We start from the raw sequence: 72,089 nt of genomic DNA on the forward strand, positions 1-72,089 counted from the left end.
GTGAAAACTCTACTTTTCTAAAAGAAAATCTTTCCAAAGGTACCAGAAAATGTGTATTTTGGAGAAATATGTGGGTGCACATGGGTCTAGTATACTGTACATGCTCAGACAGCAATGTAGCATGTCACTGGGAACACCAAACATTAGCTGTTGCTGTTGTGTGTTGTATGTTTATATAGTGAGCGAATTCCACATCCAAACAGATTTGACCAAAATCTGTATTTTGATTCTCATATCAGAAAACATCAAAATCAAATGTAGACAAATATATTTCTTACGTAATGATTTACTGCTATCTATTTAGCTTTGGAAAGATGAGCTTGAATTATTTCAACGGTCTTGTTGCAGATTGAGCCACTTTTCTTGGCTAAAGTTAAAAATCATTGGACGGCAAGAACAATACAAATATCCATTAGTTCAAAAGTATGACTAAATTATTTCGTGAGGGGGGAGCCCCGTTTTGACACTTACAGTATCCAATGCAGACATGTTGTGTGAGCGTACAGTCTAACTATTCAAATATTCCATCAGTAAACAGATGGACTTTCTGATCAATGCTCGTGATTTTGGAGCTCAAAGTAAAGCAGGCTACGTCCTAGAAGGCAGTCGACAGCAGTCAGCTGTAGACGTGACAGATCGGGATTTCAGGATGACTAAAGTTTCAGGTGACCTCATCCTGCTGAAAGCTTTTTTTCACGTTGACAGCAATTGACAAAAAGAGAAATGAGAACACAGAATGAGCTACAGGCCGATCGGCTGAGCACCACCAGGCCTGCGGCCGGCGGAGGACGGGCTGTTCCCGTTTCGGGCTCTCACTTCTGGGGCCGCCAAAGAACCGCCGGAAACGCCGAGCGGCCCATAATAATAATCGGATGAAAAGGCAGATCTCCAATGATTCTCCGTGGAAGGAAACGAGTTAAAAACATGGAAACCTAAATACGTCCTCGCTTCATCCGCACCGCTCGGCACCAAATCCAGCGTCACAGTCTGCAGCCGAGGCCTCACAACATCCACGCATACGCTGCTCTTTGTCACGCAGACACAGCTCGGCCTTACCTTACGCTCAGACTACTGCCCTCCCCTCCCCCCTCGCAGACACATCTCCGGGCAGAAGGACGTTCCGGTAACGCTCCAACGACTACGAGCCCGAAAGAAGTGCGGAGCCAAGCCGGACACAGGGGGCCGAGTCTGCGAGGCGGCAGCAGCAAACCGAGCCGTTCAGCACCCCGGACAGAGACTGCCGACTCTCCAGCACCACGGACAGAAACCCCGCTGCAGTGCCTCCTGCAGGAGCCCAGGAGAGCTGCAACCGGCCCACCGGGGCTGGGCTCCCCCCTCGGCCGGCCGCGAAGTGCCGGAGGCAGCCAGTATTTAAAGAGCCAGAGCCAGCAGCGACGACACGCTCCTCTCAGTCCCCGCGCAGCTGAGGCTGCAGCACTCCTCTGACAGAACTGCATTCTGCTGGACATTGTTAGCTGCAGAACTCAGCTCACAGACATCAGAGACAAAGATTTTGTTCTCCCTTAGTCTTGAAACAGACCTCATTGCTTCATTCATTGCTGATGAACTAGGTGCAAAGATCTATCAAGACCTGGGAAAATAAAATAAGACAAACAAGCAAACTCCAGTTTCCACAGTCCCAACGAGCTTGAAATTCAGTGTTTGACCACCTTTAATCTTTACACAGGCTGAACTCTCTTTTAGGAACACTTTCCTGTAACTTCTGTAAGTGTCTTCACAAATAGTTCTCAAGGGTTCTTGAACAACATTCAAAGCTCATCTCTGGGCCATATCGTTACATAATGGCAACATGTTAAATAAAAATATCAAATTTGATTCATCTCTACATAAGTCCTGTTGCCTCTGGTTTGCCATTTCTATCAGTTTCCTTCTTATTAATGGCTTCTTGATACGGTACAGTATACTTTATTGTCCCCTAAGACAAATTTTACAGAAATGTGTAAAGTGCTGTCACAGAAACTGCTTTTTAAAAGAGCCAATAAACATTAAAAGAAAGACTAAAGAAATACCAAATAGAAGTGGATCGATAATGACAAACCAAGCAGCTTAAAAGCAACCAATACTCCACAGAAAACCCCTGTGCTACACAAAGCTCTGATGTAAAAGCTTAATTGGTGTAGGGACAAATGAAACGTTAATGCTATTCAGCCACATTTTAGGACTCTACTTTCTGGCAGAAGCCAAGAGCTCATACTTAGGATGTGGAATAGAGCCCTGTGTGCCTGACTGAGTACAGACTGCTCATAAATGACTGAAGGGAGAGGTCTTCGGCCCTCGGCACTCTAAAATTCAATTTTGCCTGCACAGAGAAACTTTCATGATACTCGATGGTATCCCATGCCATGAAAGCCACTTTTCCTCTGAGACAACTTCTAATGAGTCTTCAGTGAACAACAGATTGGATGCATCTCTCAGGTCCTGTGTCAGGTCTTTGCTGGATCTTTTCCAGTTTTTGACTTTCAGATACTGTTCATCTGCTGTAGAGTTTTTAAAAACTCTAGCTTTCTCAGATGTTTTAGAGACTCCCTGCACACCGTTCTGAGATATGCCAAGTGTTCAACAAAAAGAAAATGGTCAAGCTAAGCCTGTTGATACAATTATTAATTAGTGCCTGTCAAATTGTGTTATCTTTGGCATTTTTCATAGATTTAACTCAAGAAATGGGGACAAATTCCTTGTTTTCATTACAGGCTGCCCAAAACAAAGTGTCTAAAGATATCACTGAAGATTGGTTCTTTGCTATGTTTTCTGTTATGTGTAGACAACACTTATTTATTCCTTTCCTGAATTTCCCATAATTTTCTGCCATTGTTTACGTCAATGTGTGTATACGAGTGTGTATGTTGGGTAGGAGTGGGTGTAGGTGTGTCTTTTGATGCTGAAATGATTGATAGGTCAGAATTAATGATTGAACAAACAAATAAAAAAAGCATAGGTGTGAAAATGTTGATTTTTTGATTTTTGAATGTCTGGCTCCTGGAAAGCAAAATGGAAAGAAATGAGAGGTGACTCAAAACCTTTGCACAGTATTGTAATTGTGCATATCACAGACAGATGAGCTTGTAACAGCTGCTGTTCACAGTGAAGCAGATTGAAAGTATGGCGGTTTTATACTTGAATGTGGAATGGCAGGGTTACTTTATAGTATGATCTCATACATCATATGAGATTAAAAACCCAAAATATTTGGAACTATTTCAGCTGAAATGAAATAGGTTTAAATAATGTTGCAAACAGGGCAGCAGTTCAAAAAAAATGAAGAAAGAACAAATGTGTTGGCTTTGTGCTCCATTTTCACACATTTGTATTTCACTTGAACATTTACACAGACGTATGACTGTAGCTCTTATTTCTCTAGTTGTTTGCGTGGTCTGGAGAGACTGCTGCCGAGGCTTCCTAGCTTGGTTAAATGCCTGCTGCCTCCTCTGGTCACGTGTCTTCGACTGGAAGAGCCGCTGAGAGGAACGGAGGATACGCATTGAAGAAGCTGCCGTAAAACCAGCAGGGGGCAGTGAAGGAACGGTTTGGAAGACGGGAATGAGTAGGAAAGTGTGGAAGACGAAGAAGAGTAGAGGAGCTGTTTCCGTGCGCCAGCTGGTTGGACCTGGATCTGGGGTCTTTGGCTGTGCTTCAACAGTTCAGGTGAGCCCGCTCTCTGACCTTCCGAACCGGATTGCTGGAATTGATTTAGCAGAGCTAGCGCCACCTGCAGGCCACCTCAAATTGTTGTTACGTGTGGGAAAGGTTGGTGCAGCAGAGCTAACGGAGGTAAGTGAACATGAAAGCTAGTTGTTGCTGGATGACGTGTGCGGCTAGCTCCTGTAGGCCAGTTTCTTAGTGCAGTCTCCGTGGACCTTCGGATGATCCAGTAATGAAACGGTCGCTTTGGAGTAACTTTCGGCGAGGCTGCAGTGCGTGCGGCCGATTGTCATCACTGTCACATAAAGCACAGTAGTCAGTAACCTTCGTGGATGATAAAGTCAGAACCATCGTGTCATTCTTAGCCATCAAGCTCACTCACTTCTTTTTTCTCACTCCAAGATGGTCTTAGATACTTTTCCATGTGCAGATGGGCTCACGGCTCATTTTGATCGATTTCTTTGGAAAGATCTAAGAAGCTTAATGTGTGGAGATATTTCTTTTTGCAGAGAGAAAGAAGCGCCCAATGAAACCAGGACTGATTACTTTAATTCATAAACCTGGAGAAGTTCCTAAACCTGGCCTTTTAAATAATTAAAGGCCAATTACACTGTTAAACGCAGATTATCAAATTCTTGCCGTATCGATTGCTGCCAGATTAAAAAGAGCTCTTTCATCAATAAATCTGTGAATCAATCAGGTTTGTTGAGAGGACGACATACACAATACACAATAGCATACGACTCGTTTAGGATCTGATTGTCTGGAGTGATTTACTGAATGAAAGAAGATTTCTTTTTTTTTTTTTTTTTAGATGTTATGTACTTTCATTGCAAACAGCGAAGTAGACGCGATTAATGTAACGGGAAGTCAGTTGGCTGATGATACTATTTTAAAAAAGAAAACAAATCAAATTTCAGCATCATTAAGAACTATAAACACTGTTTTAAAGCTTTAGGGTTACAGTTGAATATAGATAAATGCAGGAGTGAATGTGAGTGCGAATGGTTGTCTGTCTCTGTGTTTTAGCCCTGCGATAGACTGGCGACCTGTCCAGGGTGTACCCCGTCTATCGCCCTATGACAGCTGGAATAGGCTCCAGCGCCCCCCGGGACCCTGAAAAGGAGAAGCGGAAGCGAATGGGTGGATGGATGAAATCTTAACTCTGCAGCCATTGTATAACGTAAAGGTTAAAAATGTAAGTGAAATATTTGGGGATATTTCTAAAGATAAAGCAGTGTCCAAGGAGAAGAATATTATGAATAATATAGAAAAATGCCAACAGTTGCAAAGAGACATCACTGTTTTTGGTCGAATCCTACAAACTAAAATAGAAAGTCTGTCTAGGCTTATCAAGCCAATATTTTCTTTGCCCATGTCACCTGATGTTGTTAAAGCTTGGTTAGGGAAGATTTGCTGCAGTCAAACATTCTCCTTGTTTGAGGTGGCTCCACATTAAAAATATCGAATTTAGTGACAGAAAAATCCATCCATCCATTCGCTACCGCTTATCCTTTTCAGGTTCGCGGGGGGTGCTGGAGCCAATCCCAGCTGTCATAGGGCGAGAGGCAGGGTACACCCTGGACAGGTCGCCAGTCTGTCGCAGGGCTAACACACAAGGACAGACAACCATTCATACTCACATTCACACCTAGTGGCAATTTGGATTATCCAATTAACCTGTCCCCACAAACTGCATGTCTTTGGACGGTGGGAGGGGGCCGGAGTGACAGAAACATCTCCAACAAATTTATTAGACTAATCTTACAGAAAGAATGTTTTCCTAATCAGATTAAAAGTCATCATGTTAAAAAAAAACCCAACCAAACAAAAAACCTACTTTTTCCTCCATCCATCCATTTTGTTAATGCGCATGTGCAGTTTTTGTGTAAAGCCTACAGAAACATTACAGCCAAGCACTGAAAACAGCACTCGGACTCTTTGACCTTTGTGAACATATTGTGATATTGCTGTGTTGTGTCTGTCTGTGTGTGCAGGATGGACATTCCCAGCAGGTTGGAGGTGTGGCAGGAGCTGGTTGAGAGTTGCGGTCTCATTACTGTCCAGCAAGGCCTCCAGCAGGTGTGGAGGCTGTTGCTACTCTGCCTGCTCTGCAGACTCTGTTTCACACTGGGTGAGCTTCACTCGCTGCACAGGAGCACACGTCCCAGCTGCTGATTACAGTTATCGCTGGACGCAAATGGGTAGTCAGAGCTGCAGAACATCTTCTGCTCAGCCACCTGTGATTTGGCTGAAAATGTTATGGTTTAAAGTTTGGACATGTATGTTTCACATGTTCTCTGTAAAATGTCATCATCATATGACAAGTAGTTTTCTAAATATTCCAGCCTTTTTGACACACTGGGAGGAACAAAAACACAAGTGCCAATGTAAACATCTTCATCCATACAAGTAAATACAGTAAACCAGTTAAGGGTAATGACAGGGGAATAGTCACTTATTTCACACGAGTGTGTGTGTGTGTGTGTGTGTGTGTGTGTGTGTGTGTGTGTGTGTGTGTCTGTGTGTGTGCATATAAAAGTTTGACACGCCTTCCTTTTTAATGTTTTTTTTCTTTATTTTCATGACTATTTACATTTTAGATTCTCACTGATGGCATCAAAACTATGAATGAACACATGTGTAAATAACTTAAAACATGTTTTATATTTTAGATTCCTCGATATTTGCCACCCTTTGCTTTGATTACTGCTTTGCACACTCTTGGCATTTTCTCCATGAGCTTCATGAGGTCGTCTCCTGAAATGGTTTAACAACAGTCTTGAAGGATTTCCCAGAGATGCTGAGCACTTGTTGGTCCTTTTGCCTTCACTCTGCGGCCCATCTTATCCCAAATCATCTCCACTGGGTTTAGGTCAGGCCATCTGGTGCACTCCATCACTCTCCTTATTTTATCTGGGCTCTAATCTGAGCTGCTGTTAACTTGTGGTTTCTGAGACTGGTGACTCAGATGAATTTATCCTCAGTGGCAGAGGGGACTCTGGGTCTTCCTTTCATGGGACAGTCCTCATGTGAGCCAGTTTTGGTGGTTTTTGCAACTGCACTTGGGGACACAATCAACATTTTTGCAATTTTCTGGACTGACTGACCTTCTGTTCTTAAAGTAACGATGGGCTGTTGTTTCTCTTTACTTAGCTGATTGGTTCTTGCCATAATATGAATTCTAACAGTTGTCAAATAGGGCTGTCAGCTGTGTACCAACCTGACTGCTGCACAACACAACTGATGGTCCCAACCTTATTAAGAAGGCAACAAATGAACCCTGACAGGCACACCTGTGAAGTGAAACCATTTCAGGTGACGACATCATGAAGCTCACTGAGAGAAGGCAGAGGGTTTGCAGCACTGTCAACAAAGCAAAGGGCGGCTACTTTGAGGAATCTGTGATATAAAACATATTTAGAATTATTTATCAGGGGTTTTTTTTGCTACATAATTCCATATATCTTGCTTCATATATATGATGTCTTCAGTTTGTATCTACAATGTCGAAAGTAATAAAAATAAAGAAAAAACATTGAGTGAGATGATACATATATATATTCAGCATTAGTCAGAAATAAGCTTATTGCTGTTTTGATTTGTTTAGAGCCTCAGACTAGCTATTAAAAATTATTTTAAAATATTAAAAATTAAAACCTTGTGTGACCATGTTTAACTTTATTATGCACTGCAGTGTCTGCAACAACAACAGGCTACTTGTGATTACGTTTCTAAGTGCGTCCTGCTTTGCTTCCTCAGGTGTGGTGTCTACTGTGAAACATGTAGTGTCAGCGCTGGCTGGGATGTTTGGCCTCTTCCTGTTCTTTGAGCAGCACATGCAGTGGATTCTGCTGCTCACTGCTCTCTGTTACTTTATTCTGCTGCTCTGCCGACACTCGAGCAGCCACGGCCTCTTCGTCTCAGGTGTCGTCCTTATCTATATCCTAACAGGGTGAGAAACGCAGACAAAAACACTTTTGTACCAGGAAAATTGCTCCTCAGTGTTTTCTAAACATTTGCACAGAGAAAAGGCTGGCAGTAGACAGTAGGGCACTCCTCTGGAGGCTAACGCTCTGTAACTTGTTGGCTGCTCCTTATTTTGAAAGCTTTTTTATAACAAAGAGTTTTGCTTACCTTCCAAACCAGTGTCACATACAATACCAGTCAAAAGTTTTAGAACACACTAATTTCTTCCAATTTTTTTTTTATTAAATATTACGCTGTTTAATGTCTCATTGCACTCTGTAATGAAAGCATAATACAAAAACGCAATTACAGCTGGAAACTGTTCTGTCCAGTTCATCCCAAATCAGCCCGGTGGGGTTTAAGTCTGGAGACTGTGCTGGACTCCATGTTTTCAAGCTCACCACCTTGTTCTTTGTTCCTGAGGTAGTTCTGGCACAGCTTGGATCTATGTTTTGGGTCTTTATGTTGCTGTAGGATGAATCCCTGACCAACTAGGTGCATACCAGAGGGTCCTGCATGGTGCTGCACAATGCTGTGGTTTTGGTTCAGGGAGCCTCTCACTCTGTACAGTCACTGGCCCTGGATCCAGTAAAACAGCCCCAGACCATCACACTTCTTCCTCCATGTTTGACCGTTGATGCCACACACAAAGATCCTGTGTGATGAACCGAGGATTTCAAATGTTGATCCATCAGTCCATAATACCTTCTTCCAGTCTTCAGTAGTCCAATGGTGGTGTTTCACGGCCCAGCCAAGCCTCTTTGTCTTATTCTGACGTCTGGCTTTCTTGCTGCAACTCGTCCTGTCAAACCTGCAGCTCAAAGTCTTCTCTTCACAGTTGAAACTGAGACTTTCTTACTACGACCACTATTAAGCTGCTTGAAGCTGTTGTCCTGTCAGCCGCCTATCACACAGCTGGTAACTTGGCCTCTGATTCAGTTGTGTCTTTGGGTCTACAGACTTTGTTTCTGAGCCTTTGGATGATGAAGCAAACTGGACTCACTGACACCTTGACTTTCTTTGCAGTTTCTCTGTAGGACAGACCGACAGTGTTATGATGGTCTGTCTCTCTTCCATTGTTAATCACCTTTTTCCTCTCCATTCTTGCACCATCACACTACCTTCTGCAATACAATACTGTTCAACTGATGCTCATGAGGGTATGGTACCACAGTGTGTTCCAACACTGCTTTTATGCAGACAGAGGGGATTGGAAGTAAATCAACAGAGTTCTCATAATTAGTATGAAAGCAGTAAGGGTTAGAACTTCCATACAAATTGATAAATAAGATAGTAATTAAGTTAAGTCAGTTGATGCCAATCAAGTGCTCTTAACAAGTGTCACAGTCTTCCCAGGAGTGGACGGTCCTAGCAAAATTCAGTTAGGCTCAGGCCCAAAGTGCTCAGGAAGTGCAGACGACTCTGCTGCTCTGCAGGCTGCATGTTCAGGACTGCAGGATTTCACAGGGTTTTTTTTTTCATCACACTTGGTGTGCAAACACCTTAACTGTTAAAGTTCTCGACAGTACAATTAGAGAAATACTGAACAAGTGTGGCTTGTTGGGAAGGTTTGCCAGGAAAAAATCCTCTTCTCTCTAAAAAGAACATTGCAGCATGGATTAGGATTGTACAATTGCATCTGAACAAATCACAAGACTTCAACAACATCTTTTGGGCCGATGAGACCAAAGTGCAGACGTCTGGCCACAACGCACAGTGTCACATTTGGAGAAAACCAAACATAATACATGAGCACTCAAGTATTCTAGAGTCATATGTTAGGCTGTCTGTCTGACAGCTCAAGTTGGACAATGATCTCAAAGTGATGCAGACCTTAACCTGACTGAACCTTCAACTTTGTAATGGGGCCCAAAGCTCTGTAACAAAATAAATAGCATCAGTGAGATGTCACTAATGAAGAAGATTATGTAATAATAAAAGAACTATGTGGTACAGCATGAAATGAAACATTTTTTAGAAGGCAAGAAGATTGTAGCTGTTATCTCACAGTGCTGGCTGAGCCTGCAATTACATTTACATGGAGCCTAATACAGCCGTTTCAATCCAAATAAACAGGCCCAAGCTGTACAGAATTTCAGTCAGTTGAAGATGTTTTTTTTTCTCAACTTTTCCATGTAATAGTCTGAAAATAATCCAGGTGATTGTTTTCTTGCTGTGTTCTTCCTGTGTGTCCTCTGACTTCACATACCAATAAGGGGACATATGTTATCAAGATGAACTGCTTTTAATCCATACTCTTAAACACTGATAGACTATGTACAAAATAATGGCTACCCCCTGTTATGTTATAAGATGGCTTTATCAGAGACCCAGGCAGAGTTAGATTTAGTTAGATTTTTTTTAAAAGCCTGACTCTAATGCAAAAAGTCAAAAAACAATTTTGTTGTCATCTATGGTCCTCCTAGCCTGTACTCAGATTTCTTATAATTATTGTGGGCATTTTTTAGCATCCATGTAGATGCTGAAAATGAAAGTCAATGCAACATGTTACTTTTTTTTTATTAGAGTTGATTGGCCTCTCTCAAAGTGTACATGATCCCACTGATTGTTTTAATCACACTCTGAATCTCATCCTGACCAGGGATGTACAGTATCCCAATACTGATACTAGGTTGTGTCATCATGCTAACACAACCTAGCCAAGAAGCCCAATACTGAGCCTGTCCTGGCCTAAGAAATAAAAATGTCTGATAATCTGATGCATTAAAAATTGCAAAAATGCTTCACAAAACTTAATGGAGCTGCGCTATGTGCTGCCAAAGCAGCATTTCATCAGCAAAATGCCTGTCCCAGATACGTACAAGCAAGTACAGTGGCTTGCAAAAGTATTCGGCCCCCTTAAACTTTTCCACTTTTTGTCACAAACATGAATCAATTTTATTGGAATTCCACGTGAAAGAACAATACAAAGTGGTGCACACGTGAGAAGTGGAACGAAAATCATACATGATTCCAAACATTTTTTACAAATAAATAAGTGCAAAGTGGGGTGTGCGTAATTATTCAGCCCCCTGAGTCAATACTTTGTAGAACCACCTTTTGCTGCAATTCCAGCTGCCAGTCTTTTAGGGTATGTCTCTAGACTCCAAGAGGTTTTCTTCCAAGATTGCCCTGTATTTGGCTCCATTCATCTTCCCATCAACTCTGACCAGCTTCCCTGTCCCTGCTGAAGAGAAGCACCCCCAGAGCATGATGCTGCCACCACCATATTTGACAGTGGGGATGGTGTGTTCAGAGTGATGTGCAGTGTTAGTTTTCTGCCACACATAGCGTTTTGCATTTTGGCCAAAAAGTTCCATTTTGGTCTCATCTGACCAGAGCACCTTCTTCCACATGTTTGCTGTGTCCCCCACATGGCTTGTGGCAAACTGCAAACGGGACTTCTTATGGGTTTCTGTTAACAATGGCTTTCTTCTTGCCACTCTTCCATATAGGCCAACTTTGTGCAGTGCACGACTAATAGCTGTCCTATGGACAGATTCCCCCACCTGAGCTGTAGATCTCTGCAGCTCGTCCAGAGTCACCATGGGCCTCTTGGCTGCATTTCTGATCAGCGCTCTCCTTGTTCGGCCTGTGAGTTTAGGTGGACGGCCTTATCTTGGTAGGTTTACAGTTGTGCCATACTCCTTCCATTTCTGAATGATCGCTTGAACAGTGCTCCGTGGGATGTTCAAGGCTTGGGAAATCTTTTTGTAGCCTAAGACTGCTTTAAATTTCTCAATAACTTTATCCCTGACCTGTCTGGTGTCTAAATCCAATCAAGAATTTGTGGCAAGATCTGAAAACTGCTGTTCACAAACACTGTCCATCTAATCTGACTGAGCTGGAGCTGTTTTGCAAAGAAGAATGGGCAAGGATTTCAGTCTCTAGATGTGCAAAGCTGGTAGAGACATACCCTAAAAGACTGGCAGCTGGAATTGCAGCAAAAGGTGGTTTTACAAAGTATTGACTCAGGGGGCTGAATAATTACGCACACTCCACTTTGCAGTTATTTATTTGTAAAAAATGTTTGAAATCATGTATGATTTTCGTTCCACTTCTCATGTGTCCACCACTTTGTGTTGGTCTTTCACGTGGAATTCCAATAAAATTGATTCATGTTTGTGACAAAAAGTGGAAAAGTTTAAGGGGGCCGAATACTTTTGCAAGCCACTGTATGCAAGTTCAGGTCCTTGAGGCAACTGTTGTTGTGATTTGACGCTGTATGAACAGAATAGCCCTTTATTGACATTTTAAATAGAATTGAATTACATTGAATTGAACTGAATTACGGTGGCACGGTGGTTAGCACTGTTGCCTCACAGCAAGAAGGTCCTGAGTTCAATTCCAACATCAGGCCGGGGTCTTTCTGTGTGGAGTTTGCATGTTCTCCCCGTGTTTGCGTGGGTTCCCTCCGGGTACTCCGGCTTCCTCCCACCGTCCAAAGACATGCAGCTTGTGGGGATAGGTTAATTGATTAATCCAAATTGTCACTAGGTGTGAATGTGAGTGTGAATGGTTGTCTGTCCCTGTGTGTTAGCCCTGCGACAGACTGGCGACCTGTCCAGGGTGTACCCCGCCTTTCGCCCTATGACAGCTGGGATAGGCTCCAGCGCCCCCCGCGACCCTGAAAAGGATAAGCGGAAGCGAATGGATGGATGGATGAACTGAATTACTCTCTGAATGGTTGGAGAGCATTCCCACTTTAAATGTAAGAACTGATATGTGGAGCTCAGTGTGTTCTTAAAAGTAATACAGTATGTTACTTGTTGGAGAAAGTAATTTGCTACACTACTTGTTACATTGATTTCTCAATTCTCTTTAGAATGACCTGAAACACATGTCACACCCATATGGAAAAGAAATAGAAAAAACTTATAAAAGACTTGCATAAGATGTGGCTTACTTCATATAGTGAATCATATAAGGCTTATATGATTTACTCATGAAAGTGGCCACTTTCTCATTACTTTCATATATTGTTTTAATAAGTATCCAAAACATACAAGTTTCATTTATATACTTTTTCAAGGGATCTTATATCTGTTTTCACTCTTGTATGCTTTTCATACAAGTTTCACACAAGACAGATACAAACTTTATAAGATTTATATATATCCTTTCCATATGGGCATAATTACCATGTAACTGTATACACCTTGGGCTACAAACCCACACAAACACAAATCCATATCCTAATGAGGATACAGTATTTGGGTATGAACAGGAAGCCAACAGCACCGAAAGATTTTAAAGTGATCGGCACGGTGATGCTACTTTAGAAAAATGAGCCAGTAGAAACAGAGATTGCAACCTGACTGATCATCAGTTTGTTACCTGGTGAAGTTCATGGCTGGCTGGGCTGGGGTTGGCATTCACTCAGCTTGAACATCACTCTGGGTTCTTGGCTAGGTTGTGTTAGCATGATAAATGGACTGCTTTTCTACTCTACCTCTACACTTTATACAAGATTTTTCTACGCGTAAGTAGCATTGGAGAGGGTTAGTGTCTTATCTTTTGGCATGCAGACTGGAGCAGGGATGGAACCACCAACCTTCCAATTAGTAGATCACCTGCTCTATTCCTCAGCTACCCATGCTGTTTGTGCAGATGCTTGCAAAGAGCTGAAGGTGTTTTAGCAGCATAATGTGTTGCTTCTGTCCTGGGTGCACTTTGATAAAAAAAAATTCTCGACACAAATTCTTTCCTTTGTGTAATGCACGGCTCTGTAGCGCCGATGTCTTTAACAATGTAAACACGAGTGTTTCACCCACATTAGCAACTAAAAATAGACCTGCAATGGAAATGTATTTAGGAGCAGCGTGTGAACAAAAAGTCTGACAACATTGAGCCCACACAGCCCGCAGTTTTCGGCAAACAGACTGATAACATAACAGTAGCAGTGATGACGTTCCTGGCACAGTTAAACATGGAGCCGGAGTCTGTTTACACACCACGAAGAGCAAAGAGACGGAGCCGTTACTGAGCTCAGGTTGAGTGAAACAAAACGTGTTTCTAATCCAAAACAGCAGTGCTGTTCCTGTGATCACCATTAAAACCTTTACTGGGAAACACTATCGGGAGTCCTTCATCCAAGCACCTGATTAACAAACTCTGACGTGAAGGAAAAACAAACTTTGTAGCTGCTCCATCCACCACTGATTGTTCTGCAGTAAAGCTTTTAATAAAAGTGTTCTATTTAATATGTGAAATAATTAGTTTTTTGAGTAACCTTTTTTTTTTTTGACCTACAGCTGTGCAATTAGTTTGCACAAATGTCTTTTTTATTGATGCTTCGTAATGGTAGTTACTCTCAAAACAGAGTCAGTGAGAATCGATAAGTGATTATGGAACTGGAATTGCTAATTTTTTTTTATCTATTTCCATCCCTATGCATTACTGAAAAATGGGATTACGTCCAACACTATTTACAAGACACCGCCAGCAATTATAACAAGTCAGTAGGAAACGCTGTGAAACTTGTGAAAATACAGTTAAAAGTCAAAAATATCTGCTTGTTTGTGGTGAGCAGCAGATCAACCAAGTTAAGAATTTTAATGGCATCATGCACACATTCATTTAGACACGTAGACACTGAGCCATGGCTCTGTGCTACATATTTCTGCAGACACTTTTATATAATTTATTTTATGTAATATTCAATACTGAACTGTGAATTTAGTCTTTATCAAGGTAGCAAGTTTTTTTATTCTGTTTTCATAAAACTTTACTTTTATACACTATATTTACGCATTTTATACATTTACTACTACTACTGGGTTTACATGAGGTTTAAGTCCTTTACAAGTTTGAAACTTTTTGTCCTTCATAATGGAAAATTGCTGAAAATAAAAGTGGGTATCACTTCAGCTAGGTCCTAATTTTATAAATTCTACACTCAGGTTTGAGGTTATCACTGAAATGCATCCAGATGCATCCAGAGTTTACGTTTTCACTTGTTTCTTCATTTTTTCTCAACACGCTTGCATTTAAATCTCTCTGTGTACCTGGCCTGTACCAACACACTTATTGTCTTTTGAACATCTGCCCCCTTCCTTCTTTCACATAATGTCTTTGAATGTGATTGGCTGCATGGTCTGTCCATCAAAGTAAAGTCCCACCCCTGCCTGTATATAATAAGTGTGCACTCAGACAGTGCACTCCTGTGCAGGCAAGTCAACCAACCTAGATCTGGTTTCTGCAGCAGCCATATTTCTCTGTGCACCTACAACAAGTGTGCAAACCAGGAGACTCGCTATCGATAAAAGGAGAACCAAGCAGACAGCTGAGAAGGCTCAAGTGCTGTTTTTTGTAAAGAAGAAGCTGCAGCTAATCTTAACGTGAACGTCACTCTTACAGTAGAGTTGTGAAAAGAAAGAGTCTTGCAGTCTTAGGCCGTGTCTTATCTTAGGGTCCAGCTAAAACCAAACATCTGAGGTCAGTGTGTTTGGAAATGTTTTCATGTTAACCTTCCCTTTAGTTAAAAACATTGTTGAAAGGTTAGTTGTCAAACAGCTAAGAGAGCATCTGCAGAGGAATGATTTATATGAAGACTTTAATTCAGCATTTCGATGCACCACAGCACAGAAACAGCTTTAGTGAAGGTTGCAAATGATCTTCTCATGGCCCGTGACAGTGGACTCCTCTCTGTGCTTGTCCTTTTAGACCTCAGTGCAGTGTTCAGTACTGTTCACCATAATATTCGATTACAGAAATCACAACACTACACAGGTAATAAGTGACCTATCTGTTGAAACATTGTAGAGCAGATAAAGTTTTCCTTGTGGTGAGATTTTATTTCATTTTAATAAGTATATCCTTGTAAACTGGATGTGTTCCAGCTAAATATAGTCTTAATATAGTCTTGGTTTTTAATACACCATCATTATTTAAAGCAGTTGTCAATGATGAAAAGTACAGTTGCAGTCTGAGTTCTCATGCCTAAACTTAGAGACAAATAGAGCAGTTGTACATGTCTATCTAGGAGCTGCAATTCCTATAATAATTTAGTAATTCATTTCCTTTAGTGCTGCACTGTCCAGCTTCTAGAGTAGCATTGATGGCTTATCATGTTACTTTTCTGCCTCTTCTTTTTAGAGAGTTGCATTTAATTGACACGGTGACCTGGCACAAAATAAGAGGTAAATATTACATCAATTTTTTTTTGTTCCTAGTTAATCTTCTGTAATTTTTTTTGCAATTTTCATTTTGTGTCTTGGAGAAACATTTAAAGGTTTATTTTAGCCTTTGTACTGTTTATCTTTTGTTCCCTGTACGTCAACCTTGTATGGCAACAAATTAAATATATTCTTCTTCTTATTATTATTATATTTACACCCAGTCATCATGGGCATGAGTATCATTGTAATTTATGTCTTTAAATTATTTCTTTAAACCCCCTTTTCCAGGTTGGAATCTGTATAGCATAGATCTTTAATTTGGGGGATAAGTATGACTTCCTCTAGTCCACACAGGGTTTAAAATGGATACAGGCTAAATGCTGTGAAAACATTTTTCCCTAGGTTTCATATCATCAAACACATTTTTAATATTAGACAAAGCCTGAGTAAATGCAGAATGTCTGATTACAGCCACATCTGCTAAGTCAAGACGTCACTTAATAAATAGGTCTTGTCTGAAAACGTGAAGGAGGATAAAAGATCTCAAAAAGCAATATTTCCTGCTACGATGTAATGAAACAGCTGAGAAACAAAGTCAGTATGGAAAGGGTTACATGTCTAAAGCTTTAGGACTCCAGTGAGCCACAGAGAAATTGGTGCGGTGCCTACCAAAAAGCATCTGGTTGAGGTCCAAGTATTAGTGCAGATGTATGTATACTTTCAACCTGGTGTAGCTTAGAGAAAATCCTGATTAATTCATAATAAAACTTGTGCACCCAGTTGTTGTTTTTAAAGTAATTAAAGTTGTATGCTTTAGACTCTACCTTGGAAAAAGAACAGTTTGATAAATTACCATGGCATTCATGCCCCTAATACCTATACAGCAAATGAAAGCTCAGTCCAACATGTTAGAAAGACTTGATAGCACATATATGATGCAGCTCATAGACTGAAAAAATGACCATTGTGAACTATAGTATATTGGTCATATATATGTACATCTGTAATGTATAGATCAAGCCTCACAGCAGACACCTTTTACTCTTAATAAGATTATATTCAGACTATGTTAGCTTATAATAGTGACTTCTATGAGGAAGTGATTCCTCATAAAATGTGAATGTAGTATCCTGTAATGGTAACAAATTACTTTATTTTTGTGTCTCTTTGAGGCTCTCAGATGGTGGTGGCCATGAAGGCCATTTCTGTGGCCTTTGACTTGGACAGAGGTGCACTGAGCAGCCTGCCCTCGCCAACTGAGTTCCTGGGCTATATTTTCTTTGTGGGTACTGCCGTCTTTGGCCCTTGGATCAGCTTCTCCAGTTATAAGAATGTTATTGAAGGCACAAAACTTGTGAGTAACTGCCAGTTCTACCTTAATCTGCATGCTTTCTAGTCCTGTATGGCACTGTGATGGTAATGATGGATTTGGGTTTCAGAGCTGGTTGTGGCTGCATACCTCTAGCGGCAGTCTAGTGAAGAGTCAGATCTGTTTGCTAATCTCCACCTGTATTGCCCCATACCTTTTCCCGTGGTTCATCCCGATCCATGGAAACTCTGTCACAAAGAAGTAAGAGATTTTAATTCAATCGTTGCTCTTTTTACACCCAGAGCACTGTTCCACTACACTGCTTTGACACTATACTGTCTGTCTTTCTTTCTCTGCTTCCAAGATACATTTGAGAAAGGTAAGGCTTTGCCCCAAGTATTAACATTTGTTCAAATTCCCAAGTATAGAAACTATTTAGTCATGTTCTGATGATGGTATCATAGTGTAGTGTCATACTTTTCTCACTTCTTGAAATTGGCACTGTAGTCTTTGTCTTCTCACACACATAACAGTATATCTTCAGTTTGTTATACAGAAGATTAGAAGCTAATATGCATCTGCACTGGTTTTAATTAGTATGACTTGAGAGTCTTCCTTCTGGTGATTTCAGACACCGAAATGAAGGCATGACACACAAGCATATCATACTCATATCAAATGTAATAGAAGTGTTTAACAGAGACAGATGAAATTTGGCAGCTGTGAAAATAAAAAGGGAAAAAATGATGCACCGTTTCTTATATTAAACTCAATAGGGCCGATTAATCAACAGAATGGTGCAAAGTAGGGATACTTTCCCAGGAAAATATCGGACAGAATGTGATGAGGAGCTCTGATGAGAAGACAGCCAGTTTAGTGTTTACTGAGGAGTCTAATCTTAGAGGGTTTAGATTATAAACGGGAACAAATGTCACACAGTAAGTCAAAATATCATAACATCTTGGTCATGAGAACAATCCTGTGACACTCGATAGATATGTGTGTCTGTATTTGTAATTGTTATGTGATCCGTGATGTATGACTTTTAACCCCATTTATGATCTAAACCTTAAATGATTAGACTATGGATTAAATAATTATGTTTTATTCTATTTTAATACTGTTTTTATTTTATTTGTGCTCCATTGCTAGTCTTTCTTTTTTACAGTTATGAACTGAATACACTGTTATCCAAAACATTTTTGCATATCTGTTTGTGCAGCTGGCTAATTCCGGTTTGTCTTATTCCCATTGCTTTGATAAGGAGCTCTTACATACAGTGACTCAGGTGTACGAGTTGTTTAGATTATCTGCATGCTTGAAGAAAAAAAATGACGTCGGTGTATCAATCATAGTGTCGTAAGAGGAAGCAATATGAGATCAGCAGATGAGTAGTCCAGTCAGAAATCAGTCCACCTCTGACGTTTTATGGAAATGAATAACTTGCTGGGTGAGAACTAGCACTAGAAGTCTGATTGCTCGAGTTATTTGGCTTTAACGTGAATTGCTGTAATTATTTGTCGTGTGCCAGCCAGAGATTATTTAATGATGATGTGTGTATGTGACTTGATTGTGGTGTGTTGCATAGGTGGCTGCATGCTTACGAGAATGCAGTGTCCTTCCACTTCAGTAACTACTTTGTGGGTCACTTGAGCGAAGGCACCAGCATGCTGGCCGGAGGAGGATTCACTGAAGATAAAGACAACACAAGATGGTAAGATTAGCTGATCTGCTATCAGCTGCTCTGCTCTCTTCATCCTGGAAACTGTTTAATCAACAGTCAAGTTTTTCAACCCTCTAGAATAATCTACTGTAAAACAAGGCAGAATTGAAGAGCATCATTGGGTGTAATGGCAGGCTTCCAATCTAGCTTATTATATGATAGCAGTATAGTGCAACAGGCTCTGCACAGCAAAATGCCCCAGATTGCTTGAACCAAACGTTGCTAAGACAATTCTAGCTGGAGCGGACAAACAAAGATTCCTGAAGAAGGGAAGAAAAGTCTTGCACAAAGCAACTGGGAATAACAAGGCAGGCTAGTAGCAACACAAAGAATGACATGCTGCCGGAGACTGACTCGGTGCCAGTCCAAGAAGATTCACATTAGAAATCTGACTGTGATTCAAAATTTTTTTAAAAAGTGGAGAAAAACAAGTTGTGTGTGTGTGTGTGTGCGTGTGTGCGTGCGTGCTGTGCAGGGATATGAAAGTGGTGAAGCCTCTCAGTGTGGAAATCCCTCGCTCCATGGTGATGGTGGTTACATGCTGGAACATCCCCATGTCTCGCTGGCTTAAAACCTGTAAGTCTCAATCTTCTCTGTCTGTTAAACTTTCCAGAGTGTCGAATTTAAGGATGCCAAAATTTGTTGAACCGACAGAAGCAGAAGCAGACGGCTTTTCTAGCGTGTACACACTGAAAGGGAATTGCAGCAATGAAAGAACTGTAGAATGTGAACCATCTTTGGCGACTAGAGCAGGGGTGTCAAACTCAAATACACAGTGGGCCAAAATTCAAAACTGGAACAAAGTCGCGGGCTAACGCTAATATTTATTGAAAAAAAAATCTTCCTCTAGATATAAGAATGAATCTTTTCTTATGGACTCAAACAAGTTTTGCTGAAAAACTGAATATGGAACAAGCAAAGCTTAATACTAAACAATATATATATATTAACTGTATAATACCAGTAGGCCAGCTCTGATAGTAATTTGGTATGGCTTCATGGGCCAAATGTAATTAGGCTGCGGGCCAAATTTGGCCCGCGGGCCAGAGTTTGACACCTATGGACTAGAGGCACCATAAACAAGTACTGAGAGTATTGTCAATTGTTACATTTGTTTCTATATATATATAAAATCAATGTTTGTCTTTTAATTTCTTTGAAAGATACAATATCTAATTAACAGAAATAACAGCAAACAAGATCTTAGTTAGCTTAACTCTAGCTTTTATTAAAAGGTGTAACTTGAACCTTACTGGAGTTGTTCACAGGCTTAGTGAACACAGGCCTGCCTCTTACTGCAGGGACAACAACTAACACTGTTACTGAGTGATGAACGTTTAGAGGTTTTAGTAACAACATATTATTCTTAATATATCTCTCTGGGTTTCTGTTAACTCCTTGGCTAGGTTTAAGAGGATTAAGACAGGCTCTGAGTGTTAGTGAAGAGTTACAGATGACTAGGAAAGTACAGCTGGAGTCCTGAGGGAAACTGCAGAGGAGGTTTTTGATGGAACCTCTGGGAAGTAGACAAGGAGACTTTGTGCTGGAATGAGAAAGAAGAGTATTTAAAGAAGCTGGCAAAGAAAAAATGACATGAATACAATATACAGGAGTAGCGTACAGTAAAAAGAGGTGCAGGGCTCTAGACTAACTTTTTGCCACGGTTGCACTGGTGCACCTTGATGCCCACCAGCACAAAAAAGTTAGGCGCACCCAAATTTTTCAACCGCATCGCTTAACACAGCAGTTTTACATGTGCACTTTTGGGGGGGAAATTGCTGTCCATACAGACAATATTGATTTGTAAATGATTAATTAACAATCTTGTCAATACAAAGTTCTTTATTTGGAGCACATTTCTACAAGAAAGATAAGTTACTGAAAAAGTGCTTGTGCTTAAAGTGCGTTGGCACTCTTTGGTGATATTGTAGGCAATGTTAAATTTAATTATCACATCGGCCCCCTCTGATGACCTGTTTTGCTGCTGCCTGCAGCAGTGGGTAGAGGGGACACTTGGGCCGTGCGTTTATCGTGTTTTTGGATACACTGTGCTTGTTCAGCGTTCATGGCTCCGTGTCAGAGCACTGGCTATGAATTTCAGACGAATTAGGCCTTAACAAAAAAGTTATCAATAGTTCTTATTATCTTTTCTCATTACCCACAGCTACATCCACTTCTGTCAGGCCTAGGCTGCTCACTAGGGCTGGGTATCGTCACTGATTTCTATAATCCATTCGATTACGATTCACGAGGTCCCGATTTGATACAATTCAATTTTGTTAAAAAATTAAGTTAAAAGTTCCAAGTTAAAAGTAAAAAAAAAAAAAAGGAAGAAGACAGCGGCTGACAGTGCTGTAAACAACGGTGCACTGATGGGTACTAAGCGAATGAATAATGCAGAAAACAGAGATTTGAGATGGGAAACTGTTCTTGAAGTACACTGAGAGAGAGAGAGAGAGAGAGAGAGAGCTGTGCATGAAGTTTGATTTTTATCGTGGTGGAAGCAAAACAGCAAAAGTAAGAGAAGATTAATGACGACATTTATGAAATGTGAAGCATAGTTTGGATATTCTTTTGCTGCTGGTTCAGTGAATTTTGGTTGGAGAGAGATAAAACCTGCAGCTCAGAATCTAGCACAAAAAAGACGTAAACACAAAGCGGGACATATCAGAATCTGTGAGCTGTCGGCTTTCAGCCCCGAGGGCGTGTCCGTGTACAGGCCGTTGGGTGAGAAAGCCCAGAAAGACAAAGCTGATTCTGATGCGTCAGGTCCGCTCTGTGTTTATGTCATTGTGTGAAATCTGTGTACCTGCTCTCATTTGCTGTTTGGCGGTTGTTGAAATACTTTTGTGAGCTTTAACCTGAGATTCTGGCGTTTCTGGCAAAATACATTTATATTTAAAAGTCGATTCAGATTTAATGAATTGTTATCGCTTTATTCAAGCTACTCACCTCTCTCTATCCACCTGGCACCTGCACTTTCAAACTTACACACAAAGTACTACAGGAATATCTGGACCAAGGCCAATCAGAGAGGTCCCGCCCCTGACTATCTCTGATTGGTTTATACCACGATAGGGGCATAATGTGTGTCTGTTGTTGACCACAGGGAGACTTTCAGGGTTGCGGAGACTTTCCCCCCCACTCGAACAGCTAGACCAGTGTGACCTAAGATTTTTTTAGTGGCACCATCGAAAAATTTGGTCAGACTCTAGAGCCCTGATGTGGAAAAGGTTTCTGGAGGGTTGAATATGAGGCTCAACACTAAGGAAAGAGAAAAGAACCTGTGGATTGGCAGAGAGATTGAGCTCGTGAGCATGAAAACTGCAAAGGTGGTTGGTCCAGATTCAGTTCAGTTCAATTCAATTTACATAGCACCAGCTCACAACAACAGTCACCTCAGCGCACTGTATACTGTAAGGTAAAGACCCTACAGTAATACAGACAACATACCTGTGGAGGTATGGCGATGTCTAAGAGATAGTGGAGTAGGGCTGCCACGGTTAGTCGACTATCAAAATTGTCGACGACTGATTTAATAGTCGACGCCTCGTTTGAAGCTTTGTAAGATCCCAAAAGACGCAGGAATAAGTAGTAGGATTTAAGAGTGTAATAACGGACTGAAACAGAAGATGGCAGCAGCAGTTTTAATATTACTCTTATTATTCTTTCTGGGTCACAAAATAAATGTTTAACATATTTTCAGGCGAGAATTTATCTGTGTAAACTTAAAATATCTGCTCAGTTTATCATATTTTCAAAAGCGCTCCGACGTTTTCGGAGACGTCTGTTACCCACCAGCTCGATAGCTAGCCGGGGTTCAAGGCTCACTAGAGCCGCTGAGAACACCGGACTCCCGGCAAATCGTTTTCAAACCCACCGCCGTTTTTCGCTACTCAGGTTAAACATGATATATAAGTCACTTATATTCAGTATTTTATTTGTTCCTGAGTAAATCGGTTTGGCTGAGATTAAAGTTATAGTTTTTACACAGCTGAATAAACGTCAAGCAGATAACTGATTATCAGAAGTGTGAGATGCTCGAGAATATACTCCGGTGTCCTGTTATATTTTAGAAAGCAAGGAGCAGACCGCTGAGTTAATTAAACTCCACTGAAACAATCTGCAAATTTCATTAAAATTTAATAAACTACCATCTTGTCATTATTTTTAGTTAGCACGCACCTTAAACACTTAAAGCTGTAAGCTAATGATAGTCATATAAGAGCAGATGCATGCTGGTGCAATAAGCGGATACATGATATGATTAGTTGACTAATCGCAAAAATAATCGGTGACTAGTCGACTATCAAAATAATCGTTTGTGGCAGCCCCATAGTGGAGACTGTTAAACACAATCTTAGAGAGTGAGAGGATACCTGAGAAATTATGTTCAAGAACATGAGTGATGTGCAGAGTATCTACAGAGGCATAAAGCAGAGTGTCACTGGAGAAGTACAGAGAACACAGATCATGTTGTACCAAAGGAGGCACTGTGGTATTGTATGAGGAAGTCAGGAGTGATAGAAAAGTATGTGAGGGTGGTCCTGGACATGTGTGGGTGTGCAGTAGTGACAGATGGAGTCAAGGTGGTGCTGCAATTATGTCAGGGATCTGCTCTGAGCCCTTTCTTATTTGCAGTGGTGATGGACAGGCTGACAGATGAGCCCAGGCAGGAGTCTGTGGGGATATGACGTTTGCAGATAACACTGATCTGTAGTCAGAGTAGCGTGCAAAGGGAGGTATGTGCTGGAGAGAAGAGGGGAGTCAACAGAAGCAAGAAAACACGTGTGAATTAGAGAGAGAGAAATGGAAATTGGAACGTGCAAGGAGCAAAGGTAGTGAAGGTGGAGGAGTTTAATATTCTGGGATCAACCGTTCAAAGCGGAGGAGGAGTGGATGAAGATGAGTGTCAGGAGTGTTTTGTGAATTGAAGATGGAAGTGCCTGTTCAGAGGGCGAGTGGATACGTTAAAGAAATGATCATGATGATGATGATGGTGGTGGTGGAGCTGCCAGACAGAAGGAAAAGAGGAAGACCTTAGAGAAGATTCGTGGATCGTGTAGGAGGACATGCAGAGGGCTGGTATGACAGAGGAGGATGACGATAGAGATCGTTTGAGCAGATGATCCGTTCTGATGAGCCGTAAAGGGAGCAGCAGGTGATCTTGTATGAGCACCATGTTGTCATAATGTTGTTTTCAGTGAGTTCATTGTGGTTTGTTCTCCATCTTTTTCAGATGTCTTTAAAAACGCCATGAAATTGGGAACTTTTCCAGCTATCCTGGTGACATACACAGCCAGCGCCTTACTGCATGTTAGTAAGATGATGCACACTTCAACACTTGTATCCAGAGTCTATACAGTATACTAAATCCATGCTTAAACTTCACTGTTAATTCAATTCAGTTTTATTTATATAGCACCAAATCACAACAACAGTTGCCTCAAGGTGCTTTATATTATAAGGCAGACCCTACAATAATACATACACTATTACCCACTGTGTGTGAGATTTCACTGAACAACCAGGTCACTAGGCTTGGGCAGTGTCCACCTTATGACATTTCACTGAGGTGTTTGGTATATGACGGTATTTGTTTAAAATGATTTTCTGAAAGTTGAAATACTGGTGATAGAAGTCTTTGTCAAAAATGACCACAGGTACCCCAAGTGGACCCCAAACATTTATTTATTTTATTTATTTATTTTATTTAGGACAGTGCATGTTAATGAACATAAATGTAAAAAAAAAATTACATGAATGTAAACATACCAGATTATAGCCAAGGGCTAATTTCCATCTGTTGTCCTTTAGCATAAAAAATAGACATAATAATTCATAAAAATACATCATTCATTCATAATAAAAACTCCATCACCAAACTTACACATACACACCATTCTGTTCCACTAGTTGTACGTAGTTTACTGCTTAACCTAATTGTATTATCTTCTCCAGGGTCTCAGTTTCCACCTGGGAGCTGTTCTGCTTTCACTTGGATTCATCACATATGTTGAACACGGTATGGATAACTCTGTGCTCACACAGAAGAGTGATTCGCTGGTGAAAGTGGAACAAGTGACACATGATGTGATCTGTTGTGACCCAGGTCACACACAAACACTGAAGAACTGCTTAATAGATTTCTATTAAGGATCGTCAACAGGGCTGAAAAGTTCTGCCTCAATTATCTGTCACAGTCATTCTTAGATTTTAGTGACAAAAATGTTTTTATTGCACTGTCGTGCAAACTGGACACTGACTTTGATCTCTGTAAATTCAGTTGATCTCTTCAAAGAAAGATGAAAAAAACAAACAAATATTATTGATTTCATATTGAAATGTTACACAGAATTAAATAAACAGGGCACAGACTGTGCTATGTTCTGTTAATTACAGAAAAGTTCTTAGCATCAGTGCATTTCTTACACGTAATCTAAAGTCTTGTGTTTCATATGCATAATGACCATGACTAAAACTTGTGGCAAAGTCGTCGACAGCTGTGAGTCCCCCCTCTATCTGTACCGCACAGGTGTTTCCACTTCGGAAAACTAACCACATGAGGGGATAACATGTCTTTTATCCTGTATGTGAACTATTATCCTGCACCTTCCGTACTCAGTGTCATTAGTCTTTGGCCAAACAGAATGCATTTGTGTTTTTAGTGTACCTTTGTTTGGATGGATACACTGACATGCTGTATGGACTTCTGAGTGAAGTGGAACCTTCTACTTGGCCTTCATGCATTAGTTATACTGCAGTTTATGCTGTGTTTTTAGGAGGTTGAATAAATTACAGAATGCTTTGCATATGATTTGGTCTTGATTAACATTGCTTTCTCAGTATATCCAAACGACAGATAATGATCCACATTGAGGAACAAGCTCGTGTGAATTTAGTTGTTTATCTGTCTTTACTCATCCAGAGTAGTCCGGGAATCTGCATGTTGCAGGGGACAGCTGTGATCCAAAGGCTGTTTGAGGGAATGTTTGATTTTTCTTTTGCTTTGTTTTCTGTAATTGGAGCACTCGTCGTGTCGCTCTATTGTGTTCATTTAGTGGTAGAAAGTCAGATTTGTGGACCCCTCCTATTTTCCTTTTTTACATTTTCATGTTTAAAGTTTTTTAATTTAATGTAACTGATTATTTTTGTCATCCTCAGTTCTGAGAAAGAGGCTTGCTTCTATCTTCAGTGCCTGTATCCTGTCTAGGCCTTGTGCCTCTGACTGCACCCATCAGCACAAAAAGGTACAGCTTCATCCCTACTCAGCTAACAGATGGAGACAGTGAAAAACAAAACACACACACAGACACACACAGAGACACAAACAGACAGACATAGATGCAGAGCCAAAGTTTGGTTAACCTGTGTTGTGTTTAAATGTGCAGTGTAAAAAGGTGACTTCAAAGTGCTGCACAGCTAAACAACACAGAACAACAAAGATAAACAGGGCAATAAAGTAACTGAATAACTCCAAATAATCCTTTTTCTTTTTTTTTTGGTCATTAGGCCATTTGAAACTGACTAATGAATCACTCAAGCACAAACAGACAACAAAATCAAAAGATGAACCACATAACAGAAGACTCATTTTAAGTTGTGTCTTGTATGTAAATTCAATGTCACTAGCAGCCTGTGTTGCACGTTCTTTTTCTCGAGGATAAAGAGAGATAAAGATAAAGAGAGCACCAGTCCAATTCAAATTCAATAGATTTATTGCCTCAAGCAGTTCAAAACCATACATGTACATGGATCTCTTCAGTTCACAGTCTGCAAGCAGTTAGCTGTAGCCGACTTCTGGAAGAGTGCGCTAACTTAGCCGTACACAAACTTAAATATTAAAAAATCAGCTTTCTGAGTGGTCAGAAAACCATTGGGGAGGGCCCTGGTCTAGACTTAGCTCTCCCTGGTTGGCACACAAGTTGGTCCCAACCTCTTGTCGCTTTCCTCCTCCTGCATTTTGGGTGCTTCACCTGCCTGTCTCAATATTTTCTTCTCACACACTAGCTGTTTCATTTCCCGTCATCTAGTTTCATATCCAGGCAGCAACTGTTTGTGAGAACTTACTGTTATTTGACCTTGCCCTGGTTCACGCCCACATTCCTGCACACAGCCCTCCACTAAGTCTGCACAAGCTACTCTCAATCATGTGACTCTAGAACTTTTGTACTTATATTATTTTGAGTCTTCAACCTTTCTAGTCCAAACGTCTGTTTCAAAAAACTGTTTGCTGTTGTTAGCTTGCCACGTCTCAGCATTATGTGCAGTGTGTCCATTCAGGACATGGTCCCAGTGAAACTGAGGCAGCCAGGGAATGAGATGAAAAGCCCGTGGATTACAGTTACATAAGAACTAAACTGAAAATTAGTGGTAACAGGACTGATGAATGGATGAATCCAAATGTGACATTTTTGGTTCAAATAGTGATCAGTATGTAGGAAGGAGGTCAGCTGTGAAACACAGTGGAGGCTCCGCCCCAAACCATGAAAACAGAAAGGCACCATCACATTTTGATCCATTAAAAAACACCTGAAAAACATCTGATTGGCACCATTTTTTTTATCATGAGAACGATTCCATCCTGTCAATGTAGTCAAAGCAAAGATGCATAAAAAACCATAGAATAGAACACTAACAGTCATTGTTAGCAAGTTGTTATTTCTTAATATTGAGTAGATTGACGGAGAACATGCAACTTTTGTCTCTATTTTTTCTTTTGTCTTTTATTCTCTCCTCTGCGGTCTATAGGATTATTGGGTGATATTGCTGAACCTGGTTTTCAGCTTGCTGGCCATCTTCCATCTCACTTACCTAGGCTCCATGTTTGACCCAGGAGTTGATGAACAGGAGGTAGAAGAGGTAAGAGCACCATGAGGGCCAACCCCACCTGTATATGTTGAAGATATTATGACAGAGTGCAAATTTATACCCAGTCTCAGTTTGGAAATAAAGCAAGTGACAGCTTTCATACAATAATAACACTGAATATTCTCACTGAATATTTCTCATAATTGTAATTGTTTGCAGAACATTCATTATTTTTAATGGTCTGATTGCTTTAAACTGAATTCTGTGGTGAAAATTGTGTCTCAAATCAGCACATTTTTTTAGAATATTTTTCATTCAACCAACTCTGATTTTCCTTAAAATCTGGTGAATGGTTGAACATGATTGCAGTCAAGTTTTCATACATTATATATATTTTTAAAAAGTTTTTAAACCATGGTCAATCAAACAATTTTCAGGCTATTCTGGTATTTTAAAGAGTACTTAGCAGAAATCTTAAGCAACCTAACTTAAGCAACCTAACTAATAGGGTTGCAAACTCCCAGCAAAAAAAATAATAATAGGGAACCACCCCCCAACCTCCACTTCGTGATGCTTAATCGACTTAATCAACTTTAATTTGATGCAGTGTGGAAAAAAAAAATGCACAGAAATTAATAATTTTTCAAGAATAATTAAATAGATTCAACATCTTCCTTCAACAGAACTGTAGACTGCACAGATGGCATCTTCCCAAAGGAAAAAGTACTATAGTTTACTAGGGTATATTAGACTTAACAGTTACTATATACAGTAATGGACTTCTATATATTTTACATAAGATTAAAACTTTGGGTGTAAGATTCAGATAATTATTTATTAAAAGCTAGACATTTTAAATGAGAATAAGAAAGAAAAGTATGTCTTTGTGCCCCCATTTTCCCTGTTCATGCCCTATCGGCCCCCCTGGCTAAACTTTGCTAGATCCGCCCCTGGACAGTTACCAGCCATCAACTGCGTAGAAAAAGATCCTGGTGTAGAAAGTAACATTAAATAAATTCTAACAACAGCTTATCAAGGTTAAACGTGCTGCTGTTATTCAGCCGCTGGTTTCCTCTTTCTGGTGCAAAGTGGGCCAAAAACAAACAAGAGACACAGATTCCCGACAGAAAAGCCGATCATTAAGCAGTTTCACGATTGAAATAGCAGCAAGAAGGGGCACTCGCTCCAGGTATTGGTTGTTAAGCTTAAGTGGGAATGCCTTACAAACATTCAGAGATGAACTTACACACTTGCTTTACTTCTCTCTGGGATCACTTCCTCGGAGATGAAATGCTGGTTTGGTAGCGAGGCTATAAATACACACAGCCGCTCTATCATGTGAGCACACTGCTCCGACGTGCTACGGTTATGAGCCGAGTTACACCGTGTCGCAAGTTTTGTGAGGTGCTTTTTTATATTTAATGGATCGGATTACATTTTTTTATTTCTTTCCAATATCCGATCCAGTAATTTACGTCAGTATCGGACTGATACCGATACGTAATATCGGATCGGTCCATCTCTAGTATTGGCTAGTTAAAATATGGGAAAAAATTAAAGCCAACTAATGCTCATAATAAACTTCACATTGCAAAAGACAACTATAGTGACAATTTCTGAATGGGTGAATGTAAAGTGCTATGATTGCTCAGAATAGAAAAGCGCTATATAAGAGCCATAAGTCCATTTACCATTTATTTGTTCAAACCAAGGATATTTTTTTATGCACATTGGAGAAAGTTGAGTAGCAGGGCCATTTTAATTTGAGAAGGAATTACCCTTTGACCTTTTCTGGTTGCATGTGGACATTTAGCTGACAGCATGCAAATTCCTAATGCACATGTGTACCTTGTGTATGATTCCCTGGGCTGTGCAGGGACTAACAGCGTCCATGTTTGTTATTGTTTTCAGGATTTCACAGCCATCCACACCATCCAGAGGTGGTCTGAACTGAACTGGGCCAGCCACTGGGTTGTGTTTGCTTCCTGGGTATTCTACTGTTTAATTAAATAATGTTGTCTGGGCCGATGAAAAGGCTGACAGACACCTTTGTTTCAGTGTATACCAGACTGTTTTCTGATTATGAAAGACAGAGATATGCTTAAGTGGGAAGGACGTTGGCACAGGGGGATGACAGTGTGTGCGCTGTGGTGATTCTCAAAGATGTCAATGAGTTTCCAAACAAGTTTTCCGGCCTGTTTGAAAGAATGACTGGTCTCTAAAGGATTAGTAAAATGAAAAGTAGAAACTGGCCCGTTCATATGAATGACCTTTGACATGTGCAGGTCCAAATACATTTCAGCTTCTAATCATGTGAAGAAAATGAAATGTAGCTTTGTTAAAATCTCTTGTCATGTTTTCCTTTTTTTTTTTTTTTTACTGCTGTTGTTTTTGTGTTTGTGTTTTTTATACATTTTTAAATAAATGCTAAATACAATAATTTTCAAAAAGTGTATATTTATTTAACATATTTATAGTTTGGATCTTGTTTCACTCATTTAACTGAAAATAAGGTTCTCTGCTACTAGAGGTTCAGATAATTAGCTGAAAATGAGCTGCTGTACGCGCACCTTTACCTGACATTTTACCCTACCAATCAAAAGCAGGTCACCTGATGGACATAACAAACAATTCAGGATCATTTCCAGTATCTTTAAGAGATAACAGGACATTGAGTCCATTATCTTTTTCACCATCTCCGTAATTTACCAGTAAGACAAATTGTAAAAAGTAATTCTTGTTAGACTAATTGGTCATTCTCAATTGGTTGTTGGTGTGGGGTGGATATAAAAAGCTTAAAATGGTGTAGAATAAAGTGTTTCATGAATTGTTTGTGCTTTTTGTGGTCAGTACGACCAAAGGTGTTACTATGAATCAACAGTAAGGCAGCAAGCAGCAGGCAGCTGCTCCAAGGGTGTGGAAAGTCCTATGCATCCTGTTGGACTCTGCTGACCACTCCTCGCATCTGCAGAAACTTACATTTTCTCTTTCATTTGACACCTGCAAAAGCTGATGGCAATAATTTTCAAAGTTTGTGGTCTCTTTTCAGGTGTAAAAAAAACTGGTTGATTTATTTTTTGCATCATTATTCTAAAATGAGGAGTATAAATACTGTATATAACCTGTAATTATAGCTTTCATTTATTTCCTAGAGATTGATTGTGCCCATGACAGATTGTAAGCAAAGGGTGAAAATAACATCCCCTTAGCATAAAAAGTATATTCCACCCTTTAAAACTATCTAATGGTTAAGAATTGTTTCATTTAGTAGAGAGCTTTTATTGTGAAAGAAAGTGTTTTGATTGATGTTCCTGAGGTTGACCAGCCTGGATACTTATGAAAAGTGAGCTGGGAAGGCTTTGGGGTGAACAAAGGTAGCTGTTGCATGTATCTCCTTTGCCTTGGTGATTAATTATTATTAATTATGCTCTGTTCAGTTGGTCTATCAGCTAATGACATTACTGTAATGTGAAGGCTGAACTAAAACCCCGTCCTGATGTCGCAAAGTAACATTAAACTAAAACTTTCACTTTTTGCGTGTTTTTTGCTGGTAGCTTTGCCGCTGTTTTCTCAAGATGCTTTTTTAGAAACAAAATGTTGTTTTTAACAATTTGCCTAGGGTTAGTGAAGTTGATATTAGATGAAAAACAGCCCCAGTGGAGCTTCAGTTAAAATCTTTTCTATACCATATACACTCCCGATTGAAAAATGGCAAAAATCATATTTTGGATTGGATCGTAACTAGGTTCTAAGTAGAAATTCAGCATGCACCATGAAGAAATGGGAGTGACAGAAAACATTTTTTTGTTCATGCAATTTATTGAAAACAACGCTTAAGCTGAAAGAGGCTGTTTTACAGCTGATCAAAAGTTTAGGACTACACCTCCAAAAAACCCTTAAACCACCCAAAACAGAAATCAAAGGTCCAAACATGAACTCTGTTATGAGCAGCTCCACCGTTATTGTCGATCACTTCAAAAATTCATTGCGACATGCTTGTTGCAAGTGTTTCCATGTGGTGAGTGGGAGCATTTCTCCAAGTGGTGAAGACGGCCGCACGAAGGGCATCTACTGTATGGAGCTGTTTTCCATTTTTGTAAACTTCCCTTGCCATCCATCGCCAAATGTTCTCAATTGGATCTCTCCCCTTTGACCCTACAATCCAACTGCTATACACAGAATGTGGACTTACTCACTGAACATAATGTGCCTCCACATGTCCAGCTTCCAGTGCACATGTTGCCGATACCAGTGCAAACAGGCTTGACTGTGAAGAGTAGTCATGGCAGGCCTCCTGGCAGCCCAGTGAGACCAGAGATTGTCTGTGAGGAGAGCCGTCGGCCATATCGTCTTGCAAATCAGTAGGAAACTGCTTGTGGTTTTTGAAGCTGACAGGGTGAGGAAACTGTTTTCTTGGCATGTCTTCCTCACTTTGAAGCCCATCCCTAACATCCCCCACTATATGGCACATTGCTTTTAATTTGGTGATGGTACTAAGGCTCACTACGATTATACCGCAACTTGGGTTTTGCGGAACACAAGAGTTCTGACAAGAGTCAATCGCAGGATTAAGCTGTTTGGCATTGGCACAGAAGATATAGCAAGTTTTTAATGGGCACATCCCACATACTCAACTCTGCTTCTCAACCCACAAATGCATTTTCTTAAAAATGTGGTACCAAAAAGCATTGTTACAACAGTGACATAATTGACCAAATACAAATTTCCTTACTTTTTAAACAAACTTTATATATAACTACTAGGTAAAACACTTTTCACTGTGAATTATTTACAGTAAGTCCATATTCTGGGACGTCATTTAAACAAGTTTTGATAAGAGTCTGCCAGATATACTCGGGGCAGTTATTTCTCCTGGTCTGACAGATTTGGGACACTGTGGGCCCAAGCTGTTTTGACTGTGTGATTATTGTATGCTGTTTCTGTTAAAGGGGTCGAGGTACTAGCTTTATCACTGCATGAGAGATCGTTCAAATTGGGCCAGAATATTTAGGCTAAAAGTGACAAAAGTAGTCATATTTCACATTTAGCCACATGATCCTCAGTTTATGAAAAATGTTGATTAGTGGCACCTGCACTAAATATTGGGTGTATTTTTAAATATTTGTTCTTCTCACATAAACTGTTGGCTGTTCAAGATGAACTTGGATCCCATACCTGTCCCCTACCTGTATCTATCAATGATTAACATCTTTAGTCAGACAGGAAGTGTTTGGGTCAACACGGAAAGGACAGGAGAGGCCTGGAAGTCGTTTTACATAAAACTACAGCCTCTGGAAGGTAAAAGTTTGGTGCTGGGATATTTGGTTGGCTACGAATTAAAAGAGGTAGCTGACTGTTGTAAATTATGCTATTTCCTATGTATTTGCTCTAGATGCGTGGTGAATAGGATTATATAGAGGATGAGAAGTAGGGCCAACTGCAGCTGGATTGGGCCTGAGATCCCTCTGTCATCACAAATTTTTACTGGTAAGTACAATTTTCTACTTCCACTGTAGCAGAATATTAAGGATTGCATTTATTATCTCCCCTTGTTAATGCCCACTAAGTGAGATGGAGTGATAAACTATCTCAGATTCAACTCTTTTTGGCATGAGCTGTAGCATTTTAGTTTAATATTTTAGTTATAATGCTCAAAAAAAGTTTGATGTGTATTCTTTTCTGATGTGTATACAGAGAAAAAATAGACTTTAATAAATATTATAAGAACTTTGTTGTTGCTTGTTAGAATCATTCAGCATTTTTAGCCATTGATAGATAGTTATAGAAATCTGTTAAAGAAATCTGCACCTGAGACGATGTACATTTTCATTCTCCTTACTCAATAGATGAAATGTTACATTACAAACATTCATTTTCTAAAAATGCTGAAAATTCTGAAAGACTGACGGAATGCATCCTGAATAATTTGCACAGTTGCAAGAGGAAAAAATATTGTCGCAGGACTTAATTATCATAAACTACGTATGATTGACTGGAGAGAATCCAACGAACTTGATGTATAAGAAACTGGAATCAAAATGGAAGCTTGTGTGTATGTGTGTTGATTTCTCACCAGTTTCTGGCAGTATTGTGTACTTTTTTGCAAAAATTCTCTTGTGCTTTTGTGTGGTACTGTGTTTTTTTTTCTCAGCCATTAAAAATGAGCTGTGGCTCTTCCTCATCCCAGCCGGCCTGGCTGTCATTTTACTTGGGGTGTTTCTGGAAGAGGTGGGCTTCTTCTTGCGCAATATTTCCTCATTCAGACGTCAATTTCTCTACCTTTGGATATTAGGAATGTATCCGGTAACTGCAGTCTCATCTCACACCCACACAAACACAGAGCTCCTTTTATGAACTGAGCTGAAATTGCATGCTGATGTGCTCCAGTCCAGCATGCACTACAGCTGAATCTTACTGCTGTTTTCTGTTTCCTTTAGGTGTTTGCCTTCACATCTCTGATAGCACTATATGTGCCCCGTTCCTCTTCTCTGTGTAGTTTCATTGCTTCTTTGTAAGTTACCAAGAATGGACTATAAAGACTTGCTGTGATCACGGGTTGGTTGTATATATCCTGTCCGAATGTGTGTATTTGGCACAGGTATCACTCTATCACCTTGTTGAAATTCATGGGACTGATCACAGACTTTTTTGGAGGGAAAGTGCGTATGCTGGCTATGTTGTCTGGACAGCAGGTAACTCCAGATCCTTTTCCCTGCTGCTGCTGCTGCTGCCTCCCAATGGTGACCATCAACAGGTACACAGCAGCAGCCACAAATCTGAGTAAAACACTGCCACAGCACGTAGAGTGAAATGATTAAGGTCTTATTAGGCACCAGGTATCATCTCATGGACATTGTAGAGGTGTCATCTCATCAGATCATGTGCCACTAATGTCTATAATGGCTTTTAGTACTTGTGTATGTTACCTGGATGGGAATTTGCACATATATTGCACACACTTCCTGCATGTATATCCTTTGTGTTGGTCTAGCTGTGTTGTGTAAAATGTGGTCGATACAGTAGCAGACTGTCATGTGAAAGTCTTGTCCCTTCTCATGTGTGCAGCAGCAGCCGGGCCTGGATGATGGCTGCTGTCCTGCAGCTCTCTGTGGTCCGCAGCATCTTGTTCTTCGTGACTTTGGTGCTGTGGACAGATGAACAGTATGACTATGGTGATGTGAGTTGTTTATAAAAATTTTGATCTATGCTTATTTTGCCAGTAAGGATAACTTCATGAAGCTCAATCCAGTGCTGGTGTTCATTTAATAGAAGATATACATTATTTGTCCCAAAGCTGGGAAATTTGTTACAGCAACTGGGTTTAACACAACAAAGACAAAACACTGTCAGAGTAGTGTCAGTTCCCAATCTTGTGCAAATATTTTCTTTCTGAAAGTAACTTGTTTCAAGCTAGGTTCATATATAATAGTCATAATGGTTGTAGATGGTTACTGACAAAGGCTGCAAAAAGGCTTCTAAACTGTACAGGGGGAAGGTCATGGAAAACCTCATATGATTCACATTTCTGCAGAACCACTGCACATTGTATGCACTGATTGTTCATTTTTATAAAGGTGGTTTGAACACTATGAAGCTCTCTCACACTCCAAATAGCTTTAAGTAGAGACTGCCTCTGTAGTTATACTATGTTTAACATTTGAAGTACAATGAGGCTTTGAGCCCAGTCTTACATGTTCAGTCTATTTCAGATAACAAATCATCTCATCTGAACTGAAAAGCACTGGATAGACTGAAGAATAAAAAGTGTAACTATCGTCTTATTTTTTCCAGGTGGGTTCAGTTGACCCCAACCTGTATGTGAACAGCATCATAGGTGTGTCAACTTTCGTGTCCTTTTATGGCCACCTATTGTTTTACAAAGCAACAAAGAGTGTGTTGCATGGCTATGGACTGAGAGCCAAGTTCATCTGCATCATCCTGGTGCTGGTCCTGTGTGGCCTGCAGAGTGGCATCTTAGAGACTATGGGGGCTCTGGAGGTTATCCCCTGCACACCACCTTTCTCTGTCTTGGCCCGGTCTCAGTGTAAGTGACAGCACATCTGGACTCCTCCAGTCTTTTGCCTCCCAATCCGGTTTTACTCAAATAATTCTGCAGTTATTCTTGACATGATCAGTCACAACACTCAGACAACATTTTTCAAACAAATCTATCTTGAAAAGTATTAGATTTTATTTTCGCAGGGTACACCCTGGACAGGTAACAAGCATGCAGAACAGGTCTTACACTAACATGATGTGTCCTTGACTGAGACAGAATTCTAGTGCAACTGAGATTTCAGTTCTCATTAATACTAGATAAGTGCTCAACAATCTAATGTGAGCAAATAATAAGATTTAAGACTATAAACCGGAAATATAAAAAAATTCTGTCATCACTTTGCTAAAACTAAAGTTTGATTTCTTTGAGTATGGTTATTGTATGGTTATATTGTTACATCGGCTATAGTTTTGAATGAAAACTCACTATCTCACAAAGATGGAAGCACTGTTGTTTCACCCAAAGCACTCTACACTGCTTGTCCTGTATTGTGCGTTTCTTGTCCAATCTTAGTGATCTACCACTACAGCGTGATTGTGGAGATGTTTTGCATTGGCCTGTATGCCCGCCACACATTCCGTAAGGTGGAGCCGAGTGAAATGGAGATGGAGGAGCCGCTTGATGTATGGAGAATGGAAAAGGCCGTCCAAACGGAAGAAATTCAGGCGATGCATCAGAAGGCCAGCGTGCTATCAGAGGAGGTTCGGCCTGGTGGATGTCTCATCAACGCCTCATATAGTCCCAGTTATGACAGTGACAGCGAAGACAGCCTGTGCAGGATAGAGCATGCACCTCTGGATGGTTTCCACTTTCCTAAGGCCAAAGGTCAGCACTCAAGGAGTTCAGAGACAGTGGAGCCCAGGTGTGCGGATGAGCCCGGCGTAGCTCTGACACACATTACTGTCAGGGCTAATGTAAATGACCTGGAGTCAAAAGATGTCACTGTGGTTTGACCAGTGGAATAGAAAAGCCCATAAGATTAAGCTTGACTGCTGAAGATGCAAAAACTAGCTAGGAAAGGGCACTTTGAGCAAAATATACTGCTAAACGCTTCAATTATACATCAGATCCTGATGAGCAAAATATTTAACTTAAAATTTGATGAAGAATGTAACAACTGACATAACATCAGTCAGTGCAAACTGAAATCATCGAGCCTTTGAGGGCTGGATTCAAGATCAGGTGAAAAATAAAAAAATATTCCCTTAATTTGATGATATTTTGCAACATATTATTGGATATTCTTTAAACATTGCACCTCACCCCAAACTGCTCTGAAATGGTTGTGAAGTGCTAGTTTTACCTTACACACACTTTGCACTGCCCTTCCTTTTGTTCTACACATAACATTTTGATCATTTTAGTCATTTTTGGCATTGCATGCTTGTTCTGTTTCTGCAGTACTGTCTAAGCATGATACCAAGTAGTTGGCAGCTTTTTCCATTTTGTTGAATATTGGTTACTGGCAAACAGTTCGTAGGTACATTACCACCACACTGCATTACTAATGCATAACATCCTACCAGGCCTATGTTTAAGACAAAAAAAAAGGCACATCAACTATTCACTTGAATTTCAAGACTACTGAAAAGTGATGACCATCCCTAGTCCTGGCTTGGTTGTTTGTGGGGATGACCAATAAGACAAACACTTACACACATAATTATCTCATTTAGGATAATTAGGAGACTGTGCAGAGATATTCATCTAATTTTAAATGTGGTCCAGAAACTTCTTATTCATGTGTTTTAGGGTTTGGACTAACCAGGCTGGCTTATAAAGGTCGCCAAAGATTATGTGCTTCTAAAATCTTTAATATATATTTTGTTCTCTCTATTGTTCTTATTATTATTACATATTATTACATTGTTGTACTTATTAATCCCACACGTACTAATTGTTGTGACCTGAGGAAAATGAATGAAATAAATATAATGTTACAACATAATTGAAGTATTTTAAAGCACTTCAAACCCGTGCTCTTTAGAACTGTGTATATATGTAGAGATTTGTTGCTTCTGTTTTTTATCTTTAATTAACAGAGTCTCTGAGTCTACAATTAAACGTGACGTGACATGTAGGATGATATATGTATATATGTGTGATATATAACCACAATAAATCCCTGTCCAAATTCAATTCAAACTGTCAACAAATTTAATATTTTTCTGTGGAAATAATTTGGTACATCAGGAGCTAGTAATGTACCAGTAAGTAGATGCACATTCTTGCAGGTGTGTACAGCTGTTTTGCTAACTTTGACTTGACCTCTAGAACCATCTGTAGCAGGCATAATTTGAAGTAATGGTTTTCTGTGCAACGTCATCAGTCTTTCATGTAATTGTGGAGGATCCTCAGTCCACTCTTCTTTATAGTGTGCCTTCAGTTAATTGAGGTTTGAAGCACTCTTTTATGCATCGTTCTCTGAACACCCAGTGCACTCCAGTCAGGCTGAGGCCTGGACTTTGACTAGGCCGGCACAAGAACAATTCTTTTCTTTTGCAGCCCTTCTGTTGGCAATTTGCTGCTGTGCTCAGGATGATTGGGCTTCATCCACACACAAATCTGTGTGTAAACAAGTGTGCACAAATACACCTCGTTTGATTCATCAGTTTTCTTAGCTGTCCTTGTTGACACTATATGAACAAATTTTTAGCTGTTGTGGATCATAGATATGAACACTGCTTGTGTGCTAGCTAAAAGTCCAGCTGCTGTATTTCACAGGGAGAGAAAAGAAAGAGATCTAACTTGACTCAGAGATGGAGAAAGATGAGAAAGACAGGACAGGAGAGGAAGAGGAAGAGGAGAAGTTAGATTTGAAGGCAAGGACTGCTCAGTGGTGTTTGATAAACTGTAAATGTAAGTCCTCGTGTTTTTAAATCAGATTGGGTCTCTACATGTCTTATTATGGTTTTTCATAATGTAAAACATGCTGCAAAACAAACTAGGGTAGATTAACTGTGTTATGTAAAGGCTGATAAAAATACTGTGCAGGTTAGTTTACTGTGATGTAATGGATTTAAGTAAAAAAACTGTAACTGGTGCACAGTGGCTATGGTTTCACAGTCAGAGTTAGGTTACATAAAAGCCAGCAGAGGTGAATTTGAAGTTAAAGTGATGATGCTCATTCACTGAATTCCACCAACTGTATAGTGTCTAGTATGAAAACAGCATAAACAGAATACTGTCAGTGTAGAAAATGGAAGTCAGCCAGGACAACTCATGAAACATCTGCTGACATCTGGTTGAATTCAGTTGTTTACATCCACAAAGAGCAGCAGGTTAATTGATCACAGCCTTTACACTAAGAAAATCTACTGGACATCTCCATAGACATTTTTGTTATTTAGGATTCTTTTCTCCACACTGAGGCATTAGATTTTAGGGTCTCCCCCACCTGCTAAATCCCATTTTGACCTCTTTCCTACTTATTTCCCTTTTAAAGGCAAAGACGCCCTCTATAATGTAGACAACAGAAAATAGAGCTACAATTTATTTTCATTTTTTTTCTCTGCTCATATTCTACTTAACTGATTCAAGTTGAGTGCATTTATTAGAAATAAAAGTTAGACTGAAGTAAAGTTTGTATTCCTATCTACTAATATGATTACATTATTACATTAATATAGCACAGGGTTCAGCTTTGCATAAAAATTGCTCGTAGAAACGTTTTCCAAGGACCTACTTTTACTTTCTTACTTTAATTACATTTCAGAGCATGTACTTTTTCGCTTTTACTTAAGTAAATAAGTTGAATCGGTACTTTTATTGGAGTATTTTTCAACACTTAAGTACAGAATGTCTGGACCGGAGAGAAGAAAAAGGAAATCAGCTGGCAGACTCACTCAAATGTGAATCCATTGTACTGGCTGTACTGTATCTGTTGTCTTCCGGCGTGCCCGCCGGACTACTTCTCTAAGCCAATCAGAACGCTCACAGAGGGCGCTCATCCAATTAGCTGCCGGTACGATCTCTGTGACGTAAGGCCTTTCTGACCAATGTAGCTTATCCTATTTTGGCGGCTGTGCGGAAAACATGGCGGAAAATTTGAAAGGTAATACATAAAGACTGTTATTTCATTTAATTTTACACTATCTAGTTAATATCTGCGGTTACCTGGTTGTGTCTATGTCCTTTAAATAGCTCGAATATGCACATTTTTCACCTTCGGATTTACGCAGTTTTAACTTAAGCGCTGGGCTTTTACATCGCGGTTATTCTATGAAAGCCAATAGTTCGAAGTACTGGGTGCAGTATAATAAAAGCGGTCTTTTTGTCCAAATAGTCGACTTGTGAACTCAGTAACTTGGATTAAGCTCTTGGTGGAGTTTTCTGTGTATTCCAGGTAGCAGACCGTAGCCGCTGTGTTGAAGTGAGCGGAGGAGTTAGCGGTGCTATTGCACGGTGCTCGGTAGCGTTGAGCTTGAGGCGCCATGTAACGCTTCGGGAATGTTTAAATGGCACACTGTGGGTCTTTGGACGAACGTGGATGCAACTCTTTAAAAGGATTCTAGTTTCGGGCCCCCTGTACAGGTGTTGTGCCAAAAAGTGATTGTCTGCCAGAAACTGATTGCCGTCCGCGGGAGCGCGTGCAGCTGCTTAAAGCTGCAGCGCCCGGATTACTTGCGTTGCCAGCTACTTCCGTGCAACTGATATAACGTGGGGGAAAAAACCCCAAACACATTTATGCCTTTGTTATTAGGCAAAGGTATGCATTTATGGAGCTTTGACGTTTCTTGTAACCGAATTATGACGCTTATCAGAAGGTTGCTTTCAGTGTGTAGCGCAGTCACGAATGACTACACGCATCACGATGGAATAATTAATGCCTACAGGTTTAGTATGTCTACTCTCGTTGTTCATATTTGTTATAAGACTGTCGAATAGTAGTTAAAACAATAAAGACCTATTGTGCCAGTATCACCATGACTCTTTCTTGTTTGTTCAGAATAACGACTGAGAACATGGCATTTTAGCGCTACCAAAAAGTGATTGTGGCCTATAACTTGTCACTGAAACAATATTTCGGCTTCAAACTTGTTGGATATATTCCAGAAGGGTTACATGTGATATATTATATCCCAAAACCTCTCCATGAATTGCTGAATAACTTGTACAGGAACAATAAAACTGACAATATGCCATTTTCAAGCTGCCAAAAAGTGATTGTGGACTATAACTTGTCACTGAAACAATATTTCTGCTTCAAACTTGTTGGGTATCATCCAAAAGGATGATATGTGGCACATCGTATCCCAAACAGTCTCTAAGAAATGCTGAATAACTTTTAAAGGATCATTAATACCCATAATATGCCATTTTCAGTCTGCCAAAAAGTGATTGCCACTTATATCTTGTAACTGACAGGCGGCAATCACTTTTTGGCAGGCTGAAAATGGCATATTATCAATGTTAATGTTCCTTTAAAAGTTATTCAGCAGTTCTTGGAGAGTGTTTGGGATATAATATATCACATGTAACCCTTCTGGATGATATCCAAAAATTTTGAAGCAGAAATATTGTTTCAGTGACAAGATATAGGCGGCAATCACTTTTTGGCAGGTTGGAAATTGCGTATTGTCAGTTTTATCGTTCCCTTAATGTAGAGGAAAAACATTATATATATATATATATATATATATATATATATATATATATATATGTATGTAGTATATACATTGGGTGAATGTGCAGTAGTAGCAGCAAGCAGGTGAATTCTGTACATTAATATGAATAGACATCTGACTATTTTACAGGATAGACAATATAAACATATTTAAAATTAAAGGAATTGAAATGTACATTGTGCCTTGGTTTAGTGTCTGGAAGAGTCCTGACTCAGTCAATTATAGATGATGTGAGAGGGCGGGTGTGTGTGTTTAGGGCACGGATGGCTTGGGGATAGAAGCTCCTCTTGAGTCTCTCTGTCCTTGCCCGGAAGATGCGGAACCTTCTACTAGGGCTGAACGATATATCGCATTTGCGATAATATCGCGACATGATCAAGTGCAATTTTCTAACCGCAAAGGCTGCGATTATACTCTGGACATGTCCAAATTCATGGGCTGCATCCTCCTGAGGCCGCATTTGTAGACCGATTACGTCACAGCGACGCGCCGAAGGCTGTCCAAATTACTACCATATCCCAGAATTCATAGCGCGGCCCAGCCAAACTCCAGTTTCCAGCAATGGCGGCCGCTACTAAGTTTTAAAATTACTCATACTAATCTTTCTGGGTCACAAAATAAACTTTTAACATATTTTCAGGCGAGAAAGTAGTTGTGTAAACATCAAATATCTGCTCGGTTTATCAAGATATCCCATATTTGCAAAAGTGCTTCGACGTTTTCAGAGGCGTCTGCTACCCACCAGCTCGACAGCTAGCCGGGAGCTCGAGGGTTACTGATGCGGCCGAGAACGGCACAACTCCCGGCACATCATTTTCAGATCACCGCGGAGTTTCGCTGCTCGGGTTAAACGTAATATATAAGTCACTTAGACAACCTAAAAATGTTATTGTTGGGCTTTTTTCAGTGTTTTGTTTGTTCGTGAGTAAATCGGTTTGGCTGAGATTAAAGTTATTAGATTAGATAAAATAAAACTTTATTAATCCCCCGGGTGGGTTCCTCCTTGGTTTTCACACAGCTGACTAAACGTCAAACAGAAAACTTATTAAACAGAAGTATGAGACAGTCGAGAATTTACACCAGTGTCTGGTTATATTTTAGATAGCAAGAAGCAGACGGCCGAGTTTATTAAACTCCACCGAGACAGCGGTGACGCTAATCAGAACTAGCCTTCTGATTAGCTAATCAGAAGGCTAGACCGTCCAATTTCACGCCTTTAAACTTTAAAGGCGTGTTTGTGTGTGTGTTTATACAATTGCTATTATGTTTGCACTTTATGTGTAATGTTACTGACTGCAGAGATCAGTAAGATGTGTGTATTTTTTATTTATTAGTTTTATTTATTTAATATTATTTTTTAATTGAATGACTGTCTAGTAGTTCACAGATGTCGAAAAACTGAGTGTGGTAAAGCCACTGATTTTTTTTATGTATATTTCTGCAATCTGCACATTGTACTGACTTTCATTTTAATGTTTACACCAGGGTTCCTTGCCAGCACTTTATGCTCAGATGTTTGTAAGCTAAAAATAAACTATTGTGTATGTTCAAATATACTGTTGTGATTGAAGAAGTTAAATAAAAATGTCAGTCATCAATTCATGCATCACCTCATGTCATCATAACAGAGGTCTGTCTTCCAGGAAAGAACAGTTTAAAATTAATGTAATATAGTATTGGCCATACTATATGATGTATTGCTTGTCTTTGTTTAATAATACAGAAGACAAAGACCTTAAAAAATAATCGCATATCGCATCGCAATCGCAATATTGGGGCAAAAAATCGCAATTAGATTATTTTCCATAATCGTTCAGCCCTACCTTCTACCAGATTGCAGAAGTTGGAACAGTTTGTTGCCAGGATGGGACGGGTCCTTCAGTATCTGCGCTGCTCTAGTCCGGCATCTCCTGGTGTAGGTGTCCTGAAGCGGGGGGAGAGCAATCCTGCAGCAGCGTTCTGCTGTACGGATCACTCTCTGGAGAGCTTTTTGGTCCTTCACACAGCTGTTCCCAAACCACGATGTCATGTTCTGTGTGAGGATGCTCTCCACAGCGCCTGTATAGAAAATCCTGAGGATCTTTGGAGAGACCCTGAACTTCCTCAGTTGTCGTAGGTGATACAGGCGCTGCCTAGCCTTTTTGGTCTGGACCTGAATGTGGGCAGCCCATGTCAGGTCTGAGGAGATGTGGACACCAAGATACTTGAAGGACTGCACCCTCTCCACTGGAGCTCCATTGATGATAATGGGCTTGTAGTCTCTGTGCTGACCCCTTCTGAAGTCCACCACCAGCTCCTTGGTCTTGCTGACGTTCAGCTGGAGGTGGTTGTCCTGGCACCACGATGCCAGATTCTTCACTTCATCCATGTAGGCCGCCTCATCGTTGTTGGAGATGGCACCCAACACCACTGTGTGTTATAGGCCACAATCACTTTTTGGTAGCGCTAAAATGCCATGTTCTCAGTCGTTATTCTGAACAAACAAGAAAGAGTCATGGTGATACTGGCACAATAGGTCTTTATTGTTTTAACTACTATTCGACAGTCTTATAACAAATATGAACAACGAGAGTAGACATACTAAACCTGTAGGCATTAATTATTCCATCGTGATGCGTGTAGTCATTCGTGACTGCGCTACACACTGAAAGCAACCTTCTGATAAGCGTCATAATTCGGTTACAAGAAACGTCAAAGCTCCATAAATGCATACCTTTGCCTAATAACAAAGGCATAAATGTGTTTGGGTTTTTTCCCCCACGTTATATCAGTTGCACGGAAGTAGCTGGCAACGCAAGTAATCCGGGCGCTGCAGCTTTAAGCAGCTGCACGCGCTCCCGCGGACGGCAATCAGTTTCTGGCAGACAATCACTTTTTGGCACAACACCTGCATGACGTTTGATTTAAAACATACGCTGTTTCACACAGCTATACTTTGGCTGTCCATTTGCACAAATGCACAAAGCCCAGCAGTAAACCGTGTGTGCTGTCACCGTGCGCTGTTTGGTGGTAGGAAGCTGAGTCAGATTAAAAATGAATTTTTCCTTACTTTCCACTGTCAGAAAAAGACTGGGCACTGTCAGTTAAAGGTGTGTGGTGTGTTAGATTGCAGCGTGCCCTGCAAGATGTCCTGGGATGAGCTGGAAGCCATGTGTCGAATGGAGAAACTCCAGTGTCAAGAGCTTGGAGTTAGCAGAGCCAACGTCAATGAATACGAGGTTGAATTCCTATGTGACTACAAGAAGACTAAGGTATGATATCAACTAAGGTATGATATGGATTGTTGGCAACTTAGACTCTTGTTAGTGTGAAGTTAGGGAAGGTTTCTGGGTTTGTTTTCGAAGAAAAATAAATTCCTAGTAAATATTTTGGCAGTATTTTTAATGAAATCAACCAGTTTAATTGTTGGACAGGGCATGCATTCACTGTTAGACATCACACAGACATGTTTGAAAGGAGTTTTATTGCAAGTACTAAAAGTACAAAATATTTTACATTCATCTACTTTATAGTGAAACATTCTGCTAGTGTGTATTCATTGTATTGTGGCATGGATAAGAGTCATTTTTCCTCTTTGTTCCACTTTGAAGGCAAATGGTCTAACCTGACATTAGAAGAAAGAAGATGTTATAATACAGCAAGTGCTGCATAACAAACATTGTTCCTAATAGTACAAGGTAGATACCACAAGACAGTGTAACTTTGGACTGCAAGAAACCATGCACTGTGGTGTAAATTCCTTAAATATCTTATCTATAATATTTTGGATTTTTGTATCATTTTGCATCATTGTATCATTTTACTATTTAGTTTGTATTTAATGTGCTCATATACACTATCTTGCATATGTGCAATATTACTCATGTTTCTCACTTCTTATCCCTGTTAGTTAAGTATACACGCATAAGCGTCTGTACGAGCCCGTCTCAGAACAGATTAGGTGTTGCTAGAAGAAAACCTTTCATGTATGTGCGGTGGAAGTTTTGAGCAGGCACAATTGGATTTGAGGTGGCACTCATTTAGTCTTCTCCAAATAGTTAGAATCAATGTAATCTCAGCTAAAACATTCAACTCGATATGCTCATGGTTTCATTGTGCCTTACCTGCCTTTTTAATGTTGTTTTGTCTAGGATTTTTTTTTTTCTGTAAAGCATTTTATGATTCCTGAGTGTGAAAAGCACTATATACATGGAGTACTGTGCAAAAACTCCGGAGCCACCCCTCATTTTTGTATATTTTGGGAGGAAAATAGGAAATATGTGTAGTTATTTATTCAAATGTGTGCTAACATATGAGGTTGAATGATGAGACTGAAAGTACTCTCACTGCTGGAGCTCTCCTGGCCTCCTCTGAACCAAAAATGTCACATTTCCTGTCATCACACTGTCAGTCTGTAAGGGGCCTTTTCTTCGTTATTCTTTTTATTTATTTATTTTAAAGCACATGCCTTTCACATAATAAACTATCTACTATAGATAGTTTTTTTTTATTATTTTTTTTAGGGCTGATACTTCCTGTTTAATCTCCTTGTGTCCAGTTTCCTCAAACAAGGATGCTGCACATCATGCTGAGAGTTGCCAATTTTTCAGCTAATAGCTCTTTGACCTTGTTGCTAATAGCTATTAAATTGTCTAATGCCTGTCAAACTGTGTTACCTTTGGTATTTTTCCATAGATTCTACTCAAGAAATGGAAAATGTCTTTCTGTAACAGGGTGTCTCTGAATGAAATATTTGGGTATAAGGACTAAAAATGAATAAAAAGTCAACCATGTCTACAGAAAGACAAACACCTTCAGAAAACTGGAGAGCTACTGCTCAAGAGCACTTTAAAAAAATTACAATAAACTCTGGCTGGTTGGGAGAAAAACAAATATGAGGGGTGCTTCCAGACTTTTGGACATGCTGTAAATATTGTACGTTTGCTTTGTGGAGATTTAGAACATCTGTGAGGTGGGACAGATGTTGCCCTTGGTATACATGGTAACAGAATAAATTAAGTTTAGGCTGAACCACTAATTGCCCCCAAAACTGACGTTATTGTGTGTGTTTCAGGAAGAGCAGTTGTACCTTGTAAAATGGAAGGGCTTTCCAGAATCAGATAACACTTGGGAACCCAAGAGGAACCTAAAATGTCCCAAACTGATGAAGCAGTTCCATCTTGACTTGGACCAGGAGCTGAGGCGCCACAAGCGACGTTGCATCCCAAAAAAGCTAGATAAAGAAGTTTCCTCATTTCTGGTCCAAAAAGCCAAACTTCGCCAGAGTCTGCAGCGCTGGGAAGACCATCTGAATCATACTCGCAATCATCCAGGGCGCATTTTTGTCATGAACGAAGTGGACCTAGAGGGTCCTCCGAAAAACTTTACCTATATCAACAACTATAAAGTAGGTCAGGGCATTGTGTTAGATGAGATGGCAGTGGGTTGTGAATGCAAAAACTGTTTAGAGGAGCCAGTGAATGGCTGTTGCCCTGGGGCTTCCCTCCAACGCATGGCCTACAACGACAGAGGACAGGTCCGGATTCGGCCTGGACAGCCAATATATGAGTGCAACTCCCGCTGCAGCTGTGGGCCTGACTGTCCCAACAGAGTTGTGCAGAATGGCATCCAGTTCGATCTGTGTATCTTTAAAACGGGGAACGGCCGGGGATGGGGAGTCCGCACACTGCAGCACATCAAGAGGAACACATTTGTCATGGAGTACATTGGGGAGGTGAGACCTGTTAAGTATTTTTTTTTAAAGTGGCGTATCATGCTTCAGTGTGAAGTGTAGAGCATGACAAAAGCAGCCAGTAGCTGCTTGATGATTTGACAGATGTGATACATTAATTGAATCGGTTTAAAGTTTAATGATACAAGTGACAGCACTTGTTTCTGGTAACTTGCAGCTAGAAAGCAAATGAAAAGAAAGGTGTGGTGCACTAAAATAGAATCTGAATACTACTGGTATCTTTTCATACTAAGAAAATGCCCAAAGGGGTATACTTACAAATGTGAAATTGTGTATGTGCACACACACGTACATACACAGTTGTTTTCATGTCCTTGTGGGGACATCTAATTGACATAAGGCTTTCTCTAGCCGCTTAACCCTGACCATGACCTAATTGTAACCCTGACACTAAAACCACATTTTGAGTCTCAAAAATGGCTTCAAACTCCTGGGGATGGTGATTTTGTCCCAATAAGGGCTGTTGGTCCCCACAAGCATAGTAAGCTTCCAATTTTTGGTCATCACAAAAATATGTACACAGGGTACACACACAATTTTGCATTTGTATGCATACCCCTTTTGGCATTTTCTATCCATATCTATCTACCTGTAGATGTATAGATCTATATGCCTATATATATTAGCTGATTAGTTCTTGCCATATATGAATTCTAACAGTTGTCAAATAGGGCTGTCAGCTGTGCACCAATCTGAATTCTGCACAACACACCTGATGTTCTCAACCCCATTAAGGGTGTAAGAAATTCCACAAATGAACCCTGACAAGGCACACCTGTAAGGTGAAACCATTTCAGGTGAAGGGTTTGCAGTGCTGTCAATAAGGCAAAGGGCGGCTACTTTCAGGAATCTATAAGATATAAATAGTTTGTGTTGACAGGTCGGATTTCTCAGCATGTCTTTTTGCTCTCATATGAAAGAGTAGAAACGTATGCATTATTCTGGGTGTTTTTGCTATTTCTTAATAGATTTAACAGAAAAGGCAGACTGAGAAAACCTTACTGAAGCCACTGATATCAAAACTGTGCTTGTGCAGTCTGAGCAGATCTGAACAAAGCTTTTAAGAGATGGTCCTTCAGCATTGGGAACAAATGAGCTGCACAGCTGAATAGAGGTTAAAGTACTACATTTACTAAGAATATTACAGTGATGAGACTACCATGGCTTCATTGTAGGACTTTTTTTTTTTTTTTTTTTAAAGGGATGTCATTGTTTTAATATTGTAGTGGACTGAAACTCTTGTTCTCCATGGTTTAAAAAGGGTACACGCACTTTTTAAACCATGCACTTTTTTCTGTGCTTAATTACATAATCAGATAGGAAATACTTTTTCTTTTTCTTTTCTTAAGAACGAGGAATAGTAAATAGGGATGGGAGTCAAGAACTGGTTCATGTAGAGAACCAATTCAGTAGTTCAAGTCCTTGGAATTGTTAGTCAATCATCAATTCTGCTTATTGGTTAGATTGCACTCACGCGCAGACAGCATTCTAACAAAAACCTAGCCAAGAACCCAGATTGATGTTAAAGCTGAGTGAATGCTAACCCCAGTCCAGCAGCCAGCGGTTGAACTTCAACAGGTAACAAACTGACGATCAGTGAGGCTGCAGTCTCTGTTTCTACCCGTTAATGTTTCACAGTGGAATCGCCGTGGCGATCACTTTAGTCTCTTTACTTTAAAGTGCTCCTTTCATCTTTTGATCTCTGTGGTCAACAGTAGACCTTTAACAAAGAAAAGATCATAGCAACAAAACAGGATATCAACCAATAATTCATGAGACAAAAACAAATGAAATTAAACAGGCGCTCTTTTGTGCTTATAAAAATTGTAAAATAAAAAAAATGGTATGAACTCAAAAGTCTAAATAGTGTCTATAAAAATGACTGACCAAGAACAGTCTCATTCCCTGGCTCGTTGGAAAATCCCACTGTTGCCATATTTTTCCCTGTATATAAACATACATACGCAGTGTACCAGGTAAAAAAATTTCCATTTGGGAGGGGGATTTAATGATGCATTTGCAGCATGCGATTTAAAAAAACAAAAGCCTCAGTGAATTACTTGCAGCTTAATATTTCCATGGGAACTTATAATACTCCAATGGTTACGATAAACCCATTTTAACCATCGTACATGGAAAAACCCGCGGTACATCGAGGATGTTTGACATGTCGCCCAGACCCAGGATCAATTAACCAAAGAGATGAAAAGGGGTGCAGGAAGGGTGGAGTGGTAGATTAGGATTGCAAATTGAAGATGGAAGTACCTGGTTAGACAGTGTTTTGTTTTTTTTGTTTTTTTTTTCCCTTTGTTTTAATGAGAGAGGACATGCAGAAGGTTGGTGTGACAACAGGATGCTGTGGTAGGGTGAGATAAAGCCAGGTGATCGACTTTGGTGAACAGCAGCATTGAAAGCAGTAGCAATATCAGTCCCAATGATCCCAAACAGACAGTATAAAACATCCACTTAGCTTTCTGGTCAGAAAAACAGTGCCTTAGACCTGCATAGGGCCATCAGACAGTCATAGTTGTGGTCCTATAGAAGTGTATGGGAAAGTGGCTTCTGTTTAGACCTCTGTAAACACTTTACAGTTCATAGGCTAAGTCACTCAGTCCGGTACTATAAGGTCATTAAGATAAGATGGGGCCTGATTATTTAAGACCTTGTATGTGAGGAACAGGATTTTGAATTCTGGATTTAACAGGAAGCCAATACAGGAGAAATCTGCTCTCTCTTTCTAGTCCCTGTCAGGACTCTTGCTGCAGCATTTTGGATTAACTGAAGGCTTTTCAGGGAGCTTTTAGGACATCCTGATAATAATGAATTACAGTAGTCCAGCCTGGAAGTAATAAATGCATGAACTAGTTTTTCAGCGTCACTCTGAGACAGGATATTTCTAATTTTAGAGATGTTGCACAGATGGAAGAAAGCAGTCCTACATATTAGTTTAATATGTGCATTGAAGGACATACCCTGGTCAACTGATTCCAAGTTGATTGATTCCAAATCAAGGCCAAATTATAGTAAATAGTCAGTAGACATGGGAACACAAATACTAGCTGTCATTCACGTTCACATAATTTTATTCTAAAAGTTGTAATTTTGAGATTACCAAAGTATGTTGGTAAATGGACTTGTTCTTATATAGTGTTTTTCTACTCTGAGCACTCAAAGTGCTTTATACAATTAATTCATTCACTTGTACTTGGGGTCAGGAGGTGTTGGGAAAGCTGAGCTTACTTTCTCTAGCCACACCCAGGCCTGATTACTGCCACACCTGTTCTCAATCAAGAAATCACTTTAATAAGTCCTGCCTGACAAAGTGGAGTAGGCCGGCAGATCCTCAAAAGCCAGACGTCATGCTGTGATCCAATGAAATTTAGGAACAAATGAAAACCAAATTGAGATCTCAGTCTAGAAAAGTTTATAAAATTATTTCTGAAGCTATGGGAGTCCAGCAAACCACACTCAGAGCCATTATCCACAAATGGCGACAACAGTGGTGAACCTTCTCAGGAGTGGCTAGCTGACCAAATTTACCTTAAGAGTGTAGTGGCGACTCATCCAAGAGGTCACAAAAGGCCTCAGAACAACATCCAAAGAAATGCAGGCCTCACTTGACTCAGTTAAGATCAGTTTGCGTCACTCCATCATAAGAAAGAGACTGGGCAAAAATAGCCTGCATGGCAGAGTCACAAGACAAAAACCACTACCGAGCAAAAAGTAACATAAAGGCCCATCTCATGTCAGAAAACATCTCGATGATCAAGACTTTTGGGAAAATACTCATCTGGTGTAAAGGTAACCCAGCATTTCAGAAAAAGAACATCATACCAACAGTAAATTATGGTGGTGGTAATGTGATGGTCTGGGGCTATTTTGCTGCTTCAGAAACTGGAAGACTGGGTGTGGTAAATGGAACCATGAATTCAGCAAGTCCACCTCTGAATGTGCTAAACACCTTCATTTAGAAACTGCATTTTGTGTTTGTGTTATCTTTGTTTAATATTTACATTTTTTAATGATTTGAAACATTTAAGTGTGACAAACATACATAAAAAGTTGGAAATTAGGAAGAGGGCAAACACTTTTTCACACCACTGTGGGTGCTGTATATGATCAGCACGTCATAACCATCCTCATTTGTTAAAGATGTTTGAACCCTGCCTTGCTATAAAGCAGTATTGCCAGCTACTGCCACCCTGGTTTCATCCCAAATCCAGCATGTCTTGTTCTTAGTACAGGAGTACACGTCCGCTCGTCATACATTGCCACCTAGTGGCAGAAGTTTTAGTTCATTTATGTACATAGTTTTTTATTTATTTACTTTTCCTCCAAAGAAGCTACAACTTTTGCTTTAGCATCATGTTCACGTTTTTGTCCAACATGTGACACACACGTGTTTCCAATCATGTTAATTCAGATGCCAATATAAATAAAAAAACAAATTTAAAAATTAATTTGTGACATTATAAATTATAACCTCTGATGTATTAGCAGAATTATTCTGCTATCTAAACAGTGTATAGTGATGCTATCCATAAAGAAATGTAATGCTGGCAGTTTAATGCTGATACAAAATGTTGTAAATTGTTTGAATGTACAAAATTATCCAAAACCATGCAAAAATATTAGTAACCTCTTTTAATTTTACAAAACACTCTGAGCCTGTTTTGGGTTAAGTTTTGAATGTTGGTGAAATTCTAGATTACAGAAAGATTCTGCTAAATCTGTGTGTTAACATTACAGCCCACACCTCAAAACTACAGCCTGAATCACAGACAACTTGAGTTGACTGTTGTCTTTAATTAGCACTAGATATATAAAAATTGAACTGAAAAATAGAACTCTGTTGGTTTATATGTCATTTTAATCCAACTATGCTCATTTGCACAGTAAATAAAACTGTGCTGTATACGGAGCAGCAGCAGGAGACAGATATTGATTAAATATCTATTCACTCATGCAAATGACAGCTTTCTATTAAGAAAAACAACTCCTCTTATTTCTTAGCAGGTTACAGTCATCTTGTGGTTACACTGACATGGTGTTTTCAGAATCAGAATACTTTATTAATCCCTAAGGAAATCTGGGTTACAGTTGCTCCAAGACAGTAACAGTAAAAGACAAAACTATTTAAACAATGCAATATGTTACAGATTTACAAATGTAAGAAATGGCACTAATATTTACAAATCACTCAATTAGAGGTGATTATTGATATGAAGAATCTTATCAGAATTAGTTTTAGCACGGATGCATCAACCAGGCATGCAGCCTGTTACAGTTGCTCCTGCTTTTTCTTTTCTTTCTTATGTCTTTGTTTTGTTTCCACAAGATTATCACCACAGACGAAGCAGAGAGAAGAGGTCATATATATGATCGCCAGGGCTCTACGTACCTCTTTGACCTGGACTATGTCGAGGACGTGTACACAGTGGATGCAGCTCACCTAGGCAACATTTCTCATTTTGTCAACCACAGCGTGAGTGCCTATGAACATGTGTCTGTCTTTGTCCATTCTCAGCCATTTGTAAATGACCACAGTTTCTCCAACATGTTTCATTAAAAACAAAAGCTCTTAATATTGATGTATATTGACCAGCATGCATAGCAACGCATGTACTACCAGACTGCAATTTTTCAAATATGAAAGCAGAGTCTGTGCGAACAAAAAGCTCCTGAAAAACCTTCTGTTCCTTTTGCAGTGTAACCCTAACCTGCAGGTATACAACGTGTTCATTGACAACATTGACGAAAGGCTTCCGAGAATTGCGTTATTTTCAACACGTGCTATCCGAGCAGGAGAGGAGCTCACCTTTGACTACAAAATGCAAAGTAAGTAAACTGACTGAGCAAATTTGAGTCATATGTATTTTGGCACAAATACTGACCTTAACCAGACTTTAAGGTGCACTCAGAAGACTACAGAACTAAATAAATCAAGTTCTGTCACCCACTGGTGAAATATGTTTATATTTAAGCTCACTAGCCTCTCCTGGAATTTACATAAGAACTCACAGTGTGAGTTGTGGTGCCTGGTGCCCGAACATTTTAATCCTGTAGCTTTCAGGGTGGGGGCTGTATTGATCAGATTGAGGATTTATGATCTAGAAGTCTCTGAAGCCTGGTCAGCCTCTCATACTAGTTTGTTTTTCTTGCACCGTTCAGTTTTTGTGGCGTGGAGTGGCTGCCACCAGGGGAAACTAATGTGTGCTTAATCTGCAGTAGTTTTTGGGTTCATGTCATTCAGTAATAGGATCCAAGCCTCCCCAAATGTTAATCACACTGATCTCATTGTTCTGAGATCAGTGTGATCAACGTATATGCTCTGCTGGCTCACAGCAGAGCATCAGTGTTTCTTAACCATGTTTTTTTTTTGCTTGTTGTTTTTCATGTATATGAGTTTGATGTGTTAAATGTGGATAAATCTGTCATTTCTTTGTGTGTGTTTGTTTCACTTTTTCCTTTGTGCAGCACTTTGATCAACCTGTGTTGTTTTTAACTGTGCTTATATATAAACCGATTAATTTCACATGGGAGTTAACCAGCCTGAATTCTGTGTCTTTCTAGTTGATCCAGTTGATACAGAAAGCACCAAAATGGATTCCAGTTTCAGTCTAGCTGGGCTTCCTGGCTCTCCAAAGAAGAGGGTTCGAGTGGAGTGTCGGTGTGGATCAGACTCATGTCGAAAATATCTGTTCTGACAAGGACCTGTGGGGGAAAATGTACAGTTATGTTTTGTTTTTTTTTATTATGAAAGATGAAATCACAACTTTTACATTTATGAACAAGGCAGACTCTTAAGATGGAAACCACAGTCCAGCTTCAAATCTGTGAAGTGTGTGTGTATTACAAGTGCTTAATTACAGCGACATTTTTTATTTATTTATTTTTGTCCTCTTTTAGCTACAAAATAGATTTGAAACAAAAAAGTGATTAGCTTGTATTCTAGTTCATGAATGTACAAGTTCCTCTGTGACTGTCTGCAACAGGTTTATTACTGCTTGGCACTGGCCAAGTCTGGTGGGCAGAAAGAGCAGCAGTCAGTCTATTATTTCTTTAAAATCTGGATCATTCTTTTGTCTTTTTTTCTTTGAGTCAAAATTATATATAGGAACAAATGTTAGGAATCTGCACACTGTTGACGAGCTGTGAAATGGCTGCAGTGTAAAGCTGACAGGCTCCGGCTGGTATTCTTTATGATGGTCTCTACACTTCCACGCTTTTGCGTGTGCTGGTAATCAAAACATTGGCTCCAGTGCTTTAGGATATACCATTTATTTATTCTGCGTTTTTAGTTCTGTTTGACTAAAGAGGTATGCAATCACGACAGGTTTCAGACAACAGTTACCACAGTGAATATATAATAATTGAGATGGAACACAACCGTAGCCAAAACTGGGTTTGGTTTGGCTGTACTGCAGTTTGTTCTGAGCCATGTCCGTGTTCCCTCATGCTGTTTCTTAATATGCATGTTGTTTATTTCAGTCATGGTGTTTGACGCTCCAGATGTTGGCCGAGTCAACAGTGTACAGTGTATAAGGCTCGATCCTACTGTGTTTGCACTGCTGCTAGGCCAAGACCAATAATGGCCTGCCAACATGGAGTCGCATACAGCTGGTAGATGGGTTTTCAGTAAGCTAGAACAACAGATGCATGCAATGTGTTGTCAAAGTGTCTGTGACTGTTCTAAATGTGTGCACTAGACGCTGTGGAGGTATATGTGCAGTTCTGCTTGCAACTGCTTTATCTTAAGTCTCCCTTCATGAACTCTCCTCTAATCTAAATAATATGAACTGTATAAGAAAGAACAGTAGAGGAAACTTTACTTTTTGCTTTCAGACATTTATGGTTTAATCGGATAAAAGGACACATGCTTGTAAAGAGAGCATGATGCTGTGTTTTCTCTATCAGTCTCACCACTATGCACAGGCTGACATGGTGGCTTTCAGCACAGCATGCTGTGCGCATCTTCCCATTAACAAGGTAAGTTAAATCTGCACCTGTGCACAGAACGAGAAGCTCCGTGCTTCTTTCACTAACAGTTACACAGGTGGATGAAGGTTGGGACAATACACTGGTCTGTTTTCTGGATATGGTTTATTATTTTATGCCTGATTATTTTTATTGTAAAGAATCTTTGTATGGTTTTACACATGTCAGTGCAAATTCTCTACTTTCTGCCAAAGAAACGGATTCCCTGGAAACTGGTTTATAGACATTATTGAATAAAGTACTCATGTACTGGGGATACATGAGAGCATTTTAGTGAACTGCTCTTCTGGCAGCCCAGGGGTATTGTAACTCTCAGTGTACTTTTTTTTTTTTTTTGTTTTAAATGGTCAGTAGCTGATTATTTTACAGTTTTGATATTTAAGCGTTTTAGTTATCAATACTTGTTTTTATCATTGTGACATTCTGATAGATGGAGAACAAAAGCCGTGCTAATAAATGGTGCATTTGTATCCAATGGGAGTGGTTCGTTCCAGGATATTAATATTTTGATGAGAATATAAATTATGTCCTATAGAAATGTGGTTACAGTTCCTCCAAGGCAATAAGAATAGCAACACACTGAACTAAATTGAATAATATATTGCAAAGTTACAAAATAGAAGGAATATCTCTAGTTTATACAAATAGCTCAATTATAAATATTCAGAAAATTGCAGATATATAATATAAAGAAGAAGCCAGCCAAAACACATGAGATAGCAATGGAATGCCCAGGATGTCCTCTATTTAGTACATCAGGACTTCGTACGGTAGCTCACGTAAGTCAAAAGATATAGGCCAAAACAAATGTCCATTACAAAGGACATAAATAAATAGGCTGGTTCTCAGGAGGATCACCCACTAAAAAAATCAAAACATCCTGGGATTCTGCCTATTCTGGTCGAATGACACAAATTCTAAAGACTGTTTCTGCTATGGCACAGGCAGCGCTTTCATTAACATCCTGTAACAAAACAAATTAAAATAAAAAAAAATTAAAGAATTATTTTTCACTAATGCATACCATTTAAAGCAGTCAATTTAATAAGGTATAATTTGAAACTAAGGGGAAAAGTGTTGCATGGATTTTCTGAGTGACTAAGTTGTAAAAGCCTTTTTTTTTTTTTTTTTTAAATGCATGAGAAAATCCCATTTACTTAAACTGAAACTGTGCATGATTCAGTTCTGTGTGCACCTTAACCAGTTTCTGTAGATCTTAATTGATCCAGTGAAAACCAGTGAAGTTGCACACAGAATTGGATCACGCCATACTTTACAGCATACAACTCAATTTTTGTTTTAAAGTTAGGACACAGGGTGAAATTTAAATAAAATAAGAATACATTGATTTACAAATTTCATAAACCCATATTTTGTTTAGAAATAAACAAACTACATCAAACATTGTGAGTGAGAAAATTTACCATTATAAGAAACATATTAGCTCATTTTGAACTTGATGAACTGTCCTGCCTATGGTCTACACCTTTCACTAATTGATACCACTTGATTCAATACAATATGAAAAATACAACGAAGACAAAGCAGGACTTTAGGGCAACTAGAATTCTCCATCAGACAAAACATTATCAGCTGCTCTCCTTAGTCCATGGATATTTCCAGATGGGATGCTACACAATAGGAAACTTTGTACCTTTGTTGTAATGTTTTTCTTAAAATAAAAATGTAAAGAAGAAGATATATTTTGTGGGTTCTATAGTGAATAAAACATGGGTTTATCTTACGGTGAATGTCCTGTGTTTAAACCCAGCCTCTGGCCTTTCTGTTTGGAGTTTTCATGTTCTCACCGTGAATGCGCAGGTTCCTTCTGGGTACTCTGACACGCCTATTATTTCTGTTCAAACATGTACAACAGTCAGCAAGTTCCCAAAACAATCCAAAATCCTTTGGAACAGTGGCAAGGACAGCTAGTCTTTACTGCTAAACACGCACCAGCAAATCCATCCAACATAGTTTTATATGTGAACAGGATAATTGTGCAACACAGTTATTTTGAAAGTTAACTTTTTAAAGGTCAAATAATGTTGCCTCTGTGTCAGACTAAAACACATTTATTACCAATTTGGTAACTTACTTTATTATTCTTCAAAACAGAAATTGACCATCCAATAGTAAAGTGTCTTTAATTCTTAATCAAAAATATAATAAAAGTATAAATCTAATTAATATGATTGATGAGAAATTTAGTTTGAGTAATGAAAATTATTCTAGTGTCTGGATTTTTTGTGTGTAGACATGATCACACACGATCACGTGATCATCCTTGGCTGATTAGTGTTCCCTTGAGGCCACTGAATTAAACCTAGTCAAAGCACTGATCTATAGCGGAGTTACTGGAACACGCGTGGCTGGTAGAAGACAGGGCCTGGAAGGGTACTCACTATGTTCTTCCTTTTTTTCTTTTTTTTTTTATCCGAGTAGGTGGGGTAGACATCCGGAGGACAGAGGCAGAATAAACTGGGCGAGTTCCCTTGCCCATCAGCTCCATCCAAGCTCTGTGCTGCCTACTCGATAATACTCCTAGGATCAGAGAACAAACTATTTAAACAGAGAGCTGATTCAGACTTCCTGTATTCGGGTGCTGGTTCCACAGATCAACAAAAGTTAATTTAACCTTTGTTAAAGTTAAGTTATTTTGTTAAAGTTAAGTCAGCAAAGCTACTAGAATTCACAGTGCAAGATGGAAACCACTGACTACACTAAAGAACAGGAAAATATGTAAAAGCACAGCTCTCAAAAAAAAAAAAAAAAAAAACCCCCAACAAAGACAAACTTTGAGCAGATGAAACCAAGTTTCGGGAACAGGATATGATTACATCACTTACAGGCGAGTTTTACCACTCCATATTAGGACTCACATCTTTGGAGGTTTTAAACAATTAGCTGAACAAAGTGTAAAGTGTTAGCTTAAAACACAAATTCTCAGCAAATGAAACTAAATATATTTGCTGGTTTTTATAGTTTTTGATGAACTGTCAGAACAGTTGTGCTGCCCACGATGATCACCACCATCACTGTTCGTCAGCTATAGCAAAGCTGAGCACAGTATGAAATCATCACATCAGAGCAAACTGTGTTGATACCAACTACTCATAATCATAACCATGTTCTCATTGTTTCAAGTATATAATTTATTCTCATTACAAAACCAACAACAGAAATCATAACTTGCCAGAGACATGCATATGGCTCAATCACCTATTTTTCCTCTTTTAAATACAGAACATGGGAAACCAACCACTGTGCCACATGATTTGTGGTGGTCAGAAGAAAAATCCTTTTACAGCCTTTAAGTATTTTAATTGTAAGATATGAAGAAGAACCAATCAGGATAATTTGGGGTCATCTTTCAAAGATAGCAACCTTTTGACCCCTTTTTGATGTAAAAGTGATGCCATGTGTATATTTTAGAATTCTAGTTGAAAATGACTTTATAATTAAACATTCAGGATAAGGCCAGATTTGTGCACTGGGAATGACTGGATGCTTGATCTTGAGCTCAAGCTTCATAGATTTTTCCTAGATACATACACAAACAAAAAACAAAAAAAAAACTAAAAAACATTCAATTAATAACATGTTTTGAAAAAGGACTTAAAAGTCATTGTTTTGAAAACACATTCATATCTTTGTGACAGGAAAAAGGTCAACAGAGAAGTTCTGAGAAAGAATTCGCAGAAGTGATATTTCTGAAATGCGCTATGCATATGGTATGTGTTTCCTTTGTGACTTTCCTATTACATCCATGCAACCAATACATTACACATACACCCATTCACACCTGCTGAAAGAAATAAACACACACACACACACACACACACACACACACACACACACACACACACACACACACACACACACACACACACAGTAAAACTAAGATAATCAAGAAGCTTTTTCGCTGCATTTCAAAGTTACCTGTCAGTATAATACACACCAAATAGTTCAGAAGTCATAGTAAATTTACAAAAGATAATTTGCCCAAGGCAATTAAAAACAGACATGATGCACACTTTCCTGTGGCTTTGTCAAAAATGGAAATGGAAAGAGCAATCATTCCCCTTCATTCCACGGGTTGATATTCCAAAGGAGAAGAACATAGAAAAACTGCAACAAACCAGATTAGACCTCACTCGTATCAACAAGTTGCAATAGAAAAGTCACTTTTCATTTTTGATGCTCTCACTTTCTGCTGGTGACTCCACCAGCTTTTGATGGAAAGTGCAAGTGCCCAGAGTATTCCCTTTCCTTGCTCAATAACTTCAGAAGAAGAAACATTTTTATACTCTTGGCTACTCAGTTGCATTGGTTTGGTGTTTGTATGGAAGTAAGGCCATATGCCATGACAGAAACAAAGGGCTAACCACAAACATGCTTTTTACCCTCACAGGCTTAACGGTATGCTGTGATTTTAGACATGCACTGACAACACCTCTGCCCTGTGATCTCTTTCCACCTTCATAAGTTGTAAAAAGTTGCAGAAGACGCATAGTTTAATTGATTTATCTAGATTTAGGCAAAAATAAAGCAATAGCTATGTCTTCCAGTGTACGCTCTCTTGTAATGACTATTAGATCCAATCAGTTTTGCAATATAAATATAAAGTGGATGCTGACACTGTTTGTATCTTTCTTTTTCAGCTGCTTTAAGGTCATTGTCAAAACGAAAATAGGGATATGAAGTGACTAGTGATACTAACATTTATACAGCGCTTTTCATTCATAGCATACATTCATATGACACTTTTTTAAATATACATCAAGCACTTTATTGTTCTCACATGCTGTATGTGGGCAATTTAGAATCCTCAATTAACCTAACATTCGTGTGTTTAAACGTGGGAAGAGAGGAATGTTCTTGTTTAGCATGCCAACTTGCTATGACTTTGTGTCCTGTGTTTAAATGGGTGTCCTTGATAACTCAGCATTGCAACTAAAAATATTGACTTTGTTCTACATTTTTAAACATAAGAAATAATGAATAAAATGTAACTTTTGAGTTACTACCTCCTGATTGCAATTTTAACCTTCAAGTGACCAAGTAGATTAACTGACGAACCTAGTGCCTCAGGGTTTGTCACACTGATTTTTTTCATTCTAAAAATGTTTACATTTTTCATAAAGATCGATTGAGGCTAATGTCTACCACAACAGGAAAGACCCCAGGTGCAGGCTGTGCCAAGATACCTCCGAGACAATCCTGCACATAACAGCTGGGTGCAAGATGCTAGCAGGCAGGGCATACATGGAACGCCAAAAGCAAGTGGCTGGAATAGTATACAGGAACATCTGTGCCAAGCATGGCCTGGAAGGTCCCAGGGTTAAAATGGGGTACACACCTTAGGGTGGTGGGGAATGACCGAGCTAACATCATATGGGACTTCCAGGTATAGATGGATAAACTGGTGATGGCTAACCAAGAGGAAGATGGCTGTAATGAAATATAGTTATACCAAGTAATAGCTACATCAGGAAGAAGGAACATGGGAAGCTGGAGAAATACCAATGTCTGAGAGAGAAGCTCAAAAAGATGTGGAGGGTGAAGGGAACAGTACCTGTGGTAATTGGAACACTTGGGAAAGTGATCCCTAAATTGGGGGAGTGGCTTCAGCAGATCCCTGGAAACAGATGTGAGGTCTCTGTTCAGAAGGGCGCAGTCCTAGGATCAGCACATGTACTGTGCAGGACCCTAAAGATCCCAGGGTTCTGGTACAAGACCCTAGCTTGAAGGATAAAGACGGTCCGCAGGGTGAATGGGATTTTATATACACTACTGATCAAAAGTTTTAGAACACCCTAATTTTTCCAGTTATTTATTGCAATTCAAGTCGTTCAAGTACAATGAATAGCTTGAAATGGTACAAAAGTAAGTGGTGAACTGCCAGAGGTTAAAAAAAAAAAAAAAAAAGGTAAGGTTCCCTAAACTGAAAAATAATGTACATTTCAGAATTATGCAAAAAGGCCTTTTTCAGGAGCACAAAATGGATTAACAATTTAAAGCTGTTCTGCAACAATGGAGCTTGATCAAGCCTTGAAGCTGGTGCTACTAATTCCTACAGCTGTTCCAACTTTTCTGGATTACTTCCAACCCCCTCTGTCTGCATATAAGCAGTGTTGGAACACACTGTGGTACCATACCCTCATGAGCATCAGTTGAACAGTATTGTACTGCAGATAGTAGTGTGATGGTACACAAATGGTGAGAAAAAGGCGATTAACAATGGAAGAGAGACAGACCATCATAACACTTATAAATGTTGGTGTGTCCTACAGAGAAATAATAATAATAATAATAATAATAATAATAATAATAATAATAATAGATTGCATTTATATAGCGCTTTTTGAGACCCTCAAAGCCCTTTACAATTCCACTATTCATTCACTCTCACAATCACACACTGGTGGAGGCAAGCTACAGTTGTAGCCACAGCTGCCCTGGGGCAGACTGACAGAAGCGAGGCTGCCATATTGCGCCATCAGCCCCTCTGGCCATCACCAGTAGGCGGTAGGTGAAGTGTCTTGCCCAAGGACACAACAACCGAGACTGTCAATCCAGTCGGCTCGAACCGGCAACCTTCCAATTACAAGACGAACTGCCAACTCTTGAGCCACGATCGCCCCAATGCAGAAACCGCAAAGAAAGTCAAGGTGTTAGTGAGTACAGTTTCCTTCACCATCCAAAGGCTCAGAAACAAACTGTGACAGGAAGAGGTCTGCAGACCCAAAGACACAACTGAATCAGAGGACAAGTTTCTGAGAGTTAACAGCTTGTGTTATAGGCGGCTGACAGGAAAACAGCTTCATGCACAGCTTAACAGTGGTCGTAGTAAGAAAGTCTCAGTTTCAACTGTGAAGAGAAGACTTTGAGCTGCAGGTTTGACAGGACAAGTTGCAGCAAGAAAGCCAGACGTCAGAATAAGACAAAGAGGCTTGGCTGGGACATGAAATACCACCACTGGACTACTGAAGAAGGAGGTATTATGGACTGATGGATCAACATTTGAAATCTTTGGTTCATCACACAGGATCTTTGTACACCGTCGAGTAGGTAAAGGATGGTTCCACAGTGTGTGGTATCAACCGTCAAACATGGAGGAGGAAGTGTGATGGTCTGGGGCTGTTTTGCTGGATCCAGGGTCGGTGACTTGTACAGAGTGAGAGGCTCCCTGAACCAAAACCACAGCATTGTGCAGCACCATGCAGGACCCTCTGGTATGTACCTAGTTGGTCAGGGATTCATCCTACAGCAAGATAATGACCCAAAACATAGATCCAAACTACGCCAGAACTACCTCAGGAACAAAGAACAAGATGGTGAGCTTGAAAACATGGAGTCCAGCACAGTCTCCAGACTTAAACCCCATCGAGCTGGTTTTGGGCAGCAGGAAAGAAGGATAGGCAGGAATGTGGAGAGAGTAGGGACTCTACTGTGACTTTGGTATTTAATGGTTTTTAAGGTCTCAATGAATGTCTTGACAAGAGCCTATGAATAAAATGTATTATTGTTACTCTAAATGTAGGGAATAGAACTGGTAATGGGAGAGAGTTGGCTGATATGATGAAGAGAAGGAAGGTAGATATATTGTGTGTGCAGAAGATCAGGTGGAATGGTGTTAACTACAAAAGTACAGCTGAAGTGGTGAGGGAAACTGCAGAGGTGTTTGATGGAACCTCTGGACAGAGGAAAGAGGACAAGGAGACTTGGTGATGCAAAGAGCAAGTACAGTAAATTATTCAAAGGAAGAGGTTGGCAAATAAAAAGTGTGATAGTCAGGGAGATTTAAAAACTAGACAGGAGTATTGGAGCCTAGGCATACGATAAAGAGAGAGCAAAAGCAAAGAAAAAGGTTTATAGTGAGTTGTATGTGAGGAACACAACACAGAGGAATGACGAAATGAGTGAAAAGAGTCAGCTGAAAAGATGGAAGGAGTACTTTGAGGAGCTGATGAATAAAGAATCTCAGAGAGGAGGAAAGAAGTGAGAGAAGAGTGAAGAAGAGTACTGGTAGTGATTTTCAAGAACAAGAGTGAAGTGCAGAGCCGTAGTAATTACAGAGAGACCAAGCTTTTGGGCCATACCATGATGATTTAGGACAGAACTGCTGGAGGTGACAGCAGTATGGCTTCATGCTGAGAAAGAGCACTACAGATGCAATGTGAGTGTTGATGGAGAAGTCAGACAGGAGAAGGTCAGAAGGAGCTTCAGAGTGTCTTTGTTGTTCAGAGAAAGCAGATGATGGGGTACCAAAAGCAGAACTGTGGTACTGCGTGAGGAAATCAGGAGTAGTAGACAAGTATGTGAGGGTGGTGCAGGAAATGGGGACAGTGAGATAGTGGTGAGGTGTGCAGTAGGAGTGACAGATAAAGGTGGGGCTGGGATTACATCAGGGATCTGCACTGAGCCCCTTCCTGTTTGCAGTGGTGATGGACAGGCTGACAGCTGAGCTCAGGCAGGAGTCTGTGTGAAGTATGATATTTGCAGATAACGCTGATCTGTAGTGACAGTGGGGAGCAGGTATGAGGAATGAAAGTGAGACGGGTGGGAAGGTGAACAAGAACAGAGGTAGTTAAGGTAGATGAGTTTATTTTCTAGCATCAACCATCCAAAGCAACAGAGAGTGCAAAAGAGAGGTGAAGAAGAGAAAGCAGGCAGGATGTTCCAAGATGAGTGTCAGGGGTGATTTGTGACATAAGATAGGAGCAAGAGTGAAAGGAAAGTTTACAAGATGCTGTTGAGGCCTGCTGTGGTGGTTTGGAGACAGAGGCACTGAGCTGGAGGTGGCAGAGTTGAATATGTTCAGATCTTCACTGAGAGTGAGCAGGGTGGACAGGATTAGAAATGAGCGCATCAATAAGTTGGTCAACAGAGGTGCAGAAGGGTGTCATGAGAGACACGTCCTGAATGGATAAGAAGTAAAAAAAAAAAAAAAAAAAAAAAAATCTGTCCAAACTACCAAACAACGGCTCGAAACGCTGGCCACTAGGCTAAAGTGGTTAGATCTATTCAGGGTGTACTCTCAGGACAGACCCACCTAGGAGCAATAAATTGGCTACTAACAGCAGACACTTATCCAGATGAGCTAATAATTCAGATCATAAAGAATCCCCCACATTTTGTGTCAAACTAAAACCAAACAATAAATAGATATCCTTAATGCCAACTTCTGCACTGTAATTTGTCACTGATCACAAGAATTATGGCGTTGAAATTATTTTACTATATTGTAAAGCATCATTCACATAGTTCATATAGCTTAAACATCCTTCACTTCCATATTATTATTATTATTTTTCTAACATCACTGAAACCAAAAAATTATTTCATGTATGTATTTTAAGAAATAACAGACAAGGACTGTTTAAATGTCATTTTGTTTGTACAACATGTATTTTAAATCTTTTTTGCATAAAAATGGTTGAAAACAATACTTGATGACAACAGAGCATTTCAGAATATCTAACATGGATAAAGGAAACAGTAGTAGTGTGAAATACACAAACAAATCATAAAAAAGTATTCCTGATAGCACACTCGGTCATTAGAATACCAACTGAAATGGCTTGGTCGCTTGAGGGTTAAAAAAATCCTGGGTTGCTATGCCTGGTAAAGCTAATCGTCTTTCTGCTTTAAAATGAAGGTGAAGCTGCTCAAGTAACAGATGCAGATGTAACTTCAGATTTGTCCTTAGGAAAAAACAAAACATGAAAAAACAAATAATTGTTCTATCTGCAAATGTTCAAAGCTTGAAAAGCATCCCCTACTGCACATTTTCTGTTGAGCTAATGAGCAACAACGAGAATATGTTTTAGGCAACACAGATTGAAGGTTTGCTTTAGTGACTAGCAAACAAACAGTGTGTTTGAGGAAAGAAAATCCTTCTGTCTGCTTTGAGATTCTGCATCAATTCTTTACGGTACATTTACTCTGCAGCGCCTGTTTTACTTTGGTTTTTAGTCTGTTAGCATGTTTCTGCAGCTCCCTTTATTCTGACTTTTACAAGTCCTGCTAAAATCTGTGTTCAACAGCACACCCTCGTCATCTTTATGCGTCCTCACTGATGGTTAAATCACAAAACTGAAACTTGAAAACACATCGACACCCTATAATGTGACGGCATTTTGTTGTGAGGATTGGATAACAATTCTTGGTTTCTCCAGTCTCAGTTTGTTATTTATTCATGTTTTTAAGTCAATCTAAAATGTTTCAGTTGTGAACGGTGCCATGTACCGTACCACTACAGGGGCACTAAAAGGTGTTTGTGGGGTCCACTGTACCTCCATTTGATCATAAATGACCTGTTGATACTTGATTAATATGACTCAGCAACAATGTAATCACCAGCTAAATGCATTAAACAACCTTCCACATCTTTTCTTGAACTAACGTTTGTATTTCTGGAAACTTTATGTTGTTGTGAACTAAAACTGACATTCTAATAAAACTGGTGAGTCAACACGAATGCTGGTTTGAATCTAGCTGAGCACTTTTTTACTCTCATCAGCCACTGCTGCTGGACAATCATCAGTTATTCCAGTATAATGATGACATTAAGATTCCGACTAAAAGCGGATTTATTACGTCCTTTAGGATTCTGTTTGTCACAAGCCCAACATCCTTTGTATTCAAGACTTTTCTAAATGGCATTTTTTTTAAATCTTAAGCTTAGTTTATTTGTCTGTCTTGGTTTTCCCAGTGACTGCATATTATTTACATGTATGTTTCTCCTGTTATCGAAAGTCAAGATCTGACCTCATGTATGCTGTTGAATTTAGAGTGAAAATTGGTTGACAGATGGAAATACATGCTTACCATTCCAGTGTTTTAACACTACACTCACAAGTTGCCACTCACTGCTTAAAAATACCTTCCATTGCATCAAATGCCACAATAACTCAAGCACAATATACAATACATCTGTAGGCTGCCCATTGTTTTTTTTCTTCATCATCTCTAGTTACATGACACAGTAAGGCTCTCGTGGCAGATGAGGTTTAGTCCTGCAGCAGGCTGGTAGGTGGGAAAGGAGCCCTTTCTTCAAGTCTTTATTAAGGAAGAAGCAGACGATAGGATTGACCCCTGCTTGGGCAAAACTCATCCACACAGTGGTGGAGAGGTACCGGTGTGGTATTGTGCAAGCCTTGACAAACACCCTCCAGTAGCAAGCTACTATGTAGGGAGACCAGAGCACCAGGAACAGTAATGTGATCACATAGAACATCCTGCCAAGCTGCTTCTCTGCTTTAAACTCCTCCATGCCTAAGAGTCGCCGGTTCTGGTTGTGCAAGTTTTGCCGTATTCCCAGCAGAGTGGGTGGCATCGGGCCCCTACCAAAACCCGCAATCCAGTTAGCAGCTGCTTGGCCTGTAGCTCCTGGCCCATGAAAGGTCCAATTCTGACTGATAGCTGGCACCATCTGGACTGGCTTCATCTTGCGGTGCTTGTACTCAAAGAGAAGTAACTTCATGTAGACGACATGTGTGGCTAGAATGAGTACAGCAAGCATTAGCATGAAGCCCAGTGTGTCATTAGCCTTGAAGTAGCGATGCTCAAAAATGCACTGGTCCTCCTCACGAATGAATTTATAGGTGCCCACATCAAAAACAGGCGGGAATGCCATTGCCACAGATAGCGTCCATACCATGCACACTACCGCCACACATGTCCAGAATGTCATGCGCTTCGAGTAAAAACGGTGGTGTGCAATGGCCATGTAGCGTGTTACACTGATGCAGAAGAGCATGAAGGCAGCATGGAAGCAGAAGAGCACTGCCATGAAGGCTACCACCTTGCAGCTGAGCACACTGTAGGTCCACGCTGAGCCATTTTTTATAGACACCAGCACAAAGGGGAAGCAGATAGCTGAGCGAATGCTGTCTGCCAGGCACAGATCCAGGAGGAAATAGTAAGGTGCCTTATGCAGAGCCTGGTCCCGGAGTACAAGCAGAGAAACCACCAAGTTCCCCACCAGACTAATGCATATGATCAGCCCAAGTAGCACCAGTTTAATATACGTAGAGATAACGGAGGATGAACTGTCTGCTACCATGCCTTCTGCAGTAGCCACCACTGCTGCCATTGGCCCCACAGGCCCTTCACTGCTCTCATTTCCATTTGCCATCCCAAATGCCCCCCCACCCATAACACCTTTTTTTTGGACAACAAAGTCACCACTCCACCACCACCTCCCCACATTGCTCCATTTCGAGCAAAGTCCCTTCGCTGTTGTGACCTCTCCTCTTGCCTCTTAATCCTCACACGGGTCCTGAAAACAACCAGAGGAGATCAAGAATTAGGCGTTTGATGGCTCTTCATCAGAAATTAAAAATCATTTCAGTCACTCATGTATTACTAGCACAGATTAAAAGGACAAAACAACACATGGCTTCTTTTTCTCTAACGCAGAAACCGCATTTTTGGTGGCAACGTCAAAAACATACTTAAAACATAATTCAGAAATGTTCAACATGACTTCGCCCGGAGTTTTCACGTGTTAGTCTACAAATGAGTACTGAAAATCATGACGATTGGGCCATTTCATATATAATCAACCAAATTTGAGGAATAAAATCTCACCTGACCCCTTAAGAGTCAATTTTTAAAAAAATATTTTTTTAATTTAAGAATTGAAGTGAAATCCCCTCCCTTTTATTCCTTTTACTGAACTTTAGTGGCAAATATCCATTTGCTGTGACACTTGTTTAATTTTTTGGTTAAATTTTAGGTACATGACACTGAACACAAGGTGTGAAAAATCATTTTAAAAACGATAATAACAGTTATGAAACAAACCAGTGCTAGCTGGATTGGGACATGTAAAACTAATTGAATTGAAATAAAAATATACATAATATCTTTATCAGTTTGGTCAAATTTCACAACCTTTATTTTTGACTAGGGATAACTAAACACTGTGAATAAGCTGTATTTATATTTTAACATCTACACTGAAATTCTGAAAAAGATCTACTACTAAACACTAAAGAGAAACATGATCAAATAATAAAAAGCAATAAAACTACTCAGAGTGTACAGGCTTATACTAACTCTGATCGTCACAGTGTCTTCATACTTCTGATACCCTGTGTGATGTTCAGCCCTATAAAGTTTATGTTATTATCTTCTGCAATTAGGAAACTAACTATAATAATGAAAATGAAAAGGTGAAAAAGCGGAACAAAATATTGTCTAAGGATTCAGAGAATCTGGACAAATGTCTGTAATCATCAGACCCTCGGGCAGCACTGTATTAAAAACAGACATCACTCTATCGTGGACATCACTGTGCTCAGGAACACTGCCAGAAATCACAGTCTATGAGCACAGGTTGCTGTGGTATCCACAAATGCAGGTTAAAGCTTCGCCATGCAAAGAAGTCACATGTGAATAGGCTACAGAAATGCTGTTGCCTTCTTTATGCAAAAGGACAGAGGCAATGTGGAAAACTGTTCCTGGGTTCTTGCTGGAAAACATGGACCCTGGGTTAAAAAGGAGAGAGACCATCCACCTTATCAGTGTTCATGTTTAAAAGCCTGGATCTCTCATGGTTTGGTCGTGATCTAGTGGCTATAGAAGAGGGGACCATCTTTGCAGCCATTCCCAAACTCTCTGTGAATGGTACTCATGGCCATTGATCAGTGGTCTTTCATCAATGGTCATGACAATTTGCACATTATTGATCAAGAAACTGACCTCACAGCCCATTGTTCGCCAGTGGTGCTACTTTCAGCCATTATGTACTCTTTGTAAGGTTGCGGAAACCTGCAGTCAGCTGAGGCTGGATGAGTGATGAAAGGTTTCTCACATTGAAAACGCTATGTCCAGATGAACAGAATCAACTTTTGGGGGTTTTAAGCATAATCTTAAGGTCACGGTATAGAGGCATACATGCCAACCCTCCCGATTTTCTGGGAGAATCCCAAATTTCAGTGCCCCTCCCGAAAATCTCCTGGAGCCACCATTCTCCCGAATTTCTCATGAATTTCCACCCGGACAACAAAACTGAAAAACCATATCCCAGACTGGCCCAGCCAATTCCAGTTTCCAACAATGGCTACTACTACTGCAGCTACTTAGTTTTAATATTACTCTTATTACTCTTTCTGGGTTGCAAAATAAACTTTTAACATATTTTCAGACTTTAAACTTCAAATATCTGAGCCGGGGAAATCAGCAAATTCCCAGCACATCGTTTTCAATTTTTTTCGTGGGGCGGCATCACGGGCATTGGCAAAAAAAAAAAGAAAAAAAAAAGATCGTGCTCATGCTGCCCCGACGCCAGCCAGCGCATATTGGGAATGGCATAGGCACCGATCGGTTTTCTATTGCCCATTTGCTGGGAGTAAGGGTGCCCTTCGTTTGCGAGGTGCGCCTGCTGCTTGCGGCGCAGAAAGGAGAGGGCGGGGTGGCGGGGGATTCACTGACCGGCTGGAGCAGCGTCTAATAACCAACTCGCAAAATAAAACAAAATAAAAACAAACCAACAAACACGAAAACACCAGACATCATGATACAGACTTATAATTTGCACCGATGTTTTTTTGAAATTCTATACACGAAAAGTGAGCGCGAGAGCCCTCGGTGCACCTGCTTGCTGCTGAAGTCAAAGTAAACTTTATTGTCATCTCCGCTACAGTACAGTATACAGGGAGTGCAGAATTATTAGGCAAATGAGTATTTTGTCCACATCATCCTCTTCATGCATGCTGTCTTACTCCAAGCTGTATAGGCTTGAAAGCCTACTACCAATTAAGCATATTAGGTGATGTGCATCTCTGTAATGAGAAGGGGTGTGGTCTAATGACATCAACACCCTATATCAGGTGTGCATAATTATTAGGCAACGTCCTTTCCTTTGGCAAAATGGGTCAAAAGAAGGACTTGACAGGCTCAGAAAAGTCAAAAATAGTGAGATATCTTGCAGAGGGATGCAGCAGTCTCAAAATTGCAAAGCTTCTGAAGCGTGATCATCGAACAATCAAGCGTTTCATTCAAAATAGTCAACAGGGTCGCAAGAAGCGTGTGGAAAAACCAAGGTGCAAAATAACTGCCCATGAACTGAGAAAAGTCAAGCGTGCAGCTGCCAAGATGCCACTTGCCACCAGTTTGGCCATATTTCAGAGTTGCAACATCACTGGAGTGCCCAAAAGCACAAGGTGTGCAATACTCAGAGACATGGCCAAGGTAAGAAAGGCTGAAAGACGACCACCACTGAACAAGACACACAAACTGAAACGTCAAGACTGGGCCAAGAAATATCTCAAGACTGATTTTTCTAAGGTTTTATGGACTGATGAAATGAGAGTGAGTCTTGATGGGCCAGATGGATGGGCCCGTGGCTGGATTGGTAAAGGTCAGAGAGCTCCAGTCCGACTCAGACGCCAGCAAGGTGGAGGTGGAGTACTGGTTTGGGCTGGTATCATCAAAGATGAGCTTGTGGGGCCTTTTCGGGTTGAGGATGGAGTCAAGCTCAACTCCCAGTCCTACTGCCAGTTTCTGGAAGACACCTTCTTCAAGCAGTGGTACAGGAAGAAGTCTGCATCCTTCAAGTAAAACATGATTTTCATGCAGGACAATGCTCCATCACACGCATCCAAGTACTCCACAGCGTGGCTGGCAAGAAAGGGTATAAAAGAAGAAAAACTAATGACATGGCCACCTTGTTCACCTGATCTGAACCCCATTGAGAACCTGCGGTCCATCATCAAATGTGAGATTTACAAGGAGGGAAAACAGTACACCTCTCTGAACAGTGTCTGGGAGGCTGTGGTTGCTGCTGCACGCAATGTTGATGGTGAACAGATCAAAACACTGACAGAATCCATGGATGGCAGGCTTTTGAGTGTCCTTGCAAAGAAAGGTGGCTATATTGGTCGCTGATTTGTTTTTGTTTTGTTTTTGAATGTCAGAAATGTATATTTGTGAATGTGGAGATGTTATATTGGTGTCACTGGTAAAAATAAATAATTGAAATGGGTATATATTTGTTTTTTGTTAAGTTGCCTAATAATTATGCACAGTAATAGTCACCTGCACACACAGATATCCCCCTAAAATAGCTAAAACTAAAAACAAACTAAAAACTACTTCCAAAAACATTCAGCTTTGATATTAATGAGTTTTTTGGGTTCATTGAGAACATGGTTGTTGTTCAATAATAAAATTATTCCTCAAAAATACAACTTGCCTAATAATTCTGCACTCCCTGTATAGAGAGACGAGACGACGAGGCTCCAGTTACAACAGTGCAAGTAAACAAACAATATATATAAGAAGAGTAAGAAAATAAATATACACTTTAGGACTAGGGGTAAAGGGATCAATAACAATTTAAAATTTACAGTTTGTTGATTTAAAGTCTCACACACAACCCGTCGAAAGGGGAGGGGCCGGCTGCTTCCAAATAGAGCACATTTCATTTATAATGTTGTAAATCCAAGCCCATTATGTATTCATGATTTGAATCCTGGGCTGTGTGAAATCTCAGAAATGCACCTTAGACAAAGTGAATCTGTGAACTAAGGTGTAGGTGTGTTAGATTATGTTGTGGTGATCCTCGGGTTGAGGGATGGCTGTTCATACTAGAGTGCAAAATTAAAACCAATGGAAGATGGACAAGAAAAGTTCAAAGCCATCAGGTCCTCAGTTTAGAAAAAAGAGAAAAGAAGAGGAAGAGAAACGAGAAAAAGATACAGGTAAGCAGATGTGTCATTGGATAATGGCAGGTCATGTATCCTGAAACAATCAGAATAAGAATACTTTATTAATCCCTAAGGAAATTATGTGTGTTACAGTTGCTCCAAGAAGAAATGGTAAAAATAGCAACAGTAACAGACTTAACTCTAAACAATACATTATGTTACAGATTTTAATATTAATTAGTCATTGTCAATTGTTGATTTGTCCTGTTCTCATTGTATTACGAATTATCATGGCTGTTTTGTAGCCGTTTGCATACTATGCATACTCTCTCTGTCTTTATATGTGTGTGTGTACAACAGTTTTATGTTAATGTACAATCCTTAATATGTTTTGTCTGTGTGTGTGTGTGTGTGTGGGTGG

General features: G+C 39.9%; 4 protein-coding genes across 4 annotated transcripts; 3 read left to right on the plus strand and 1 right to left on the minus strand.

Moving 5' to 3' along the window:
• Positions 1-3,617: 3,617 nt before the first annotated feature.
• Positions 3,618-29,840, plus strand: LOC146610814 (protein-serine O-palmitoleoyltransferase porcupine-like). Its single transcript, XM_085343896.1, has 13 exons — positions 3,618-3,663; positions 5,658-5,794; positions 7,423-7,615; positions 15,727-15,770; positions 16,922-17,103; positions 17,189-17,319; positions 18,647-18,772; positions 19,257-19,357; positions 24,021-24,097; positions 24,743-24,806; positions 25,946-26,031; positions 27,533-27,643; positions 29,504-29,840. The coding sequence occupies exons 2-13, from the start codon at positions 5,659-5,661 to the stop codon at positions 29,603-29,605; spliced, it is 1,353 nt and encodes a 450-aa protein (XP_085200022.1). The 5' UTR covers positions 3,618-3,663; position 5,658; the 3' UTR covers positions 29,606-29,840.
• A 3,767-nt stretch (positions 29,841-33,607) lies between these two features.
• LOC146610815 (organic solute transporter subunit alpha) lies at positions 33,608-36,604 on the plus strand. Its single transcript, XM_085345658.1, has 6 exons — positions 33,608-33,895; positions 34,030-34,103; positions 34,191-34,346; positions 34,658-34,769; positions 35,384-35,636; positions 36,165-36,604. The coding sequence occupies exons 1-6, from the start codon at positions 33,608-33,610 to the stop codon at positions 36,602-36,604; spliced, it is 1,323 nt and encodes a 440-aa protein (XP_085201784.1).
• A 3,064-nt stretch (positions 36,605-39,668) lies between these two features.
• LOC146610816 (histone-lysine N-methyltransferase SUV39H1-like) lies at positions 39,669-53,716 on the plus strand. Its single transcript, XM_085344798.1, has 6 exons — positions 39,669-39,705; positions 44,384-44,529; positions 46,332-46,991; positions 52,348-52,494; positions 52,718-52,847; positions 53,583-53,716. The coding sequence occupies exons 1-6, from the start codon at positions 39,687-39,689 to the stop codon at positions 53,714-53,716; spliced, it is 1,236 nt and encodes a 411-aa protein (XP_085200924.1). The 5' UTR covers positions 39,669-39,686.
• A 12,269-nt stretch (positions 53,717-65,985) lies between these two features.
• On the minus strand, positions 65,986-67,170 carry gpr173 (G protein-coupled receptor 173). Its single transcript, XM_085344618.1, has one exon. It carries the CDS (start codon positions 67,168-67,170, stop codon positions 65,986-65,988), a length of 1,185 nt encoding a protein of 394 aa, XP_085200744.1.
• Positions 67,171-72,089: the final 4,919 nt, after the last annotated feature.

This window comes from Diplotaxodon limnothrissa, linkage group LG20 (assembly GCF_057381915.1).
Source record: "Diplotaxodon limnothrissa isolate DT_005_m linkage group LG20, D_limnothrissa_male_GT1.1, whole genome shotgun sequence".
In the NCBI taxonomy this organism is placed as follows: Eukaryota; Metazoa; Chordata; class Actinopteri; order Cichliformes; family Cichlidae; genus Diplotaxodon; species Diplotaxodon limnothrissa.

Bases quoted from the DNA above. Each gene is read 5' to 3' on its own strand.
- LOC146610814 (XM_085343896.1), top strand. From the start codon at position 5,659: ATGGACATTCCCAGCAGGTTGGAGGTGTGGCAGGAGCTGGTTGAGAGT. The intron at 17,104-17,188 runs GTGAGTAACTGC...TTTGGGTTTCAG, and splicing joins TTATTGAAGGCACAAAACTT to AGCTGGTTGTGGCTGCATAC. The intron at 19,358-24,020 runs GTAAGTCTCAAT...CATCTTTTTCAG, and splicing joins GTCTCGCTGGCTTAAAACCT to ATGTCTTTAAAAACGCCATG.
- LOC146610815 (XM_085345658.1), top strand. From the start codon at position 33,608: ATGTATAAGAAACTGGAATCAAAATGGAAGCTTGTGTGTATGTGTGTT. The intron at 34,770-35,383 runs GTGAGTTGTTTA...TATTTTTTCCAG, and splicing joins AACAGTATGACTATGGTGAT to GTGGGTTCAGTTGACCCCAA. The intron at 35,637-36,164 runs GTAAGTGACAGC...GTCCAATCTTAG, and splicing joins TGTCTTGGCCCGGTCTCAGT to TGATCTACCACTACAGCGTG.
- LOC146610816 (XM_085344798.1), top strand. The intron at 46,992-52,347 runs GTGAGACCTGTT...TGTTTCCACAAG, and splicing joins TCATGGAGTACATTGGGGAG to ATTATCACCACAGACGAAGC. The intron at 52,495-52,717 runs GTGAGTGCCTAT...TTCCTTTTGCAG, and splicing joins CTCATTTTGTCAACCACAGC to TGTAACCCTAACCTGCAGGT.
- gpr173 (XM_085344618.1), bottom strand. From the start codon at position 67,170: ATGGGTGGGGGGGCATTTGGGATGGCAAATGGAAATGAGAGCAGTGAA.